Genomic DNA, 72,089 nt, shown 5'->3' on the forward strand with positions numbered 1-72,089 from the left:
TAATCAAATCTGACAAGTTTGATTAAAAACGGAAAATACGCCCGTAAACGATTTAACGTTACCGTACCCTCTTTACTTGTCGCATGTCGGCATCTTCAAATGGCAAATTTATTTTACACAAAATCGTTGACATGGTAGATGGACACTACAGCACAATATAAGCTGAGCTGGAAATTACAATTGGTGAGTAGAAATGAATAATATTTAAAAACATGCCTATCAGAATTGAGAATAATCATTGACCCGGCCAAGAGTTTGAAGGAAAAATGTTTACATTTGTTACATTTGTGCATACAGCCTACAGGTATGAATCGACGTTCTTATACACAACATTCTTACACAGTAACGTGTTCAAAGGCAAAGTAAGAATTTGGGCTTGTAAAATAATTGTTCCTGTGATTGGACCCCCCCCCTTTTTGGAAGATCAATGCATGATTTGAAAAAGGTACATATAAACTATGGATTAAATCCCCCCTTTTAAAAAGGGCTGGATACACACCTGTTTATTGCCTAAACCATTGTGTGTATTCACAATGGTTTGGTTGTGGGGGTGGCCTATCACCAGACCTAACCCCCTGATGGAGTAACCCTACATATTCATATGTATTGTATGTTTAATAATGTATTGATAACTGTCACGTCCTAAAATTTGCATGAAATATTTGTCACTGGATTTTTTATAACTCATAACCAACCAATCTTCACATGTATGTTACAATGATGATGTACCTATTTATATAGCCACTGGTCATTTGCTGGTGGGTGATGTACAATACTTATAATTTATCACATATTTGTTATGAATACCTTCAAGGCTTGGGTTTGCATATATGCAATAACCTTAAAATTGCCTGGGGCAAAAAAAAAGAGTATATTGATATTGTGCCCTGATTCCAAATGATGTGACAGCATTGCGTCCATAACCACAATTTTTTACACTTTTGTGATAAGAAATTAAAGATATTTTCCGGGCATGTTTCATTAAATTGCAGGCGCGGATCCAGAGGGGGGTTCCAGGGGTTGGAACCCTTTCTCTTTTTGAGGATCAATGCATTTGAATGGAGACATGTAATTGGAACCCCCCTTTGTCCTGGTTTTCAAAATGGCTGGACCCGCCCCTGAATTGTTATTAATGAATTAAATGTTTTGCTCTAAATTTTGTAGAACTTAAATATATTCATATATTATAACATGTTATAATCTATACATACCATTGCTTTGTCATGTATGTAGTATTATTCTAAAAATTCTAATTTGAAATAAAAAGTATTATTAAAAGAATTTGTTGAATTATTATTACTTCACATATGACAAATCAAATACATGTAGTTACTGTAAATTCAGAAATTATTGCTTGCATTTATTATTGCGAATTTGTTATTTTAGACTTAAGGGGGTTCGCGGGTCTAAATCATTTATATAGGATTTCTCTATATTTATCTATACATAAACTTTATCTTATAGTTAATAGAAAAAAAAGGTGGGGTCACCGTTCATTTGTGCTCACAATCTGCCTTCGAAAGAAGCATACATTTTTGTAAAGGTGTTTTTTTTTTCTGTTGGAGTAATAGGAGAAATAAAGGTAATATTGAAATTAAAAAAGAAATTTATTACAGAAGTCGCTCAAATTTTACAATAATTTAGTTAAAGTACAGCTTATATTGAAACTATATTAAAAAATATAGGTCACCATGAGTTAAAAAAGATATTTCAATTTTGAAGCCAAAAAATGGCATTTTTAATCCAAAGGGAGATGATTTTGAACTTTTTCAATGATGGAAACATTTTAAAAGTCATCTGGGGCCAACACGGATTGTTTGTTTTGAATGATTTGTGTACCATATGATAAGTTACAACTACAAAAGGTAACAAATAAAATTTCAAATGAAAAACTGTGAACTGTTTATTTTTTTCCTGAAATTTCTATACCCTGTAGCCTCCTTAAATGCGATTTTAATTTTTATGATTTTGTGGAAAATCCTGTTTTATTCATATAAAATATCACAAAATGTGCGTTTAAACTATTGCGTTTACAACTCAGTCGCATTTTTCGCAATAATAAAAACCTCTCATTGGCACTCACACCACATCTTCCTATATCTACTCACATTAATTTCTGAATTTAAAATAGTATTAATGCTATTGACTTATTTAATTTTATATATGTTATAGAAGTCACATGTTATACATGTTATCAATACTTTTAAATTCTTAATGTATATATTTTTGCAGATATAAAGATATCACATTGGTTTGAGCATGATTCCCAACAAGATTATGAAGGGGCATATATATCATATATACATAGGAAATATATAGTGTCACCAAATTACTCTCATACGGTACCTCATTTGTACCTGTAGCTGTAAATTGTGAAACTGTGGATTCATTCATAATTTTGAGTTACTTATTGCAATTGGAAATAACGTTGATAAAGCTAACAGCATTATGCCATGATGTCGATGGGATGTTCTGATTGGACAAAAAGGAAATTGTGAATTGAACAAAAAGCAAACTTACAATTCATAGGAAAAAAAGTAGAAAATTGGAATAATGAAAATTCATAGTTTCAGTGATTACCTTACAATCATCATGATCATTGTCAATATTACAAGTGCATCATCATGATCATATATATCTGAATTCACCTTAGATAATTATTCATTTAAAATAAGAATTTGGATATAATAAGAATTTCTATGCTGGCGTTGCTACTGTTAGCTTCATGTACCACCAGGGAGTGTTAAACCTGTTTGACCTTTCATGAGGGTCTGGCACGGTCCGTCACTATTGGTTAGTGTCATATATGCATGATGATGGAAGTTTCACCAACCTAGACAGCTTTACAGCCCTGGCACAGTTGTTGGTTGGACTTAGAGTCAAATGACAGCTTGCTGTATACATTTGTAGTTCAAATAGTCTGAATGAACCTACATGTATTTGGACAATCTTATAAATTACTGTTCATTCTGAAACTGGCATTTTATACTAGTACATGTAGTAGTCAAACATATTAAACAATACATGTAGCTTCAAAGTATCATTTTATTTTGTCTCGCCTTACATGAAAGTCATGAAAGTTGGTTGTATATACATGTATGCAAGAAATATGTATTATAGTCTTGGGGTGATGATGTAAGCTATTTTTAATAGAGCTTTACATTTATAAAAGCTAAAAGAGCTGGATGTGTGGTTCAGTGACTGATGGTAAAATATACTGTTACATTTTATTACATGAAATTGGATACATTGTATTGTATATGAGTACCTTGCAAGGTCTACTTGTCTATCAGGTTAGGTTCGTGATATTGTTTGCCTTAAATAAGGGGAGAATAAAGGCTTTTTCCCCTGGAGAAGAATCCCAATTTGAAAAAAAAATGGCTTAAATTATTCTCAAAAAGACAATTTTTTTCCCAAACAGTGCTGTCTCAGTAGAAATTGTGCATGAATATAAACTGAAAAACACTCATTTGAACATTCTTCACGCCTAAAATGGCTATATTTGCAGATTTGAGGGTCTATTTATGGATCATCACTGACAAAATGAGGTCTTATTTTAAAGCAGGGTTTGACTCTTGAAAATGGCTCTGTAAATTGAAGTTTCAGTAAAATTCATGGTTAATTTTAAATTTCCCAATTTGATGAAAATGACGCATATTTTCCCAATAAAAAAGGGTAGAGGTAGTTTTTCCATTTTAAACTTTCAGGTGCATAGGTAATCATTTGATAATATACATCTCTGTCCTGCGTGTCCGATAGTGATACACTAGTCATTACTGTTAATAAATAACATTTCTGGTGTAAAGAATATTATTCATAAAAATTTAAATAATTCCAAAAAAGAGATTTGATAAAATAAAAATGTGCTTACACATTTTTTCCAATGGTAAATTTGGGGAAATGTAAGTACTCGTTGTCAAAAGTGAAGGACAGTTTGAAACATACAAGAAAAATTGATTTAACAAAAATATACGCACTTAACGACCATTCTTTTATACGCCTTGATAGTTACGGAACTATAGATAGTTGCAATTTGAAATTAAATACATTTTTACATTGAACATAAGAAAGAATAAAATTGAGAATGGAAATGGGGAATGTATCGAAGAGACATCAACCCGACCATAGAAAAAACAACAGCGGAAGGTCACCAACAGGTCTTCAATGTAACGAGAAATTCCCGCTCCTGGAGGTGTCCTTTAGCTGGCCCCTAAACAAATATATACAAGTTCAGTGTTAATGAACACCATACTAATTTCCAAATTGTACACAAGAAACTAAAATTTAATAATACAAGACTAACAAAGACCAGGGGCTTCTGACTTGGGACAGGCGCAAAAAATGCGGCGGGGTTAAACATGTTTATGAGATCTCAAACCTCCCCCTATACCTCTAGCCAATGTAGAAAAGTAAACGCACAACAATACGTACATTTAAATTTCAATTCAAGAAAAGTCCGAGTCTGATGTCAGAAGATGTAACCAAAGAAAATAAGCAAAATGACAATTATACATAAATAAACATGCATTTTGCCCCCTCCCTTTGTGGGAAAAAAAATGGTTGCTTATATAGGGAATCACTGAACCGTGACTGGAGCGGGCCCCCTCTTAGGTCAGTCAGTGGGCCCCCACTTACGAAAGTTCCTGGATCCGCCACTCAGTATGTTATCATGGGATGACGATGGACTATTGTATACTAAAAGAAGAAGAGAACCAATTTGAATTAAAAACAGGTTGATATTTAGGCAGCACTCCTTTTGCGCCAATTACTGTTTTTCAGGGGTATCATTTGCGCCAATATTTTTCTCTCAAATGTATCAATTGCGTCAGTTTTCGGAACTCATTTGCGCCAATTTACCTGAACACATATTGATCGTACTTATATATATTTAGTATCATTTTTGTCTTATAAATTTTTATTCATTAAATATTTTTTTCTGTTGTTGTTGGAAGGTGACTTTCAGCAATTGTATACAATACATGGATTCAAGAATGGACATTAAATTCCACTTTAATATTGCCTTTTGTCTTCCAAATCAGGAGACTGTTATAGAAAAGTGTTTCTTTGCCTAAGGAATGTTGTGAAAGATTTAATCGTCAAATGAATTTTACATCTAAAGCATTAAAGTTCAAATAAGTGTTATAAAAGCATCATAATATAGCATATCGATTATTGAAAGCGATCCATTTTAACTGTAGATGCGATGAATTATCACTGTTAGTGCAGTCATTATTAATGTAGAATTTTCAAAGATGCGAGGAATTTTTATTGTAGAATTATGTGACAAATGCACTTGCAACAAATGAAAAAACTTAGTTGATGACTTTAGGATTTATGATACATGTATTTTCAAATTGAAATACAAACTCCTCATTCATTCTTCATCAAATATATAGCTTTTCAAACTTGTAACAAATGCGATTCTCAAAATGAAAAATTCTAGATCCGCGAATGGATACTACCGCAGAGGTAAAACCATACACATTTGGGTTATTGTACACGAAATGCATGCTACAATTCATTTTTGTTGATTTTAGACCCTTTGGAACTCTATGTGGGCTATTTCAGAAACTAGGCAAAAAATCCCCAAACTAGATACACGGTTAGATTCAGCATGTCAACGAATCCCAAATATCTATATTAAAGGACTTTTGTCTATAAATTTGGACCCCACAAAATTGAGAAAGGGACCAAAAATATAAAAACAAAATGCATGCATCGGATACATTTGTTATTGAAGGCATGACTGTAACAATAGGATGAATATACAAAAATATCTTATTCTGGGGTCTGATTGGGGGGTTCTGATCCCGGATCCCGCTTACTGTTTTGGCAGATTCCCGTATCCGGCTTATACTATGTTGTTCTCATTTTTTGTAATTATCCGTGTCCCGCTAGACTTCATTTCTCGTTTTTCACGACACAATCGTTTGACTTTCACCTGTCACACTTGCAAAAAATCGGAAATCCGGCGTCACGCTTATACCACAATGCGACCCACTCATGATTTTACTCTATTTTGACTCGTATTAAGCCCATTATAAATATATTAAAAAGTAGCTTGGATTATTTTATCCCGTCTTTATCCCGTCTCGTTTCGTTTTTGAGCCATATATATATGTCGTACATGTATGTGACAATGAGACAACTCTCCATCCGAGTCACAATTTATAAAAGTAGACCATTATACACCGTCAAAATACAGTTTTGGCTCACACCGAACAGCAAGTTATAAACAGCTCCAGTGTGAAACCTTTTAAACGGGAAAACAGAGGTTCAATCTATATCAAGATGTACGTAATAAGTGGTGAAGTGTCATGGAAATGGATAAAAAAAAATAAGGATTAAGATCCCTATACGCTTTATAAGAAACTAAATGGAATACATTTGAAATAAATGTTATTTCTATTGAATTTATTAGAATGTTTTAAAACCAAACTTTCCTCCGTAAGTTAAATTTTATCAAATCTTTCTTTTACTTTATCTATTGTTTGAGCAAGTCGGCTAAATTAAGGCTTTACAGTTAATTTCCTAATGCATGTAAAGCAAAACTTTGGTTGGCTTGCTTGCTTTGTTTGTTTAATTGTTTATACAAACTTTGTAAATAAGATTGACATTTTTAAACAATATGAATAGGCAAAGTTTAACCTGTATGTTTAATATTTGAATTAAATTAGGTGTTATCATAATGATTATCCAATAAAAGAAAAGCAAGCAAGTCAACTTAAGTCTTGCTCTACATGCTTAAAGAAATGAGCTGTAATAGATAAAAAAAAAAAAAAAAAAATTATACAGTGAAAATGCATCGCATATACAATACTAATGATTCGCTCAGCAGTGAAAATGAAAGAGTAGTATCATTATTCGACAGTAAACATGACTAGCATTACGAAATCATCATAGTGGAATTTAGTTAAATATGAAGAAACTGAATGACAAAACATATTCTACGTTATACAACTTTATTAATTGTATTAAAATGAATATTTTTTAATGCAACAACATCTTACCTCTTAGTTATAAAGCACCTGCACGAAGGTTCGTCGAAGTAATGGACAAAGTAAAATCACAGATTTCTATTTAAATAAAATTGTTCTCGAACAAAGGAAGGAATTCGTCATCACAATTGTTGGGTATAATGTATTATAATGTGAACATCGTTCTGGAGTACTGTATGCCAAATTTTCTGTTCCGGATATGCATGTTACCAAGAGATGTGAATATTTTCTTGGAAAAGTATTCAGTAACAAAGTTTCAAATTAATATCGGGATTTATTTTCTTTCTTGGTTTATTCAGTAACAGCAAAAAGAATAACTTGACTGTTTGTCCGCTAAATTGGGGTGTTCTTGCCAGATAAAAGACTTATAGTTATATAATTCGAAAAACTTTTAATTTGTAATTAACTTGTAATTTTTTTTTTTTTTTATTTTTTTTTTTTCATCACTAGATAGACGAAATTTATTGGGAAACTTGTATTTCGGGCATATTCTTTGCTTCTTAGCTCGAATTAAAGGAGTTTATAAACTTTTTGAAATGTTGAATACGCAACCAAATCTCCAAGTATTATTTATGTTTCTGGTAAAGGCGTTTGATTGGGTATTAGTTTGCGGTAGGCGTGTTTTCGGAAACATTCCTCCAACCAACTGACCTATTTGACATACATGTGTGCGCTGATGCGTGTACACTGGCTATTGTAACGGCACGTGTTACTGTCTCACATCGAAATCTGTCGAGCGTGACCAATGTTTATTGTAAAAAATTTTGTCATGTGGTCAAATTATTTGACATACAAGTTTTAAAGGCTAAAACTTAAATTTGCATTTTGAAAGATTATTTTCGGAAGTGGTCCCTATATACTATTCTAAGTGTTAGAGAAAAAACAAGACTTCAATGGAAAGATGCCTATCAACGGAGAATATAACCTGAGAAAACTATACTAGTCTACTAGCATAATAGTCAAAGATATAAAACATGTATTATATGGCTCTGATATTAACTTTAACGTGTTCTGGAAAAAAAATATATGGGTGCGATTATTTGAATTACCTGATAAAGGCATCTCGATCACTTTTGACAAAATATAATTGCACGAATTTTTAATCGATCGCTGACCTTTAATTCTAGAAGTGACTTGTGACTGTTATAAACATGCAGAGACAATTCTATGCATTATGGTTTAAGTTTACAATGAACACACTATAGTTATACATTTTCCTTTTAAATATCAAATAGACAATCACCTTTCGGACAGACTTGCTTTTTCTTTCTATTCGTAAAAATTATCATTCGTTCATTTAGAGACATAAATTACAAGTTATATATGTCTCTGGTTTATTATATTTGAACACTTCAAAAATGCTTTAAAATACTATGAGCCTGTATTGGGATCCCAACCGAGCACAACAAAAAGGGGCGAGTTCCAACTATATGTCCCCATTCAAATGCATTGATCGTCTTAAAAGTGTATGATTCGACGGTTTCCTCCAACAATATGGTTTGATAAATTTCTTTCGAAGTTCATTATACTTTTCACATACTAAAATAAAATGATATTCATCTTCAATTACTTGTTTATCACACATATTACAAAATCTCGGGTATGTCTCAATATTATAAAATCGACAAGTTTCTATATTCAAACAGTGAGCAGATATATGCGGTATTTACAAATGAATGGTTTTATAAATTTAATTAACAGCATGATCTAAATAAAATTGTTGGGGTCATATACATCTATGCAACATACATTTAGGCGAGTCTTCAAAAAATAGTACATTTCACTATTAAAGCTACCGTTTAATCTATCTTTGAAAATCAAATTAAAACAAATTCACATTTTTTACACCCTGATGTAACCGTATTTTTAAAGCGTTGTCATCCGTATCAATAAATTGTTTAATAAAATTGAAGTGCATGAGTATTATTAACGTCTAGGATAAGTGTGAGATTTCTGACGATGGGAATAAACAAAATTTAGCTGAATTTGTATTATTTAAATTAATGACAAGGCAAGCTAGAGTGTGTTTGAAATGATATTGTTGAAATGGATTTATAGCATGAAAAATGTGTGTAACCGATTTTACGTTGACTTGGATTGCGAATTTGAAAATAATATATTTGTGAAATCATATTCTACAAGATGACATATTTTGTAAGTACGTTATACTCTATAACCTTTTATTCTAATTATGGTATCTTTGAAATGCATTTTATAGCTGACTATGCGGTATGGGCTTTGCTCATTGTTGACGGCCGTACGGTGACATATAGTTGTTAATGTCTGTGTAATTTTGGTTTCTTGTGGACAGTTGTCTCATTCGAAATCATACCACATCTTCTCTTTTATATTTATATAGCTATTACTTGCAACTGCCATGTGTACATGTTCCAGACTCATGCCGCAGAAAGAGGTCTCCTTTCAAGTTTGAAAATAGGTGGAGAGGTCGGGAAAACTATCAGAAATATACTAGTATATGATAAAAAAAAATCAGTAAACTTCCCACTACTCTTTTGGAAAACTGTCTTGCTATTCCCGAGTGTGTTTTAATCAAAGAAATTTCTCTCTATTGACACAATGGTATATAAACTCATCATATATTTTCGCGCGGAAGACGTCTAAAAAAAAAGACTCATTAGTCACGGCCCCCGAATCAAAAATTCAAAGGAGGCCAAATAAAGTACGAAGTTGAAGAGCATTTAGTACCAACATACCTAGAAGTTTTCCCAATAGACTAGTTCAGGGAAAGCTTTTTCGCGACCTAGAACTCTGAGTGGGTCAAGCAATAACTAAATACTAGTAGATATAAAAATAACGAATAAAAGATACATAATTGTAGATAAAACAAAACTAGCTGTATGGCATTATAAGTAATAACACGGGCCATGCTTGTAAGAACTGTACGTGTGATAGTGGTTAGCTCGTATAATAAGTCAACGTTCGGTATAGTCCGGGCCAATTTTACACCAGGTACGGTGAAATCGAAGACATCCAAAACCTCATCTTCGTTAGCTAAGGGTCACGATCAACGCCCGCTCTCCAGAGTGGATCGTAACCATTTGGCTAGCGAAGATGCCAAAACCTTTGATTTTAAAAACATGGAACTACTTTGTTGCCAAACAGCCAATTATTGTACAACTAAATAATATTTTTGACTCATTGGCACGCATACCACATATGCAATGCACATCTTCTTATATCTATCTTTACGATTACGTCGCTTTTATATACCATAGTCCATATCAGAGACATATATACGTCTCTGTCCATATTTAGCAAACAACAGTGTGAATATTTTGTGTACGAGTTACAAATGATTCGATGCCATAATTATCAGCCTTTGGTAGTTGTTAGTGTATAATACAGGCTTTAATCTTTAAAGCATTTCTTAGTACACTAAGAAGAAAGTTTTAGAACTAATGGCTCTCACTGAAACGACGTTTTAAGGCCCCAGGGAACATGGATATAAGAGAATATTAGTATATAATTCAAATATATGGTATCAATAGCTATAGTAATTGTGAAATTAAATGACTTTTAAATCAGCGTGTGTCACTCGGCACGTGACCAACGGCTTAATGCAAATTCCCAATCATCACAATAAAAAGGGTGAAACAACTTGTATGATTGGAGCTCTCAAACTAAATGGTAGACCCAACATAGAAGGGTTCAAATTTTGAGTTGGAGCCGTTATACTGCTCTATAATTTGATATAATTTGTATCGAAAGCAGTATAGTACACTGCAATGTGAGTATTTGTTAGATCACGCGCGATTTTATTATTTTAAGGAAATGCTTTACGAAATAACTAAGAACAGTTTATTTGTACTCGTAATAAAAAGGAGAAAAGATTGGGCTGCCTCTCTTCAATTTTGTCCAGTTACCAACGTAAAATCAAATTTAACTTCTTCGACAATGCACATTGTGATATATTGTATATGTCATTCCAACACTCACACTTGTTCTTTTATTTGTGTGTCTATTTAATGACCATTTTAATTCAAAGCTTGGACTTGCATCCTTCATTCTCTACAAAATTTTATAGATAAAGATTGGTTAAAAACTGTAATAAAGCAAAGACTGTTAGAGCAGTTTCTTCAGAATTGAAATTCATGAATTTAAAATTCGTCAAAAGCTATTAACTACAAAATTTTTAAGAAAAACTGGGAATTTGAGAAATATTTTAACATTTTGAACTTTAAAGACGCCGTTGTTCTTTGCCGATTTCGAACGACCAATAACAAATTGCCTATTGAAACAAGAAGATGGCAAAATGTACTGAGAGAAAACCGTGTTTGTCATCTATGTAAAAATTGACAAATTGGTGACGAATATCAAAGGGCACACATTTATCTTTCGTCTGACAGCACGTATACACCGCAGTTATTGTAAATTATATAAACATATAAAAAAAATTAGCATTATTTTTTAAAGACAAAACAGAGAAAAGAACTGATAAGTGCGGGTAATCCATGCGCCTTGCCTCCTTTATGTTTCGATATTTAAGAAATTAATAATTCTTTTACCTATTTTAACACGTGAAAAATACACCGGTGAGTTCCATATATGTCTTTAACTTACAGGTGGTCCTGAAAATGCATGAAATATTTGCCACTGGACTTTAAACAACCAACAATCAATCACACTACAACTTATAGTATATATAGTAGTGAAATACAAAATGTATATTATAATGATACAATTAGCAAAATAAATAGAATACAAATACACACTACTTTATTTAACTGACACAATTTAAAGGAATACATTGTACTCTCTAAACTATATAAGTAGAGAAGCGAAAAGTTTCTTTTGAATACTTAACAAACGGCTTCCGAACAGTTCATGTTTTTTGTTCAATTTAAAAACTTGAAAACATAAGCATGTATATTAAAAACTGACGACCAGACATCACTAATACGTGTATACACAAATTCATTAATTCTTTATTAACGTTCAGCCCTACGGCACCTTTCTATTAAGAATGATGATGAGAGTAATTGTAATATATAATAGGCATGTACTTTCTTACGTTACGGATCATTGATTTTGTTACCTGTTGACCCGGTTGATTACTAGCACGTGCCATCGAACCCGACCATTTTAACTAAAACAGATTTTGTTTGAATTAACGCCATATGTATATATATACTATGTACAATATACCTATCATATGGATTAGAAAATAAATATTATAAGGATACATTGTTTGAATGAAAATTTCTATACGGTGATACTTTAACACCGACCCGACAGAGACTGAATGAATGCAGTATGATGATCAGGTTTCGGGATCCGAGAAATCTTTTTTCGAATTTCCGGATGTCGGGAATATTTTTTTCCAACTTAAATAGAGTAAATCGCACTAAAAAAAATTAAACATGCAAACAAAAAGCAACAGCTTCAACGGTTAACTAGGACATATATCAACAGAAAATGAATTAAAGCAAATGTCATACATAAAACAAAAATATGCATGTGTTAATTTGCATCCGCTGCATTTCTGTGGATCCTTAACTTTTTTAGGTTACGTTTAGGATTTTCCGTTACTAATCTTCAAATACGAAAAATATTTTCACCGATCTTCACAACATGTTAAGGTTTATGGCATACATTCTGGTGTGTATACAATTAACCTACAATTAACATACGTCCTTGCATTTAATAACCAATATATATTTATATAAACTAACATTTATTAAAAAAATAAACAACATATATAGACGAATAATTTATTAGTTCCTCGACAAAACAAGAAAAGAAATAAAGAATCAACAGAAGATTTTTTTTTTTTAATTAATCAAAATATACTTCAAACAAATCCTAATATTAAAAAAAACATATATACATATTAATCTAAAATGCATTATCGAGTAGAAGGAGTGCAACTCGTGTTATCAAACCGGTATACTGAACGGATCTAAACAGGGTCTGAACATTTTGAACGTAATTTTGTATCCATGGTCTGTTTTGGTCTGACACGATCTTAACGGGTCTAAACAACCCGCTAGACGATTCAGTCTTTTCCGTCTTGACATGTCTTAACGAACTGATTTACCTGATGAGGCTATCGATCTGAACGGCGACTAAACGATCTTAAATATCTAGACGAATTTTTCTAGCAGTAAATTCAGTCAATCAAGATGTGATCAGACCAAAATGACCGTTTCAGACTGAAATCGTGCTACTAGTGTCCGGTCCAGGAAAATTAATTGACATTAATCAAATGCTATTTTTTTCACAAGATCTACTTTGGAGCAGAATCTCGGACTTATACATTTCTCTAAAAGCATACAGTTCTAAAAGTTGTGTATTTTCTTGTCTAAATTACCATGTACATGTATGAGGATAAGAATAGGTCACCATTTATAAAGATAGAAAGAATATATAGATGATGAAATATAAAGAACAAATTGATTGATTGTTTGGTTGTTTTACACCCAGTGGCAAATACTTGATGCATTTAAGGCAGGCAAATATTCAGTATAAAGACAAATGGTATAAAAATAAAAGATATATAGAAATGATGATCTGAGCTCCCCACCCCGAAAAAAAATCACTCGTATTATATTAATCTAAAGTTAAATCTGGATCCGCACCTGTTATATTTGGCGTAAATTAAAAATTTCTGTTTTAGCTAAAATACTTGAGTTCAATGGCACGTGCTAGTAATCAACCGAGGCAACAGGAAACAAAATCAATGATCCATAACGCAAAAAGTAAATGACTGTTTTACAATATACAATAAAAAGGTGCCAAATACATTCATTGTCTCCGTGTCAGATATTTTTATTGACTGTACAATCGCTTGCAAGTTAGCTGTACAATTATTCGGAGCCTTCCTGTACAATCACTTTGAGCTTTCCTGTAGAACTGCTTGGCCAAATTTATTAAATACATTGCATATGCATTGCATTGGTTGTTCCTTGTCTGTCCTATTACATTCATCTATGGTATTTGAAATGAAAATAAGCACAAAACCAATCATTTTGACAATTAAGATTCTATTAAGGAACCCTTTTAAGGTGACTATACCAGAGACACAAACAAAATGTGTACAATATATATAAAAAAAAGAAGAATTGCCAAAGAGACAACTCTCCACAAGACCGAAATGACACAGAAATTACCCACAATAGGTCACCGTACGGCCGTCAACAATGAGCAATACCTCATAGTAAGCTATAAAAGGCCCGGAAATAACAATGAATGATATAAAGTTTTTTAACACTACAACCACAGAAGAAGGGTGGCTGCTTTTATATTTCCATACGTCGGGATTTAAATCCCATTCAATAGAAGAAGATGGGGGGGAAAGGTGTTTGGTTATATTTATATCATGTCTATCATGACGCGGGGAACTGCTACATAGTTGTTAATAATTCGTAAATCATAATTTAAATTTCACCAATAATAGGGAGCATTAAGTCGCAGAAATAATTAAGGGCAGTCTCTTTATGTAAAGAATATACCACATTGAGCTTTCTGAACTTTCTTCTGTCTTCTAGCAATTTCCGGACTATTTCGAAATATGTAGCTTAACGTCTGACATATAAGTATGCAAATTCAATAATTACATGTAGTTTAATCCAGGTTAGATTTAAACGATCAAGTTTATTTCTTTATAATGCATAATTGGGACAAATTCGTTGTTCAAAATTATTTTCCAAGTGTTATTTAGATTTCAAATATGCATATTGAAAGTAAATTTTAGTATTGTTTATTGAATCAATTAAAATTCAGATCAAATCCGCTTAAAGAAAATAAAACCGGCGAATGACACTCATTTTTTGTTGAATTTGGGTTTGACTGACCTTAATTGATATTTTGTTTAAAACAATTCTTCAAATTAAATATACAATTAATTTACGTTTTTAAGGGGGGCATTGAACCTGAAATAAATACTAGTAACAACAATACAGGCTTATAGTATTTTGAATCATTTTTGAAGTGATCCAATATAATAAACCAGAGACACATAACTTGTAATTTATGTCTCTGAATGAACGAATGATAATTTTTACGAATAGAAAGAAGAAAGCAAGTCTGTCCGAAAGGTGATTGTCAATTTGATATTTCAAAGGCAAATGTATTAATATAGTGTGTTCATTGTATACTTAAACTTAAACCAGAATGCGTCGAAATGTCTCTGCATGTTTATAACAGTCACAAGTCACTTCTAAAATTAAAGATCAGCGATCGATTAAAAATTCATGCAATAATATTTTGTCAAAAGTGATCGAGATGCCATTATTAGGTAATTCAAATAATCGGACCCTTATTTTTTTTCTTCCAAAACACGTTAAAGTTAATATCAGAGCCATATAATTCATGTTTTATATCTTTGACTATTATGCTAGTACCAGAGACATGTATTATATGTCTCTGCTAGTACTAGTATAATTTTCTCAGGTTATATTCTCTGTTGATATGCATCTTTCTTACAAGGTCTTTAAAAGTCTTGTTTTTCTCTAACACTTTAGAATAGTATATCGGGACCATTTCTGAAAATAATCTTTCAAAATGCAAATTTAAGTTTTAGACTTTAAAACTTGTATGCCAGATAATTTGACCACATGGCAAGAAATTCTACAATAAACATTGGTCACGCACGACAGATTCCGATGTGAGACAGTCACACGTGCCGTTACAATTACCAGTGTACACGCATCAGTGCACACATGTATGTCAAATAGGTCAGTTGATTGGAGGAATGTTACCGAAAACACGCCTACCTCAAACTAATACCCAATCAAACGCCTTTACCAGAAACATAAATAATACATATGAGATTTGGTTGCGTATTCAACATTTGAAAAAGTTTATAAACTCTTAATTCGAGATGCAAGTTTCCCAATAAATTTCAGCTATCTAGTGATGAAAAAATATAAATTTAAAAACAAATACAAATTAAAAGTTTTTCGATTTTTTCCGTAGTCTATTCGTCAAAAAAAAAAACCACCAGCAATCCAAAATATAAGAGATCATAAAATACAAATCTATCAAGACTCTCAAAGGTGTTTGCCAAAAATTATTTGAAATAAAAGATTTTTGCATACGAGAAACAACATTGTATTATATAATTAGCATGAGAAGTAAATCAGACCAAATGAATGAAAAAAACTTTTAATGGCGACAACCACCCATATCCAGGTTACGTCGCCGAAAAAGAAAAGTATATTAATAATAAAAATAACGATGTCAATTTCATGATGTTATAGGATTAAAGTTAGAAAGAATCTTAAGCACGATTCACGTTTCCCCATGTATAGAGATTAAAACAGATTTATAATTTTTATTTTTAAATAAAATTCTAAAATACAAAAGCATGGCATTTTGTTTTTGTTTTAAAAACAAAAACAAAAAATACTTCTTTCCCGACAAAGTTATTTGCCACATGTGCACGACTTTGATTTGCGCCAACTAAATGACTAATAAGTTAGAGTGTGGTCAGATTGCTACGCCATGACTTCATCAAAAACTACCTTGACCAAAAACTTTCACCTGAAGCGGAACGAATGGACAGACGAACGAACGAACAAACGGACGAACAAACGGACCCACAGGCCAGAAAACATAATTCCCCTCTACTATCGTACGTGGGGCATAAAAATAATTTCCCGATTTTTAATGTCTTCATATATGAAAATAAATTATGAAAAGTGCACCACAAGAAATAATAAACAGTATAGAGATACGGGTACAATACACATTATAGATAATTTGTCCGATCACCTGAAAAATAAAATTGGTTCCAAAGACAAAAAACGCTACGAAGTATTAGATTCAATTTTCGGTTCTACCGGACTTTTCACAGCCCAATTTCAAGATGAGTTTAATAAAAAAAAAAAAAAAGCAACAAATCCATCCTTCAACACGTACTTAAAAAAAATATATATATAAATGTGAAATAAATATTTAAAAAAATATATATATTTTAGTCACTTATTAATATGAACATTCGATATATTGCTCCAGTGACCGTGCGAAATTTATTATTTACCAAAAAATTACACTTGAGAAAATACTTCTTCATTGTGAAAAAAAATATTAATACAATTTCAACAATTCATTTATTAGAACCCAACTTTACCAAAACTATAAGCATGATAAGTCTTATATCTGGCAAGAACATCCCTATTTCATGTATTTAGCGGACAAGCAGTGAAGTTATTCTTTTTGCTGTAACTGCATATACGAAGAAAGAAAACTCCCGAAATTAATTTGAAACTTTGATACTCAATACTTTTCCAGCAAAATATCCACATCCCTTGGGACGTCCAGTGACATATATATAACATGCATGTCGGAACAGAAAATTTGGCATACAGTACTTTCAGAACGATGTTTACATTATAAAACATTATACCCAAAAATTGTGATGACGAATTCCTTCCTTTGTTCGAGAACAATTTTATTTAAATAGAAATCTGTGATTTTACTTTGTCCATTACTTCGACGAACCAGAGCAAGTTAAATATCGACCTGTATTTAATTCAAATTTGTTCTCTTCTTCTTCTTTTGGTATACAATAGTCCATCGACATCCCATGATAACATACTGTTGTCATACGAGGACTAGTCTATTTACAAAACTGTTAACCCAAATTAAACAAAATGCATGTTTCTTTCTTATGCATGGTTAATGTATATAATTTTAAATTGCAACTATCTATTATAGTTCCGTAACTTTCTATCAAAGCGTATAAAAGAATGGTCGATAAGTGCGTATATTTTTGTTAAATCAATATTTCTTGTAAATTTCAAACTGTCCTTCACTTTTGACAACGAGTAATTACATGTCCCCAGATTTACCATTGGAAAAAATGCATGTGTAAGCAGATTTTTATTTTATCAAATCTCTTTTTGGAATTATTTAGATTTTTATAAATAATATTCTTTACACCAGAAATGTTATTTATAAACAGTAATGACTAGTGTATCACTATCAGCCACGCAAGACAGAGATGTATATATTTATCAAATGATTATACACCTGAATGATAGTTTCAGTCGTGTACACTGATGGATACGCTCAGAAGTGAAACTATGCATGAACTTGCAAGTCCGACAGGAAATCGCTTGAATACCTGGCCGTGTCACCTCACAATACATTTGGGAGTAATACATTTAGCCATGCTGGTGATCAGACAAGGGAAGGTCTGAATTTATTTTAAAAAGTTTATTACATAAAAGAATTATGGACAAATTAGGTTTTTGAAAACAATTTTCACGGAACGTCAGGGGTAATACTTGTACAAGTTAATTTTATTTACTTTACATATCAGTAATATAAGTAAATAAATAATGTTTGAATAATCTCCCGTTAATTTTGTCTGTAGTGTTTTTGTTGATTGTGGTTTGTCATATATTTGTTTGTTTGTAGCTCCTGTATACTAGTATTATATAAACCAATTTGTCATCACTGTTGGGTTTCTCGTCTGAATTTTAACATTAACTCTGTTAGGTGCCTCTTTCCAAGCCGAGCCTTTTATAGGGTCTCATTATGAAGTTTTTGGTCATTAATGAAGGGTGTGCAGTGACCCATTATATAGTGGCTAACAAGAAAATCACTTGGTCTAGATGGTTTAGGGTTTATAGTTATGATAGTCGTCTCATCAAAATTCAAACCCAGTGGCGGATCCAGGGGGAGGGTTCAGGAATTGGGACATTAAGTTGGACCCCCTTTGTCCTGGGTTGGGAACCCCTTTTTTGAGAAGGCTGGATCAGCCCCTGATACCATATCTCCTTAGAGACGACATCAAAAGATCGATGTAGGATAAAAAACTTAAATCAAATAGTTTGGGGGTGGGGGTGGGGGGGGGGGTCAACATTGCTGCAAGTTTTAATTTTTTCCAAATTAAGTTAAGAGGGGGGGGGGTCAGTGAAAAAACTATGTGAATTAAGTTTTTTATCCTTCATTGAACTTTTGATGTCGTCCCTTAGGCAAAAATAAAAATTATGTTTGTTTCCCCTCCCCCACCCGGGTCAAAAAATTATGTTCCATAAACAATCGAAATTATTTTCGTTCCCAAAAATCATGAAAATAATCTTTTCTATTTTTGAAAAGTGTTGAAGGCAAAAGGATTGATCATCTCAAACAATACACTCAAATTCAGCACAAACAACTCAAAGGATGCACTGACTGGACAAGTCAATTCATTCATGTAACCATGCTATGACAGCCAGTTAAAAAAAAATAACCTCAAACTTCCTGGTCTGTTTACAAGGGTAGACCATTGGGATGGGAAACAGACATTCTTTAAAATGTGGCCTTATTCATATTTTTTTTTATTGAAATTCTGTAATAAGAAGATTTTACTAGTCTATAAGTATCACATATACTTTACATTATCAATAATCCATTAAAAAAAAGTCCAGTCAAAACAACCATGCCAGACAGAGATGACAAATAATGTACACTTTACAGTTCTTCCATACCCCAAATTTATGGTTAACCGTTTATAGAAACCATGGTAACAGAGAAACAGACTAAACATAAAAAACATGAAAATGGTGTCATGGTCAGATGAAATTAGCTAATAAAAAATGTCAAACATGTTCACCTTACATTCGTTCCATATGCCAAAAATAGTGATCCTATACATGTACAATGTAGTTAATAGCAATTCAAAACATTGATGACCTTCTGCTGTTGTCTGCTCTGTAGTCGGGTTGTTGTCTTGTTGGCACATTCTCCATTTCCAGTCTCTAATTTTATTACAAAGTATATGAGAAACAAACCTTTAATCCACTAACATGTTTAACCCCACCACATTATTTATGTATGTGCCTGTCCCAAGTCAGGAGCCTGTAATTCAGTGGTTGTTGTTTGTTATGTGTTACATATTTGTTTTTTCGTTCATTTTTTTTACATAAATAAGGCCGTTAGATTATTTTACATTGTCTTATCGGGGCCTTTTACAGCCGACTATGCGGTATGGGCTTTGCTAATTGCTGAAGGCCGTACGGTTATCTATAGTTGTAAATGTTTGTGTCAGTTTGGTCTATTGTGTATAGTTGTCTCATTGGCAATAGTACCACATCTTTTTTTATATACTAACCATGTTAACATTGTAATAATCTTAATCACCTAAATTATCCATGAAATAAAGTCAAGGTCAGGTCAACCTAACCTCATAGACAAGTAGACCTTGCAAGATACTCATATACAATAAAATGTATCCAATTACATATAATTAAATGTACAGTATAAGAGATCACTTCACTGATTAAATAACAGTATATTTTACATGCAGTCACTGAATCATGAAAATGAGGTCAAGTGCAATGGACATGATGATATAATGACAGACTGAAACATCATAAGTATTAGCTACTAGTACATGTATCTGAATACAAGACAAGAAACATCCAGCTCTTTTAGCTTTTAAAATGTAAAGCTAGCTTTTAAAATGCAAAGCTCTATAAAAATAGCTTACATCATCCCCCTTAGACTGTAATACATATTTCTTGCATACAACCAACTTTCATGACTTTCGTGTAAGGCGAGACAAAATAAAATGATACTTTGAAGTACATGTATTTTTTAATATGTTCGACTACTACATGTACATGTACTAGTATAAAATGCCAGTTTTAGAAAGAACAGTAATTTAGAAGATTATCAAAATACATGAAGATACATCATTGTACATTCAGACTATTATAACTACAAATGTATACAGCAAGCTGTCATTTGACTCTAACCAACAACTGTACCAGGGCTGTAAAGCTTGTCTAGGTTGGTGAAACTTCCATCATCATGCATATGACACTAAATAATAGTGACGGACCGTGACAGACCCTCATGGAAGGTCAAGAAGGTTTAACACACCATGGTGGTACATGTAGCCAACAGTAGCAATGGCAGCATAGAAATTCTTATTATATCCAAATTCTTTATTATTTTAAATGAATAATTATCCAAGGTGAATTCAGATATATACATGTATGATCATGATGATGCACTTTTAGTATTGACAATGATTGCAAGATAATCACAGAAACCATGAATTTCCATTATTCCAATTTCCTACATTTTTTCCTATGAATTGTAAATTTGCTTTTTGTTCAATTCACAATTTCCTTTTTGTACAATCAGAACATCACATCAACATCATGGCATAATGCTGTTAGCTTTATCAACCTTATTTCCAAACGCAATAAGTAACTCAAAATTATGAATGAATCCACCATTTCACAATTTACAGCTACAGGTACAAATGAGGTACATGTACCGTATTTGAGTAATTTAGTGACACTATATTTCCTATGTATACATGATATATGCCCCTTCATAATCTGGCTGGGAATCATGCTCAAACCAATGTGATATCTTATCTACAAAAAAAGTATACATTAAGAATTAAGTATTTATTACATGTATCTAAAATTAAATAAGTCAATAGCATTAATACTATTTCATATATAACTACATGTATTTGATTTGTCACAATTGTAGTAATAATAATTCAACAAATTCTTTTAATAATACTTTTTTATTTTAAAATAGAATTTGTTGAATATTACTACAAACATGACAAAGCAATTAGTATGTATAGATTATATAGATTATAACATGCCCTTTTCCATATTGGCCCTGGTATTATCCCAAGACTCTCATATTGGCCTCGAGGCTTTAGCAGAGGGCCGATATGGGTCGAGGGATGATACCCGGGCCAATATGGAAAAGACATGTTATAATCTGTTTATCACATATTTCAGTTCTGCAGAAAAGAGAAAAAAAAGGTCAATTATAACAATTTAATGAAACATAAAATGTAAAATCTTGAATATTTTATCACAAATGTGGCATTAAGGAGGCAATGACGTCACATCGTTTGGAATCAGGGCACAATATTAATATATACTCTTTTTTTGCCCCATGCAATTTTGAGGTTATTGCATATGCAAAACTTAAGGTATTCATTACAAATACATGAAATATGTGATAAATTATAATTATTGTACATCACCCACCAGTGGCTATATAAATAAGTACATCATCATCATAACATGTGAAGATTGGTTGGTTATGGGTTATAAAAAAATCCAGTGACAAATATTTCATGCAAATTTTAGGACGTGACAGTTATCAATACATTATTAGACATACAATACAAAGAATTCCAAATTTTTCTATACTTGATAATCAGCATAAATTTATTTATTTATTAAACTGTGAAGACAATCAGGTCCTTAATGCTGTTGGTAAATTTATAAAAGTGAATCGGAGTTAGTAATTGTATTGTATCTGTATGTCAAAAAAATGTTTGTATCTATGCAAATCAATATTCTTTTTTCCCCTTATTCATGTATGCTCTGTGTGCCCCTTGTGGGCCCTTAATTGGAAATAAAATATGTTCTGTTCTATAAATATGTAGGGTTACTCGATCAGGGGGTTAGGTCTTGTAATAGGCCATCCCGCACAACCAAACCATTGTGAATACCCCACATGTTAGGCAATAAACAGGTGTGGATCCAGCCCTTTATAAAAGGGGGATTTAAACCAGAGTTTATATGTACCTAAGTCCTTTTCAAATCATGCATTGATCTTCCAAAAAAAGAGGGGGTCCAATCACAGGAACAATTTTTTAACAACCCAAATTCTTACTTTGCCTTTGAACAAGTTACTGTGCAAGAATCAATGTTGTGTATAAGAAAGTCGATTCATACCTGTATGCACAAATGTAACAAATGTAAACATTTTCCCTTCAACTGTTCAATTTCTTGGCCGGATCAATGATTATTCTCATGTCTGATAGGCATGTTCTACTCACCAATTGTTATTTCCAGTTCAGCTATAAATATTGTACTGCAGTGTCCATCTACCATGTCAACGATTTTATGCAAAATAAGTTTGCCATTTGCAGCGCTGACAGACACTGCCGACATGCAGAGGTATTTTAATAAAGAGGATACGGTAACGTTAAATCGTTTACGGGCGTAGAATTATTTTCCGTTTTTAATAAAACTTGTCAGATTTGATTGATTATCGTCGAAAAATTTCCCTAATGGATAGTAATTCAAATTAAACCAGCTTTATTATGCTGTATTCATGTAATATATATAACCTGGTCTTTAAATGTACTTCAGGTACACTGACGTATAAACATTTTTTTTTGATAATTTATCAAACCTATTTCAAATATGTAAATTGAATGATTTCATAAGCCTTTTTCCGCTATATAAATATTCAAACTTTATTTTTTAACGCAGTCTTCTGAAATGTAATGATTTTTTTTATTGAGGCTCTCGAATTATAGACACATTAAAAATAAAGATGAAAAGTCAAACTCATGAGTCTGGCAAAAATTAAAAACAGACAATAAACGGAAAACGATAAAAGATATAGTTTTTCCCTGCCTCAAATTTTATACTCAAATGCAATTTATATAGCTAACATTAAAAGTTAAATGAGAATGCATTCATTTACAATTATATTAAAAAATGTTACATCTTAAATTCAATTAAACATATTAAGATTACGTTTTCAAGTGTTCACGGCCGACATCCGTAATTATTTAATAAGGGTGTAAAAATGATCTGTTGCGTCAAGATGACACATTTTTCACCACTTCAGTCTGTAATTGCATAAACATGTATTGCAATCACTTGTTAACCATAAAATATAAAGGCTCAGGTGCTTGTATTCAATAAATAAATGTTATTTAGGCAATCTGTTGATTTTTTTTAGTCAATTCGCGGCGGTTTGTGCAGCAGTATGTCTTTGAGATACTTTTTAAAATATATAACAAAAAATGTTAAATTATTAAATAGGAAGAAGTAAGAATTCAAATTGAGTATTTTTTTATTTAATTAACATGATTAAAGGGACGTGATAGACTCTCAGTTAACATAAACCGTCTTCTTTCTATTTTTTTATTTTATTCTTAAAAGGGGAGCAACCCCTGATAACCAACGGGAAAGTTTAACTCGTTTTGTGTCCGAATTATTAAAATCTGAACACGACTGGACACGGTCTGACAACATCTTGACGTAACTTTGGATCCATGGTCTGTTTTGGTCTGACACAGTCGTAACGGATCTAAACAGCTCGCTAGAAGATTCAGTCTGATTTATCTTGACATGCCTTAACGGACTGATTTACCTAATGAGACCATCGATCGGAACGGGTAACTTAACGATCTGACAAGTCGTGACGTTTTCCTCTAGCGGTAAATCCAGTCAATTAAGATATGATCAGACCAAAATGACCGTTTCAGACTGAAATCGTGCTACTAGTGATAGAATCTTATATATTTAAATTCAACATACCAACCAATAGTTCTATTTTAACAACATTGATTAAATCTCCTGTCTTGAACTATTTGAGATTTATCTTCATTGTAAGTCATATTTTGAACGAACGATTAGGCTAACAACATAGAATTGTTTCCATGCAATGCAACTGTTATTTCAACAACAAATAATATTGAATACGACTGAATAAAATGAAAACAAGTACGTGTACTGCTTGTATCAGGAAATTTATTAAAATGACCACATTATTGATATTCATGTCAACACCGAAGTGTTGACTACTGGGCTGGTGATACCCTCGAGGACGAAAGGTCCACCAGCATTGGCATCGACCCAGTGGTGTAAATAGTTATCAAAGGTACCAGGATTATAATTTAGTACGCCAGACGCGCGTTTCGTCTACATAAGACTCATCAGTGACGCTCATATCAAAATATTCATAAAACCAAACAAGTACAAAGTTGAAGAGCATTGAGGATCCGGAATTTCAAAAAGTTGTGCCAAATACGGCTAAGGTAATTTATGCCTTGGATAAGAAAATCTTTAGTTTTTCGAAAATTCAAATGTTTGTATCAGGAAATTTATTAAAATGACCACATTATTGATATTCATGTCAACACCGAATTGTTGACTACTGGGCTGGTGATACCCTCGAGGACGAAACGTCCATCAGCAGTGGCATCGACCAAGTGGTGGTGTAAATAGTTATCAAAGGTACCAGGATTATAATTGAGTACGCCAGACGCGCGTTTCGTCTACATAAGTCTCATCAGTGACGCTCATATCAAAATAGTCATAATCCCAAACAAGTACAAAATTGAAGAGCATTGAGGATCCAAAATTCCAAAAAGTTGTGGAAAATACGGCTAAGGTATTGTATGCCTGGGATGAGAAAATCCTAAGTTTTTCGAAAATTTATTTTTTTGTAACTGGAAATTTATTAAAATGACCACATTATTGATATACATGTCAACACCGAAGTGTTGACTACTGGGCTGGTGGTACCCTCGGGGACGAAACGTCCACCAGCAGTGATATCAAGTTGAGATATTCCACATGATATAGTCAGTATCAAAAACTACCTATTATTATGTTGATGACGTCACTCAATGTATTGCTTAATATTTTAAGTGATACAGCCAGTACGTTGATACTCGAAAATATTAGGCAGTAAGATCACATATACAAATTACGGATAAAATGACATAACTAAATTATTTACAACGAGTGTGAATACATAAGTTACCGTAAAATTGTTCTAGGAATAATTCTCCATACAACTGCCAATATGGCATATATACGAGATTCTGAAAAAGTGGAAATCCAGGTTCTGTATTTGGGTACATAGTTGCTTGGTAAATGACTCCGAAGCCAAATAAAAATACAGCAAATATCAAGATGAAGAAAATGACGTCGAACATCTACAAAGAAATTAAGACTTATACATGTATGTTTTAAAAACATAACAAGGATCCAATTTACTTTCGGATCCAATAGCTTTTACAGTATTCAATGGATTTTTTTCTTTAAATTTATTTGAAAACCTGTATGATTATATACAAATATAGGAATCTCTTTAAAAAAATCAGAACATTGAACAAGTGAAGCAAAGAGTTATCAGGAACTTGTAAGAGAAGCTTTTGCCATAAAATTTATATTTGATAATATTAAAACATCTCGCAGAGGCAAACAAATTATCTGTAAACGATGGACAAATAGTGAACTGTTATTAACTTGTAACATATAACCCAGTTAAATATGACTTGTTACATGTAGATTATAAAACCAACTCAGTATTAAAACGTTTCAATCGACGTTTATCATATTAATGGTATTGTTCTGTGAATATTTATTACACTTTTATGTCCTATTGACCAATAGAATACATAGTGTGATTGACCGATAGAGATAAAAAAAAAAGTGTTCGACGGAGCAGTTATTGTAGAGCCTATGTGTCCTATGCTTACATTAAAAGTTATATTGTTTAATTAGTAGTAAATTTCATTTCTACATAAGAGATTGAATGCTGCATTTCTAGCAGATTAATGGCAAACAATTCTCATGAAATCAATTACATCATTAATGTAAAAATAGAATTTCGTTGAATACTGTTTCAGCATTTATATTGTGAGTACCAATTTTTGTGAATTAAAGAAAAAAATATTTTACGTGCAAATTCCGTGGGATTTCGAAAGTTCAAATCCAAACCTTTAGCAAATTCAAACCTTGCTAAAAGAATTTGAACTCGTGGTTTCAATCTTACAAGGACATTCTCGATAACTGGTATCCAACTAATACTAATAAATCAACAGTATATTTTTTATAACGGGTTAATCTATTATTCAAAGCATTTGTCAACAAAGAAAATCCTTACCATTCTTCCAATCATAATAACTTTCGGTCCAATCTGTTTGGAAACAAGAAAAAACTGCATGCTGTTGATGATAAATGTTCCTAATGTTACTGCATACATCATTCGTGCATTATGAAAGTCCACAGCTGACAATTTAAATCGAAGAATTACAGACATGATAAACATACAGTACATCATCAATTCAAACAGTGTCCAAAAAGAGAACCAGGTCATTGCATTCAGGGTCAGTTGCCTCCACTCGAAACTTTGAAAGTGCTTCATTGCAATAGCCTGAAAGAAAATGTACCGTATTTCAAAGTAAAAGTTGTTATTTGGAATATGTCAATAATAGAGCAACAGAACAAAAGGTGAATAACAGGTTGAAGGGTCTTCAATAAAAGGTATCATACCATATATCTAGTCATTGCCTTTGCTGCGTATTGAAAAATATCAGTTAATAGTATGATATATATCCTCATGTGATTAAATGATAAAATAAGTCATCAACAATATAAAGTCAAAACACTATTATGATTACAAAATACCAACCAGTGATTATGTAACGGGAATGAAGACATGTAGATTAATATACGAAAAGATTGAAAAACATGAGATACGTTTTTCCTCACGCATATTTGGCTATTTCTATCATACTGATGGTATTTTATAATTATACACTTGGTATCGTATCCATATATAAAGGATTACGCATTATAGAAATTTAATATAGGTTTAAACTCTTATTAATTCAGGACATACACGTTTTCGGATTTTACTAGACTAGATAATTTTGAGTGCCCAAATTTTTGCATTCTACGGTCGACCAAATGATGTTGACATTTTTTTAATCAATGGCTTCAATTGTCAATCATTTTGGTCAACATATTGCTTACACGAGATACCTTTCTTGGTATCGTCTTCATTTAAAAAGGATTGCGTATAACAGAAATTGTTCTAAAAATATGTACTAGAAATCTTGCTACATGTAGGTAAAGTAAGCTAAAGACTATTCAAACAAAAGATGCAGCTGTGGTGTTAGTGTTAATTTGGAGACAGGAAGGCACATTGTTCAGATAAGCATAAAATTGTCTTTACCTGTTCATTAAACCTGTATCTTCATTTAAAGCATAATAAAAGATAAGAAACGTTTAAACTCTACTAGTGATACCTCAACGTATGTTTAACGGAATAAATGCCATCAACAACGTCATTAAAATATGAAAACAAAACGTTATAAATTTTATCCTGCTTCCCACCAATTTATGTTTTAGAAATGTCATGATTATGTATTACAACTTCCGTAATACTATAAAAACATGATTGAGCAATGCTATAACTAATGAGACACTTTTTACTAGTGATCCTCCAGAGGTAATCAATAATGATATGATAGAGAAAAAAAAATTGCAGCTGGAAGTTTAGCAAAACATTGAAAAAAAAGACATCAGTTAATCAACATGCCAATGAAGAAATAATTCAATGAAAGAAGAAACTCATTTAGCTGTTATAAGAATGCCAATTATCAGTTGAGCACTTCGTCCACGAAATGTTGTGTATGGTCTAGTGTTAGAAAAGTAAGACATGTCATCTAGCATGGATGTTTTTTTACTTTTGAAATAAAAACTGTACTTTAAGGTGGTACCTAACACTTTACCTAAAATTAATTTGGCTCGGTTAGTTTTCTTAAAATTTTGACAAAGTCTTTAAATGGACCCTTAAACAAAAATAAAAGAATTTCAACAATTTGAACCATCCTTTTAATAAGAAAAATTACACTGGTTATATAGCAGTTTGACAAACACTTATTTGAATCATTGAGAAGATTGATATTCCCTTGTGGACACAACGTCATTAAAACGTTCTGCTGATTTTACAGAGTTATCTCCCTGTAGTGTTAGGTACCACCTTAAATTTGAATTGTCCTTTCTGGCTTTCGGTATTTATGTTTACCCGCATCTCTTTTCAAATCATTTCTTTTCGTAAAAGAGGCAACATTTTCACTTGTTTAACAATCTATTATTGAATCAATTCAGTGAAATGATTGTTGATTGTAATAATTTCGGAACGTGTTGCAATATGATGTGTGAGGGTTTGGATGGGGTTAAATGATTCAAGAATAATGCCCTTAAAAATGAAGATTAGAGAATAACGGGCAAAAAAAATGAAGATAAGAGAAAAAAAGGGGTTATTTTTTTAAAGATTAGAGAAAAAAGGGGTGAAAATTAAATGTTTACAGAATAACAGACCCCATCCCCAATCCAGACCCTCATGTGTGATAGCTTGCTCATAATTGATATCTTACCGAGCCAATAACTGAATATTTATTCATTAGCTGTCATACAAGTTATCCTTCTATGACCTGACCGTCATATAACTGCGCTCAAGACATACTGAATTCAAACATATATTGTATTCGTATAATTACCTGCCGTATTTCTTCTGTTAAAGATGATGCAGCCCATGCATAAACAATGTATTCATAAATTGATGGAAATTTTTCTTCCGTGGGATGTAAATCTGTCAGTACAAACATGCTAAATGCCACCAACATTGCCAGGTACGTTAACTATTTTAAATAAACAAAACCATTTGAAAATGGCAAAACAAGTATGATTTAATTTAACGTAACCAAATGATTTTGAATATTCGACTTGCAGAACGCAACACGCAACATGGTTCACAGAGTTGCTGTATGATCTGCATTCTCTTCTGGGGGCGCTGAATAACACCTTCGAATTCGCGTTGTGGTCCTGTTGCCAGACTTTAAATAATGAAGTGTTTTGTGTACTGTTGTTTTTTGTTTTCGTCTTTTTTCCATGGTATTGCCTATGTTTCTGGACTTATGTTTATTCTTATCCTCTTGGTACATTCCCCCCTATATTTTTTTTAGATCAAATAAATTTGGGATTTTTTTTTTTAAAGTGGTTTTAAAGTATAACATTTGGCTCGTAAAACAAATTCAACTTAAGTGACACTTAGATCAGGGCATACACAGGCAAATTTCACTGACATCAATTTCTCGTGAGTTTAAATTCATGTGAATCTTACGCTCAAACGAGCTTATACGTGAAAAACACGTGAAATCAGTTTTTGCGGATATTATATGAATCTCATGTGAATTTTACATAAACATCACGTTTTTGTTTTTTAATGTGAAATTAACCTGAATTTTTAAAATAGAGTATTTCAAATAACAACTAAATTTTCAAATTTATTTAAAATCATGAAAAATTTCACATCAATTCACGTGACATTCACATGAAAATTTTCACGTGAGTTTCATGTATTAGCTCAATTGAGGTGGAACTCACGTGAAATATTTCATGTGACTTTCATGTGAGATGCAAGTGAAAATCATGTGAGAAAACTTTGTCTCTGTATCGAATGTCACTAATATTGAAAATATATAAATTTGAGGTAAAAAGTAAAGTATATGTAGGTATCAATATCAACAACATACACAGGTGATTCAAGATCTATTACTCAACATGTGTAATAAGATAATATATAAAACCATTGAATGATCATTATGGCTTCAATACCAAACAAACAAGATGAATATTGTTCTTATAAAACAAGTATAAATCATGAACGTCATTCAACTTATTTACGAGAAGGCCTTTGAAAACATCAACATAATGTGGTTCTTAAAAGGTCATCAATGAAATATCAGAGGGCAGATGGTGTTAGGAAAAAAGATAAGTTATTCAAACATTAAAACAAACTACTTTGATATATCTAGATATAACATTTCGTTGAAGCTCTTTTCTTGTACTCTCTTGTACATTTTAATTGCCATATTTCCCTCTTTTGTAGTTATGAAATCCAACCCTTCATTACATTTTTTTTGTAGCTTTTTGGTTATTTTTAATTGATGTATACCTAAAATCCTATTTCCATTGAAATGACAATAAATAATATAAACGAAAAAAATGGTTGAAAACTTACAACGGAAAAAAGGAATTTGATCAAAGGTGCGTTGTAAAAGTAATATATTTTCCTCATCCAGTTAGGTACAAATTGTGAACATGAAGTATTGTTCTCCTGGCCTTTTGTACCTAAACTCTCCGATTGAGTGACTTTTGCTCTCTTGGCAGTTTTGTCTAACTTCATTATGTCCCATTTCAATATAGGGAGCAAAGTAACAGCAAAAGCTATTGCCTATAAATATAAATATATAAACACCAATGGTTCAGTTCTAATTAATACTTTAACAACAAACTTTATAAGAAGAAACTAACTTCAATTTTTCTCTTGAAAAATCTGAACGACTAAAGCTAACTTCATTATTCGTACAAAAAAATGAAAATAACTCCACGCCATCGGTTAAATTGTCATTGTCCAGGGATTTCAATATTATAATGTTATTAAAGGGTTGTTTCTGTATTGTATTTGGTATATATTCTAGGTAAGTTGTATTGGCTCCTATAGTCATATTAGCAACACATTCAGAATGGTCCTCTAAGTGCATGAAGTGTAGAAACTTTAATGCTATGCTCCATGATACTCGTACATAGTTCTTAAGAATCAACAGTTTGGAAGCAACACGTAAAACATTTAATGGATTCTTTAATGATCAATTTATCTGTTTTACCACAGCTTGTAAAAATGTACCTTTAAATTTGATGTATCCCCTTTCATTTGACCTTTCCAAATTTTATTCAGCTTTGTTTGACATGCAGCATGTCCCATAAAGTTCATCAGTGTGAACTTTTCAGTTATTTCAAAAATCGTAGTTGAATTATATCTTTTCACTTCTGTCACCAACAGTTGGCGAGCGTGCTTTCTATCATTTAAATATAACTCTGTCATCACACTGTATGCAAGGTCTTCGTATTGTCTAAAATATATCATTCCGAAATAAAGCATGAATACCATAATAACTGGCATGCTGCAATTGCAGTATTTCTCTGCATACATAGCACAAGTCTTAGTTATAATGCCCCAATTATAAACTTATCATAAATACCATGATTAAAATTGCTGAACGCCAGACGTGTTTTTTGTCGACAAAATATTCGTCAGTGATACCTCAAACTAATTGCCAGTGTTTTAACATGATCATATCATCTATTTAAAAAGCTAAATAAGAACACAATCACAAAAATTGTCTTGTTCTGATAGTTATCAAAGGTATAAGGATTATATTTAAGTACGCCAGACACGAGTTTCGTCTACACAAGACTTATCAGCGACGCTCATATAAAAAAAAATTATATAGCCGAATAAGTACGAAGTTGGAGAGCATTTGGGGATCCAAAATTCCAAAAAGTAATGAAACGTTCTTTTTTAAGATGTTTGCGTTCCGATTCCATTTCAAATAAAACAAAAAGCTTTTGTTACATTATTTTTCAGGGTCTAATCCCCCTTGTTATGTTTTTGGTTGTTAGCACTAGGTCGATACTATTGATGTATGTCATATAAGAATAAGGTAGATTATTATTAAGATGTGGAATGATTTCCGATAAGACATAAATCCACTAAAGTTCAAATAAAGTAGATGTGAGCAATTATAGGCAACAGTACGGCCTTCAGCAAGGTTTGAAATGATTTGTTTCATATTTTTCATGCCGGGGCCTTTTAAAGCTGACTAAAAAAGATGGGGTTATCTCATTATTGAAGGCCGTATGGTTGCATATAACATGGTTCTTATTGTACATCCTCTTTTATGTATAACGTTTATCGTTTTGCAACGGATATAATGCAAATCTGTGAAACGTCACGAATTGTTGGTTACATGAGACATATGTAAAATGTATGATGTTAATTATATTAATAATGAAACAAATGTACAGTAATGTATGGCTTACCTAGAACTTTCCCATAAAGCAGTCTGTTCATTCATGAATGCTTCAGCGCTGGCGTTTTCAGCTAACCTTTTAGCAAGTGAACTTGCAAATAATGCAGAACCTAGATGAGTGGTTTTAAAATTTGACAATTACGAGCAGACAAAACAAAGTATAATATAAATACAAATTAACGCCACGTCGAGTGTACATATTTCGAATGTTTTCTTCAATGTTGTTTAGTTAATGCGCCATTACACATTTTATGATAACGCGTGCACATCAGATAGAAAGCCGCTTTTTATGTGTGCCGTTTCGTTAGTAGGGGGTTTACTGTAATTTTCGAAGTTTTAGCTAAACGTTCATTTAAACGTTTTCCATTCGTGTTCACCAATTGGGAAATTAAAAATAAACTACATAATGTACATTCTTTTGTTAAAGTTACTGTTGTTTGATTATTGCATATATTATAATTTACAACAACAGTTAATTGTCTATAACATTGAACACTTTGATTCACTTTTTTTTTTAGCTATTTCATATATTTTAGTTCACACATAGATCAAAATAAGCTTTTAACAGGGTTTTACAGTGGGCCCAAGTCCCCAAGCTTTCATTTGATACCCAAACTACCCACATATTTCACCTATTGACAAAAATACAGCTATGCGTAGAAACTTTTTTGGTTTTAAAAAAGTACTACTTTCTTGTTTGTTCTTTCTGACCGGGCCAAAATTAAAAGTTTTAAACCTACGCGTTGCACATAATAGCTTGATCATTTTACAGAAAACAGATTGCAACCATTTGAAATTCAATGACCACATGATGTGATGAATCATAGTACCAAGGATACTATGACGACATGTGTTAAAGTGTACCTCCTAGAAGGTTTGGAGAGACAATATTTTAAACAAAAATATAAAATACGCAGTTCTCACGTTAACGCAGAAGTAAAAAAGTAAATTAGCGCATTAAGTATTTGTGTCTACTTTAAAAAAAAAACATAGCCATACAATGTATAATTTCATAGTCAGAATGACATGTACTGTTTTAATTACGTTTGAGTCAAAGTCTTTTGAGGTAATATCAGAAATTCTAACATGACGTCCTTCAAACGCTTTCAGTACACACCCGTGGTAAAATATGAAGATATTGCATTGGCTGTTCCGATCGTACTCCCACGTCATATGTTTTTATATGAATGAAGTACCCGACGTCATAGAATGATGACGTTATAATTTAAGCATTTTACGGGAAAATACACGCTTCTGATACCGAAAATCATCACAACAAGGAAACGTAAACAAACGATGCTCAAACGGTATAAGCCCATTGTTTATATACATAGAAGACATATAAGTAAGTTATCATTAAAATTCATCCAAATCTATCTAAATAAGTTATGTGAATAGTTTGACCATGTCACTCACTTATTCTGTTTGCTCCGTTCTTTTACGCCAATCTAAAAGTGCGTTAATTTATGGGAACGGCAAATAATGGCCTCCATCTTGAGCGCTTCGATCCAAAAAAAATGCCGTATTTGTCCTATTAGAATCGAAATAATTCATGGGGGCTTGAATATATCTAGATTTTACCACGGGTTGTCCCTTTATGCCGATATTTTACCCCTCGCTATCGCTCAGGGTAAAATATTTGTCATAAAGGGCCAACCCGTGGTAAAATTACGATATATTCAAGCCCCCATGAATTATTTCTTAATTATATTGTGAAAACCAATAATTCATTTTATTCTGAAAAAAAAGTATTAATCATATTTCAACTTTTATCGAAGAATTTACGTTTTGAAATCATTATTTTTACCGGAATTTAATTAAAATCTCGATGACACCTCAAAATAATTCCCGTGATTGTCATATAGTACAAACACTTAATTTCACTTCGAAATATCATACAGCTGCCCTTTAATGGTTTGTATAGTTCATTGTTGAGTTAAGACTGCATAGAACATAAAGAAGGATGTGTCTGAGGACACGACAAAACTAACTACTCAGCCATTCTCGATATGCAGTACAATTATGTCTTCGTGAAACCAGAAATGCCGAGTAGTTCCGATTGGGGACACGAATGCCAGTGCTATTTCTTTGCAATTTTTAAGGTTAAAAAGGGACATATTTTTCTCACGGTAAAAGACTCACTGACTAAATTTGAACTATGTGGGCTGTGATTTATAGTATTTTGTACGAGTTTCATAAAATTTGCATCTGGCAAATTTAATTCAGAATGCGGGAACGAAAAACAAAAAGCCATTTTCCAAGTTATAAAGGGGATTAACGTTTAAACGTTTACTACCTAATGCCAAACTTGACACTATGTTTGCGAGTTTTGGTTATCAACATCGTATATGAGTTTCAAAAGATTTGAATAAGTGAAACTTAAATTGTAGTGTGGGAATGAAAAATGGAACGGACGAAACGACGGTGGTGATGGCATTAAAACACATTTTCGACCATTACAAACACAAAGAACAGTGCTTATTTGTTCCCAAAAAAAAGATAATTATACAATTATCGTTTATTATAACATCTGTATGCTAGTTTTTAAATTAGTCTTAAGTCCATAAAATATTATCTTGAACACCCATTGGGATCCGCATTTATTATTCAATATGACTGTTAAAGAGTGCGTCATATCCTTTTAATCACAGTTTAAAACTTACATATATAATCACCGTCTCTCTTCCAAAACAACATGGCCAAATTTCTGCGGTTCATAAGCACTGCCCAGATAAACAGGTGCTTGAAAATATCATTTATACATATCTCATCACCTGAAAAAGATGATCATGATCATCATGATGATGCAAATTTACAAACAAAACAAAAATAATATATCTGCCATGACATTTGACATGTTGACAAGTTGCTAGTGTATGATAGTTAATAAGGTGCATCCCTTTCATGAAGAGAACATTTCCATAGAAATCAGATTGAAAAACTACGGACTTTCTTAATTATGTTAATGTTCGCAAATAACTCAATTTCCAGGATTAAACATTTTTTGAATACACGAACAAATATTGTTAACGTAGCCAGCCAAATAGTTTGATATGAATTGAAATAATCATTGATTGACTGTTGAAAAACCTTGTTAAAAATTCTAAAGATTTTCTACCCCTTGAATGAAAATTTTGGGCCCTTAAATGCACGTCAACTTTGTACTTCATCTGAACTGTTTTCCTTTTTTATTTGACCGTCACTAACGAGTGATTAATTTAAAGACACCCGTCAGTTCAAATTGTACGCTTGATATCTACGATAAGTTCATAAAAATACGGTTGTAATTTTTTAAACAATATATTTTACAAAATCTGGAATGTTTTGGAAGAAGGGCTAAACTCAATTTTGAAGAGTAACTCATTGTTAATAATCAATTACAAATGACCAATTGAATAATTGATATTGAAATGAGCTGTTAGAAATTACATAATAACAGTAAAGTTTCGAGCTTGTTTTATTTCATTTACTATGGATGCAAATTTAAATAGTAAACTTAGTATAAATGTTGCAGATGGGAATGGTACCATGGGATAAGAGCCATTCAAACACTTCAATCAAAAATAACTGACAACACCATGGCTAAAAAGTAAATGACCAACGAAAAACAATAGTAAATAAATTATAACATAGAAAACTAAAGACTGAGCAGCACGAACCCCACCAAAAACTGGGGGTGATCTAAGGTGCTCCGGAAGGGAAGGCAGTTAAATGATATATTATAAAACTTGAGAGATGATTTAAAGAAAACATATCGATAGCAAGTTAGAAGCAATTGCACAATAATTAAATTAAGGAAACACATAGTAATGACATTTTACTCTTTATATTTCAACAATACCTTTCTCAAAGGGCTTCATATCTTCACTTCCGAGTATTTTAATAACAGCATCATTAATCATGTCCACAATTTTCTTTTGTTTAAGTGTTTTATCCTTAAATATAATTAGTAATAATTTAGATTCAAGAGTATAGAACGATAGCAGTTACCTGTTTAAGGTAGTGCATTCTTTAATTGCTACAATATCTTCGATCGTTTAGTTTTTGTACGAAAATAATTTGACGACAAATCTATGTTTTTTATGGGGTTTTTTTTTTGGGGGGGGGGGGGTGGGGGGGTTAGTGTATTATCGATAAACTCTTAACAGGTTTGTTCCTTTAAACTGACTTGGTTTCTTTCTCATTTTGTTGACGGAACAAAATACTTTTCTATTTTATCTACATGAATTTTACAAGCGTATTTTCATCAAGAGTATATATATAATAATATATAATAATATATATATATATAATTATAATAATAGTACACTGAATATTATCACTATTCCTTGGCTTTCGTTGTTCTCCACTATGATCTCGTCCAAATTGGTTGTAGGATAGATAATTCACTATGGGATCCTGAGCAGTAAAGTAATCTGATCTGTTTTGGAATTAAATGATCAACAAACGTCAAGTTTATTTGGTTGGACGATTATTCAAAAGAATATCCACAAAAATGTTTCATTTTCTCATAAACAAAATACCTGTACACTTCGTCATATCTTAACAACAACGAATTGCATTCGTCTCGCATAGTGCCACCGGTCAAACGAGCAGGATTGTAATGTATGGTCCGTTAAATGCCACTGTACCTTTTGTAACGTCTTATTTTTTTCATCATTCAACTAAGACAGTCATTTTGTAACGCGTATGTGTGTACCTTACATTATGTTGAGTTACTTTCAACCAGTTTTGCGTACTTTGATGTTTTATTTTAATGTTATATTCATTTATACAGGGAATGTAAGATGTTAAAGACCTGGTTTCATTGAAGAACCTAATTACTTTTGTATGATAATGATGACCTTATAATCGTCTACATTGGAAAATGGAGTTGAAAATATTCATCACATATATCGATATATCTATAGATGAGAGTCTTAAATTTGCCAGTATTTTCAATGTAGTGATAAAGATAATGCTAAAACCTTCCAAATTAAAACAAGATAGGTTTTGATTTGAGTTTTACGGCAGATTTATATCCTGAAAAGTTCAACGATCTGAAGACAGTCTGATTTTAATATAGTATCCACACTTAGCTTAAAAGGATCTGACAACACACGGGTCTACAATATGTTCTGATAGTACATTCGTCAGCATAATGAGTTTTTATCTGCCTCTAATCATTTCGGAGCTTTTGTAAGATGGTTGAAAATGAAGCGTGATTATGTGATCTGTTTTGTATTTTGTCTAGTATGACACTTACGTAATAACCACAACATCAAATATATCATGGTGTTGTTATTTGTAGAACAGTAATGTTATCATACTACTGTACCTTTAATTCTGGGAAAATATATTTTCCAAGGCAGCCGTCGGTCTAAAGGAAAAAAATGGCAATTGATATGAACATGGTGAAAATGCATGACAAATACCGTATTCACTTAACAATCGTTGACTTTGGGACCGGTGGAAAGTACTAACTGATATTCCTTTTTTATCATATGCAAAATAAAGGCAACATTAGTGTTCCGCTGATGGAAACTCATAAATCGATTGAGACAAAAAGGTAAAAGAGAAAAGATATCAGAAGGACATTCAAACTCATAAGTCGAAAATAAACTGACAACGCCATGGCTAAAAAAGAAAAAGACCAACTGACAAACAATAGTACACAAAACACAACATGCAGAACATGGATATGAACCCCGAATAAAACTGAGGGTGATCCAGGTGCTGCGGAAGGGTAAGCAGATCCTGCTCCAGATGTAGCATCCGTCCGTAAGAAGTCCCATTTCGCTTCATCAAAAAGAATTTAAGTCGTGAGAACATTATATAACCTTTTGAAAACAAATTAAGACAATAAGGTTTTAAACATGTAGCAACATATGGAAAATATGTTACCAGATAACTCCCAAAAAAGATTGTTTGGTTACATACAAAGCAGTGATAACGAAGACGTATCATCTTTTCGATATAGTGGGTTACGTATGTGTCACCCTGGCAGCAAGAACTTCGTATCTTTTAGGAGCACTAGTGGTTTCACACGGGTTTATGAAAACCCAATCAATATTTGTAGTTGTAGTTATTTATGGACTGTTGGTTTTCATTTTGGCGGTCTTCTTTAAGCCATGGCATTGTCTGTACAAAGTCAGGAAAATTTCCATTGTTATATTATAGTTCGTTTTTGTGTGTGTTGCATTTTAGTGTTTTGATTCTGTTGTGTCGTTGTTCTCCTCTTATATTTGATGTGTCTCCCTCTTTTTTAGTTTATAAACCAGATTTGATTTTTTTTTCTCAATCGATTTATAAATTTCGAATAGCGGTATATTGCCTTTATTTATGTGTGTATTGCACTTTTAGGTTTTTTTCTTTTTTGCAGGAAAGATAAGAAATAATCAAATTACTTAAAAATAAAAATGCAGGAAAAACTCAAACAAACTTGGCTTTACATTAATCATAATATTGAATAACATAATTAAAATAACACGATGAAAATGATAGCAATATCAAAAGGTCTTTGAATTGAATACTTAGACTGTAAACATCATTGAATACTGTTCAACCTTTATTTAATCCGTAATCTGATAATAACATTTAATCGACAAATATTTAAATCTGTTCACATGTAAATGTTCTCCGCATGTAAAATAGTTTAGAGAAGATAGTATTCATTCAAACCTGAAAAATAATACGGTAATGTATTCAGATGACAATAATCATCTTATCTACAGAGAGTTTATAATGAAATGGGAATTTATCAAGTTAATAAAAAATATTCGATTTTATTTACCGATTTTGTAACAACTACCATTAATTTATAAATATTTGACACATGGCCGTGCCAAGCGGCACATCTTTTTAAGGTATACGCTCTTTTCTGATTAGAAATACAAGCATGTATAACACATACGCCAATTTGAACTTACCTCATATAAGCCTTCAAGTGAGTGATCTAAGAAAGTTTTATACAGATCCCTGTCCAAAATATATTCGAGAACTTGTCTAACCATGTCAATCCTATCGTCCTTTAATGCATTGGTGAACAGCTTTGATAATTTGCTCTCTTTTATGCAAAGTTTTTTCTATAAAAATATTATCATATTTATTTAATGATGAACTATTCAATGAAGATAAACAGAACATAATATGGTACAGATCGGTTTGGGGATGAATATTGCATTGAAATAGTTTAAAATAAAGAGAAATGGTTTTCCGTTTAAATAACGTAGTTCCAGCAAATATAGGTAACTGTATATTCTTCAACAATGAGCAAACTCCAAACCATATAGTAAATAAAACAAGGCCTGGCATGACTAGATGTGAAACAATAAAAACAAAAACATCAAAGGCCAAACCAACGAAAGAACAATAAAATAAATACATAATAAAAATTATATAAAAGACAGCAACCAACAGTAATCACTGAGATACAGACTCTTGACTGACGTATAAATACAATATGGTGGAGTTAAACATTTTTTTAACGCTCAACCTTTTGCCTTACCTTGGACATTGGTGTAGAAGTATAGAATAAGAAAAAAATGCAAAACTCATTTGGAAAAAAAGACCCCTCAGATCACGCAAGCATAAACAGACATAGCATGAATCCAAAAGACACAAAACACCAATACCTGCGCTCTCATAACTCGGTTTGTATATTTGTGACCATTATGCAAATTTTCAAAACACCGTGACTCAGATTATATCTCATTAAAAGCTATATTACTTTTGTAAAAATTGTTTTAGATCAAGTATTGTTGTTACAGCACGATAAAGCAAAATCACAGTTGAGACTTTGCTAAATCAATATTACTCTATTTTTCAAAGCACAGACTCAGTCTAGCTGCAATTAGTTGACAAAGAAGAATATAATAGCTTAAACTTAATTGACGAGGAATGGATAAACAAGTAAATTGTTACAATTACATTTACCTGTAATTTTTCCAAAACGTTACTGTTTTCTAACTTGAATATTTCCTTCTCTGCAATATCAGGTCTATTCCATAAATCAACAAAATGTAATATGTTATCTGTAAGTTTGTCTTCATTCTTTTCGTCTAAAAGTGGTCAGTTTAGTATGTTACCATAATACGTTTTGTATATATTCATTGGCATTAAACATATGAAAGAGTCTAAATTCGCAGGTTAAAAATTTGTGGTTGATTGACAAATTTTAGACTTTTCTTCTTTTTCTATTATTAGTAACAATAACATAATTCTAAAAACTGAATAGCAAAAATACAAACTATTTGTTGTGTTTTGTTTGAAAAGCTTTAATGTAAGAATCCTTTTGAAAGATAGATAAGTAAATTGTACTACATAGTTTTTTTTAAAATTACATACTTTTTAAACCCCTAATTTGGCATTTTAGGACAAAAAAAGGGGGGGGGCACTGTAACCCAGATTTGTTGTTAACCAAAAATATTTTGCGGATTTGTTTTATAGTAAGAGCTCTTAGACCCCCCTACTTACATTCCTTGATAAAATGTAAAATATTTTGCATGTTGTTTATTGGCTAATTATGGGTCGGATACCTAAAACAGTTTCTCTTGGAAATGAACATGTCTTGGTGTTCATGTCCTTATTTTGTGTTCGTGTCTAAACAGAAAAACAAATCAATACGTATCCTGTCCCGAAGTAAATTGGACGCTGTCCAAAGTAGGCATAACAATAAAACTCGTTATTGTATAGTTGTAGATAAAGCTATAATAAGAATAATATGCTTCTTTCTATAATTTTAAGGTTTTAAAAGCGTTTAATATGCACACAGTTTGATTATGAAGTATACGTTAATCAACTCAATACTCTCAAATTAGATTACAAAATATAATCATCTAAATAAAAATATATCACTGGACTGGCCAATCCGATTCTTATCAAAACTCAGCGAATACGATGTATGGAAGCTCGATGGTCAATATACTGTCAAATTGATGTGTTATGTTTTTCTATTGTGTTGTCTAGCCTTTATTCCAACCTGTTAATTCATGCTATTGATAGATTATACAAAATGGGTGTGTACTGTTTTTTTTTTCAATTTGATATAAGTTGATATGGGTGGTGATAAAACGAAAAATGTATGTTAATAAACTGAATTTCATATCAGTAAAACGTATGTGTTTATCCTAATTACAATGCGATATGAACATGTATTGCAATTTTGATAAATGATGTAAACAGTTATTTAAGAACGTATGTTAATAAGATAAGCAAACCTAAGTAAAAGACGTCAAATAATATATCCTGAATTGTTCTGTCTAATGTGTATGTTGTGTCATGTACAGAGTATACATGGATCTGAAAATAATAAATAAAATTTCTAAGGAGAAATTTCACTTTCATTGCATTTTTGCTATGCTATAAAGCAACATTTCCTCCTTTTAATTACTGTTCGCATCGACGTCATTAGTATCATAACCTTTTTTTTATTCTGCAATTTCAATACAATTTATAGCATCTTCTTTTTTCAATTAACATAAAAGCAAATAATTGAACCTATAGATAATTTCATCATATCAACCAGGCTTATAACTGTGTACGCCAGACAAGCGTTTCTTCTACAAAAGACTCATCAGTAAAACTCGAATCAAGATACATTTGTAGTTAAAGGGGTCAAATAAAGTACATGGCTGAAGAACATAGTGGATTCGAAATTATGAAACGTCTTGCCCAATGCAGCTAAGGTTATCTATTCCGGGGGTAACAACATCTCAACATGTTGAAGTATTTTCAAACATTCTATATTAATACTTACTACCACATACACGAACATAACACATGCTTAATTGGATATAGGAAGATGTGGTGTGAGTGCCAATGAGACAACTCTCCATCCAAATAACAATTTAAAAATTAAACCATTATAGGTTAAAGTACGGCCTCCAACACGGAGCCTTGGCTCACACCGAACAACAAGCTATAAAGGGCCCCAAAATTACTAGTGTAAAACCATTCAAACGGGAAAACCAACGGTCTAATCTATATAAACAAAACGAGAAACGAGAAACACGAATATATTACATAAACAAACGACAACTACTGTACATCAGATTCCTGACTTAGGACAGGTGCAAACATTTGCAGCGGGATTAAACGTTTTAATGGGCCCAAACCTTCTCCCTTTTTCTGAAACAATAGCATAACATCACAAATCTTGAAATGATGATTTTTTAAATGTAATAAATATGAAGAAGCCTGCAGAACTTGAATAAGCCAATATTTAAAAGCATGTGTTTTGATTTCTTTAAAATGTGAATATAATGTATGCAAACACAGTCGATATTGGCTTTTAGTCGGGACAAATTGAACTGTGATTAAACATTATTTAAAAATCTGTTCTTTTGTAATAACCAAAATACAGTTTTGTAAAGAAATCAAAGAGCAGTTCAAACTTAGGTTCCATTTAAAAAGTAACCAAATTGTTATTCATGCACATGCTAATAGAAAAGGACATTTTTAAAGATATTATCTTGTATGTGTTTTTAGCGGAAATACTTGATCAATATATAATCCATACCGATTTTAAATTTCCCGCCATTTCATCATGTAGTTGCCTTATTAACACCTCACATTTAGTTTGCATTGTATTCGACTCTTCATCATTTGAACCATAAAGCATTTTTGCCGCTTCTATCAATTCAGATTTAGATTCCTCACTATAAATATACAAAAGACATAGTGAGGATGGATATATTCTTATGCATAAACATGTACATTATAAAAAACTTTTTTTTTTTAGTTTAAGATTCATCAAATTTTATAGCTTCTACAGTTAAACATGTTTCGAACGCGTAACCCGTCTTGTATCCAGGACAGTGTTTTAATAGCACAAAATACGAGCAAGCTGTACGAATCGGTAGCAGCTAGTTTTACTCGCCAGATTGATATAAAGCACGAAAAATGACCTACATCGTTACGAAAAATAAAGAATACCAATACAAGATTACTCACTTTAATCACAGTTACGAAACATAAGTTCAAAGCTAATTTATACTTATAAATAAATCACTAACCTGCTGTTATTCGTACGCATTCTGAATCCCTTACATATAAAGTCTGCCGCTTTCCCAGACCCATCTATGACCAAAACAGGAAAACTTCTATTTAAATTCACCATAGCGGCTTCAAACGAGTCTTTCTCACCACCAACAAGCATAACTATCAACGGGATCTCTAAGTGTTCTATCGTAAAAGATATATGACATGTACTTTAACATTAATTTAACTTCTTTTAATTCAATGATACACTGTTAAAAGCATATATATTATTTGAATGTGCAAGATGTACATTTGCCAGCAGTAGTTTATTCAAAAAGAAATTGCCTGATTGAGTTTTGTGTTTAATGTCACTTTCTGCATTATTGGCTACTTCCGGTGGAGAAAGACGTGGTGTGGTGCCCGGACGTATTCCCTACTTTTGGCAGTAAAACTATCTGTTTTGTTCATTTATGTTAAAATTTATTAATCAATGTATGTCAAGTTAAAAACAATGTTGAATCTTCGTATAAGTTATGTAACAGTGTTAATAGTTATCAAAGGTACCAGGTCAAACTGATAGCCTTTAAGAATAGAAGTATTTATCGGATCGAAAAGTTTACGCAGATTGCATATCTAACTGACTGTTTAGCTTTAGTTGGCAGTACTTCGCTTGTGTATACAGAATATGTGTGAACAGTTCTAATTGTATATAAATACTACTTGATTGTAAATGTACAATATCGTCATAAACGCATTGACGTTACAAAGGTAACGTTAGTTACAGTGCGTTAAATAATAGCGGCAAATCCATGACACTGACGACCTCTATAAACAACATCACCGTCAAAGTAAGGATATGATTCCTTTTTGAAGTAAGTTGTCCAAAGTCAAAGATTTGATATACATTCTTGTAAATTCTTTACGTAATAAAGAATTTACTAGAGGTTTTAAGCAATTTATGAATAAAAAATCCCAGATTTTTTAAATTTACCATTGCTTTATATATTACGATCGTAGAAATCAATAACGTCACTGCAGACACGTGCTAACAAACTGATTGGTATATGTAACATTAATAAACACCATAAACTATGCGAATCGTGTAAATCTTCATTTTATGTATATAAATAACGCATACAGCAACGCAAATGTGTTATGGGCGACGCTAGATTGAATGATGGGTGTTTAGCTATGTTTTTATATAATCACTCCTGTTGACTTACCTTCATTATGGGCGCTCAAAGCCGAATAGTTGAAAGACAAGAATGCAAAAACATGAAAACAGTTGACGAGTTGTACATTGTATTACCAAAAATTGCAGTTTCACTTTTGAAATGCTTTCATTACTAAAATGCATGGCATTCTTAAAGTCTCTACTTATAAAAATATAGTCATGTTCATGAGTTCATTTTTTCAGTAATTTCTATATTTACACATCTACTTTGTTTGCATTCATTTATTGATATCTTTCATCGATTACATGTGTCCTTCTGATGAGTGAAGCCTTTTTCAAATAATCTTTAAAGTTTGGTTTTATATCGTACTGTTACACCAACTATCCCAGGTTAGAATGGTTGGCACCTTCAAACATGTTTAACCTCGCTTTATACTGTATGTGCCTTTCTCAAGTCAAGAGTCTGTTATTTAGAGGTTGTCGTTTGTTGCTAAATTATGCTGTTAGTTTGAATTGTTTTTCATTTGTCATTTTGAGGCCTTTTATTGTTAACTATGCGGTATATATTTTGGTCATTGTTGAAGGCCATACGGTGAGCTTTAGTTGTTAATTTCTGTATTATTTGGTCTTTTGTGGAGAGTTGTCTCGCTGGCAGTCATACCACATCTCCTTTTTTTATATTAAAAAATGGTGCCTAACCTTTAATGCAAACTTCTAGGTTACCTTTGTGTGGTTGAATAATTGTGATTCTATCTTTATTACTGATTCGTGCCTACAAATTTTGTACTAATGCGTTCATTAATGAATATACTAAAGATTTCTGATATGACTCCAATGTTTGTAGCCAATCTAGAACTAGGTATACTAACAATAAGTTTCATTATGGTGCATACGTTCATGACAAAGCAAATCAAGAACACACACAAATAACTAATACAAACTAAAGTTCTCTCAAAAAGACAATGACCTATACAATATGACGTACAACGACTTAATTAAATCTTTATCTGAAGTTCGATGGGATAAATAATTTCTAAATAGTCACAAAATTTTAGTTATTTATTGAGAGAACATCATCCCATCGAACTTCAGATAAAAAATACAACAGATACAGTTAATCTGCCTCATATATTGACTTACATCTAGACACATTGACACATTCACCATTTCCTTTCTCAATTTTATTAACAATGAGGGTATGTGACCTTTACCACAAAAGATTTCAGTTTCCAAATCATGAATTTCATTTTTATGTCGCAACATCCCATCAGCGCCTACATACGGAGTTTATATCTCCCAATTGATACGATACTGCAGAGCTTGTATTTCCTATCATGGAAGCAATCAATAAAAGATTTCCGATTAGAAAAGTTGAAATCCTTCCTTTGTACATTTTAGGGATGCCATCACCAATTTGTTGAACGTTATGGAATATCTGTTTCACAGATGACGAGGAATATATATATTTTTAACATTATTTGTACACTATTGAATGAATGCATTTCATTTCACGAATAATTTGGCTTTTGAATAGCATCAAATTCAAAACATAGTTCTAACTATCGTCTTATGATGATATCATCAACATGATCAAGATGCAATCTTTTCCTTACATTTTCAGTTGCAATATAGAAATTGCTAATCGTTTGATAAACTATAGAAGATTTAATGTAAGTAATGGGAAGTGAATTGACTATTCTTAGAAATATTTCACAAAATATTTGATTTTAACGAACTATCAATTTTAAAATGGTAAAGGCAAGAATAATTACATGTAATAAATGTTTTCACAATGTTAATTCTGTTTTGAATGTAATTCAAGTGTGTTTTAAAAGCTACTCTAGTGTGTATTGAAAAATATGACTAAATCTGTAGTGTCTTTCAAATGTCACTTACAAAACCATCCTTATGGATACAATAGGATTGACTTTTGTCTGTGTTTTCTCGAATCACTTCTTCAACAATCTGCCCAATGCATGTATCTTGTCCTTCAGTTATTATCCATATATCTGAAAGTAACCAAATCATTATGATTAGTACTGAAATAATTATATGGTTATTTTTACACCAGTTGAGACTATAAGTGTTGAAGAAAACACATTTAGTCCTGGTATCTATGATGAGTTATCTATAATGAGTTTATTCATACATGTACGAGTAATCCCATATATGTAAATTCGTTCAATATGGCCTTGCGTTTGATTTGTAAAATTAACAAAATATAAGCACTGATTTTTATACTTCAATTAAGTACAGCACGCCATATTTATTTTTCTCAAATGTATTAACAAAGTTTCGTTTTGCTTCTCAATCGAATGAGTGAACCGAATTGGGATTTGAAGTGAAATTGTATTTACAAAGATATAGAAAGGAAAATGATTAATACAAAATGTAAGCTTACATGTTGTATTCATTAATTCAAGCAAACCACTTTTAAGTTGAGTTTTAATCGTCTCATTAGGCAAATACTTTTTGGCCTCTCCTATGATAGACAGAACTGCAACTGGTTTTTCTTTTTCACAATTTGCCAATGACTGTTTGGTTTTCGTAACCTTAAGCAATCGATCACACTGAATAAAAGAAAAATATCTTTTATCTTATATAACTGACTATAATTACTAACAATATCCATTTAAAAAAAAAGGATTTAAATTCACACTCTATTTGAGGCTAAAAATAACTGTTAGGGTAATAACATGGGTGAATATTTGTTTTACGCTAGAATTATTTTTTTTAACAATGATTTGAGTTGACAAGAATAGAAAGTATTATCGATGCCTTCTCTAATATGATCAAATATTCTACATTATAAATAAGCTCTTCCATTTTCCACCCGATGACGGCTTGTTTTTCGGTACACTTGTTTTGTGAAGATTTGTGTTTCCCAAAAGCCACAATTCTACTTATGAGATTGGTGTTTTGATATGATGCATCACATATTGATGAGTCATAAGCATTTTTTTTTATATCTAGATACATACGAGTGGACAATTCGATGTGTTCTGTAAACTGTAACCAGATTTGTCCTGACGTTTCTCCCTAAAACAACAAAACTATTATCGCAATACCTACAAAAATATATTCTTAAAATGAATGAACCAACTTAAACGTAAAAAAGATTTACAGTAAACAAATAAATACAATATGGGGTTGTCAACAATACCACAAAGAACATACCGTATTTCAAGGTCTTAATCTAAGGGATTCTAGAAAAGTTTGAGAATGCATGTAAACAAATGTATAAACAAAAATACCGAACTCCAAGGTAAGTTAATAAGGCGGAGGTCCATAAAACTTGACGAAATCAAAAATAAGAATATACTAACAAACAGAAAAAATTGAAAACAATTGGCATGTTCCTGACTTGATACTTGATTTCAAGGGAAAATTTTAAAGTGACCTAGTTTTATAGGTAGCCAAACTTCCGACTAATGATGTTTGTTCTTTGTTCCACTATATTGACAACATTGGGTGTGCAATCAAAATGGATATGCTAGGATAATCTAAAAATAATTTTGATCCATCAGCGCATAATAAAAATGCCCTGTAAACAAACATCACTGACATCATGGACAGACAACACAACTGATGAAAATATTCAAACAAACACATAAACAACTCTGACTGAGACGCCAGCAAAAAACGTATTGTAGTTGTTAGTTAATCTAACAATGTGACCAGCAAAAACAGTTTTTGTTACTGGTGGTGAAATTAGTTTATACAAAACAGTATGTAGTACTTTAAAATACTTTCTCGAGAAAGTTCAATTAAGGATATACTAAGGTGAAATTAAAAAAATATATATATTTAAAATTGATACTTTTATTCGGAAGAGCATAGGTCAACAACTTAAGCTAAACATATTATGGAGCTCCTCTTCGAGATATTTGATTTAAAAAAGTGGCGGAAAACGGCTGACTGGACTTTTACCTTATATTTACATTGATACTATTTAATTCTCAAATCGAAAAAAAAAAAAGAAATCTAAAAGCTACCTTAATTTTGGTAAATGACCTTTTATGAGTTATTGAAGTTTTTAATGAAATGAAAAATTGGTGGTGTGGGGCGAAATAGTCTACCATGTATTGAAGGTAAAAAAAACAAGTAGTCCGAAAATCTGACACAACTCATGCAGTATACCTCACCTAAGTACATCCTTCTTAAGTAAAACAAAATGTAACCAGCAGTGCAAAAAATTCGTACGTCATATTCTCATTTCTAAACTGGCATGCAATAAGATCGTTTAACGCCTACAATTCGATTGATAGATGCACAAATACCGAATGACGTCAAAAGTCTTACTACCAATTACGTAACAAATACCATCAACAACAATTCCGTTGAAGAAAAAAGCATTCCCATTTGATGGAAGATAAACGCTGGCGGTGTTCTTGACCCAGAATAGTAAATATCACGATGCAGTGTTCGTAGAGATCTTGTTATGTCTACCTTTAATACCATAAAGTGGGTAAAACAATGTAAAGTAAAAATTACAATAAAATGTATCCAATATTCTCACCATCACTTCTATTGACTGAACACTATGTTATGTACATATAGTATTTAATATTAGGGGAAAATATCATTAAATAATGTTTTCGTAAAAACATATGTCTTATGATCTTATATCATGTATATAGACGTTCGCACCATCAGTTCTCTTGACTTAGCACTACGATGTGTATATGGAGCCAGAGATCACTGCTTCTCATCCCTGTCGTTCTATTATAATTGATAACAATATTATAATTTAACTCACGTATGAGGATTGTTTTAATACTCACTGAAAAAAAAAAAACTGTTTCATTGAAATGGTAGTTGTTACCTTTAATTTATAAATAATTTGGTGATGGATACACAAAAATAAAATTGAGAAAAGAAATAAGGAATGTGTCAAAGCGACAACAACCCGACCAAAGGGCAGACAACAGCCGAAGACCACCAATGGGTCTTCCATATAGCGAGAAACTCCCGCACCCGTAGGCGTCCTTCAGCTGGCCCCTTAAAAAGATGTATACTAGTACATGAATATCGGAATTTTTTTTTAGAAGATAATTGACATTCTGGTTGCATATCTAGACCGTGTCAAACATTGTTTTCATAAATTCAAGGATACGGTAAATTTGTTTTATGCGACATGAGGACGTAAATGTTGTTTAATTCTATGTATTCGCAGGTTTACTGATTCTAGATACAGATTGTAACTTCACTGGTAAACTATCACACCATTTCCACGGAATAATGCTACACTGATAAAAAAAGAGATGTGGTATGTTTGACAATGAGACAACTATCCACCAAAGTAATTTGAAGAGGATGTCATATATATTAAGTTACTCTTTCTTTGTTCATAAAGTTTCAAATAGGATGAAAATTTTCATTCTTAAATCTTACCTCTTTTTTCTTTTTGACATCCTCTTGACATTCCTTCATACGTCCGTTTTCCCAAATTTGTCCTGGAAGAGGCGTTTCTGTTCCATAGGAGGTAGAACGGGCGGCCACTGATGTCATACTTCAATTTCAATTACAGATATTCTGGAAAAAAAACGTTCAATTCATCAACATTTAGGTTACATTTGTAAATACAGTTGCTTCACAAACCACGACTCTTTTGGGGCGTATATATAATATTCATATTTATTTTGTTTTGTTTACGTACTGATTTGCAGATATATTATTTATCTGTTTCATCTCAGAGAAATAACTTGGGAATGTTACCAGTGTAAATACACATGGTAATGTAATTCTAAAGAAAACCCAAAGTGAGGGGAGCGTAGAACAGAATTTTAGTATAAGTTTTGAAATTCTGAGTATGCAAGTCAAACTTAATACAAGAGGCTGTCACAACGACAGCAAACCGGATTTGTTAACATTAATTTGTGTCCTGGTAATTGTAAAATGCACGGACACGACTGGAACCTCCATTTTTTAATCTTTCAAGAACCATAACTCCTGAACGGTATAAGTCAAAATCGCCATTATTGAACTTGACCTTCATTTAGTTATCAACATATTAGAATTCTAAAAGCTTAGAATGAACGGTTCATGAGTTAATGCACGGACAACATTTGATTGATGTCCGCCCACCCTGCCGCCAGACGTACATCCCCAAATCAATAACCGACATTTTTGTCACAAAAATCCGGTTAAAAACTCCTGAACGGTATAAGTCAAAATCGCCATTATTGAACTTGACCTTCATTTAGTTGTCAACATATTAGAATTTTATAAGCTTAGAATGAACGGTTCATGAGTTAATGCACGGACAACATTTGAATGCCGCCCGCCCGGCCGCCCGTCGTACATCCCCAAATCAATAACCGACATTTTTGTCAAAACAATCCGGTTAAAAAGTAAACTATTATTTGAAAATATGCCGCACAGCCCTATTTTTTTACCTTTGAATAAAATATAGTGCTTACTCTTTTCATTTTAGGATATTTACGAAACTTCATAGTGAAAGTGGCACAGTTTTAGCCGTAAATAGAGTTTCTTTGGGAAATTGCGTCGTCTATATTAACAGTAGTACAACCTTTAAAAGCATCATGCATTATATCTTTATATAGATATAAGACGATGTAGTATGAGGGCCAATGAGACAACTCTCCATCCAAGTCAAACTTTATAAAAGTACACCATTAGTTGAAAATATGCCGTACAGCCCTATGTTTTGACCTTTGAATAAAATATAGTGCTTACTCTTTTCATCCAGGATATTTACGAAACTTCATAGTAAAAATGACACAGTTTTAGCCATAAATGGAGTTCCTATGGGAAATTACATCGTCTACAGCAACAGTAGTGCAACTTTTAAAAGCACAATGTATTATATCTTTATAAAAATATAAAGATATGTGATATGAGTGCCAATGATACAGCTCTCCATCCAAGTCAAACTTTATAAAAGTAAACCATTATAAGTCAAAGTATGGTCTTCAAAACAGAGCCTTGGCTCACACCGAATAGCAAGCTATAAAAGCCCATCAGAAATTACTAGTGTAAACCATTCAAACGGGAAAACCAACGGTCTAATCTATATAAAAAACGAGAAACACTAATGGAAAACATCAACAAACGTTAACTACTGAACATCAGATTCCTGACTTAGGACAGGTGCAAACAATTGCAGCGGGTTTAAACGATTTAATGGTACATTATCACACCTTCATACAATAAAGTAACATCACAACATAGAACGACACACTATAAAATATCAATTGAAATGCTTAATTCAATTAAACGTAAGGCGAAATGATCACTTGAAGTTCTATTTTATTTTGTCATTAGTATATGCGTACAATTAATGTATTCCTTGTATTTATCTTTTCTTTTTTTCTGTTTGCCTGTATTGTTAGATATTGACATGATCATAAAAGGAACAGAAATTATTCAATGTTAATACATAATTCAAATCGATGCATCTTGAAATTTCGGTAACAACAATATTTACAATTATACAGACATTTAAAATAGTCTGTTATTAAAACATTTGTTTTGTTAAATAATAAAATTGATATAGATAATTTTGACATTTGTTGAATTCATTTAGTTAACAGTTTGGTCTTGCTAAATTGTAATTAAAGTATCTTTTTAAACTGTGTAAATTGTATTCCCGGTCAATGGTGCAAAACGTGCGTTAATTTTGGAAAAGCAGTAAATATTAAACAAAAATTGAAGCGTAGTTACGATTGTGTTAAGGGGTTGTCGTGCTGTCCGTGCGTAAAAGAATTCTTGCAATAAATGAAAATAGATTCTGTGAAAATATGAGATAAATTTCAGTTATCGATAATGATGGATGGGTTTAACGACCTTCACAAGCTGTTAAGCGTCTGTGCCAATTGTTATTCCTCTTCCCAAGATTAAAAGCGGGAATTGATATTGCCTAAAGTGGTTAAACAGTAAAACATAAATTCCATAATATCAAACCTGATTAATTTTTAAGTCGGTTGGATTGAGATCCTCAAATATACCAAAACTTATTAAATATGATTTAGATAACGGATTTATGGCTACCAATTTATTTCAAATATTCCGTAAGAAATTTGGAAAATTAGATATAAAACAGATTTTTTGATGTACGAATTTTATTTGTTGTTTATTTAAATCTATTTTTAGAAATGACGTGCTCCCTTAAATCCTCTTACTTTCGTTTTGAAGTATTTGATCATCCTTGTGCATTCCTCATTTGTATTCCTTTGTACAGGTAATTGCACCTTTTTGTTACCTATTATCTACAAATCAATGAACCGAATTTAGGACAATGACTGGAATCATTTTATGTAAAAATATTAAAAAAAAATAATAAAACGACTGCACATTGCTTTTCAGTTTTTTTTCAAATCTTATGTACATTTAACTCATTAAATTGTTCAACAAGGCATAATTATATAGTAAAGATTTGAATTGAATAAATGAATATATCATTTCTTTAAAGAGAAATACACAATTCAGTAAATAAATCCGATATAATCGATATTAAAGTTTAATTTTGTACTGTTCCTTAGAAAAGTTTGAAAGTTTTAAAATGTGTTCATGATATATCAAACATTAAGGTTTAAACAAAACAAGAAAATGTGTTCAGTAATTTAGGGGAGGGGGCTTTTGGTCTTATCCAAAACCAATGAAATTTCCTTTTAAAATACGAGGAATCGTTGATGAAATATGAAGTTACGTGTATGTTGTCCACACATATATTTTCATTCTGAGATACGAAATGTACTCACCTTTTAACATGTTTAACAAATCAACCGAAATTAAATTTCCAAAGTCATGAGCACAAATTTTAAATAAAAAAAAGATTTAAATTGAAATATATTTACTTAGACATACTAACAGACTCTTCATAATTTAACAAAGTAAAATTATAAAGTAAAAAGCATTTATATCAAATGAAATTCAACACGGATTTAAACTCAATTATCTATCGTTGAAAAAAAGATTAAATTTTAACCAGTGTGAATGCGTTAACAAAAACCCAATGAACAAACTATTGTGAAGTCAGGTATGTCGATTGAATACAATCTTTAATACTTATATATTGATATCACATCTTGATATTGTGATGTTGTTATTTAAATGAAAATAGACCATTGAAGAAAATGTGTGTCCTTGTTGTCGTTGACAAAATCTTATTTTTAAATCTTTATCTGCGGTGGAAATTGTTTAAATGCCTTATACAGTTCCAGATAATTAGTTAATATGTATATGCCTTTTGTTAATATATAGTGTACAATCACTTTAGATCTACCCTTTACATTTTAAAATTTTACTAAAACACTTTGAAATTGTAAATAGATCGGCAATTTACATGGATATATATTTAACTGTTTTGCTGTTTTGAAATGTTAAAAATACATCATCGTCACTTTACTTTGCAACGTCGAACCGTGGTAACCATTTTCATAATGATATGTTCCTGCATAAAAAAACCTATACAAACTTGGAGAACATATTCAAAGTCCCCCATCCGTCCTCGACGACGTTACTGAAAATTAAATAATGTTTGTTTTTGCATGTTTTCTAAGTAGAATTAGATTAAAGTTTTCAATTGCACCAGCATGATTTCGTCGAAAGTTTAACGATACATTAGATTCGATAAGTTCAAAATTGAAATGATTTTTTCAGAAGCAAATAAACGTGATACATTGCGAATTTATCGGATAATATGATTCCATGCATTGCATTATAAATTGCAGACTTGTTGAGTCGACCTTATTGTAATTTCGTCATCAGAAGTGTATACGAAAGAAATTAATCCAAACAAATTTGAAAATTGAAATGTCTGCATGCCATAGTAATGGTACATACAAACCAACAGCAGGAACATATGAGGTCGTATTTGATTAATAGTATATGTCATAAAATGTGTAGGAATTACTTAAACTATGGTGTATAAATTGTAAAAAATGCGAGCAGTAGAACGATGAAAGTAAAAGCCATTAATTTGCATCTGAAATTGCAAACAATATTAAATGCATATTTAGATACCGCAAAAAAGCGTTTGTGATTTAACCTGCTGATAAAACAGCAAACCATGTTTACGTTTTTGAGTGTAAGTTGTAAATTGAAATACTGAAGGTTTGAGGTGAGTTGTAAATTGAAATACTGAGGTTGTGTACTGTTATTTCATATCTTTAACTGTTACTGCAAATAAAATTGATGATAAAGACAATTTAAAAAAGAAATGAAAATGTAGCCTTAAAAATACCATCTGCCCAGTATGTATTGGCTTCTTGAATTACTCACAAAAGCTTACCAATTGCATTAAAGATGCACACATTTTAGTTATTCTTGATTGTGCAATAATGGATTTTATTGCCCATTAATGGTTTTGCTTTTGATCACTGTTGGAGGCTTAACGGTGACCTGTAATTGTTCATACCTTTTATGTGTCGATGTTTAATAGATTGGTGACTCATTTGTAATCATGTTACTTGTGTCTTTGTGTCTTTCTTATTGACTTAAGAATACATCAAACGGAATAACGGAAATCACCAAACATACCAAAAATATAGATAGATAAACCACTTACACTATGAACAACACAATTAAAACATACACCGTTCACTTTCCAACAGAATGACCACTTATAACAAAAAAGAAAAAAAAAAAAAAAAAAAAAAGTAGCTAATAATTTGAAAAGCAGAGTCACAATTTGCTAATATAATGTGCCTGATATCTTTGGCTATACACGTTTAGTCAAACATCTTGTTGAAACATTCATTTTGGCTTTATACAATGTCATGCTTTTCTCAGACTGGTTTCTGTACTCTTAATCCTTTCAATGTGTACTGCATGTCAGTAGCTGCTAGTAGTACTTTGTTTATTTATGTTTTCGTTGTCGGTTGGATTTGGTTCTTCTGTTGCCTATTCTTACATTGGACACGGACTTTTCAACCCTGATTTTTACTGTGCGTTTTGCTGTGTGTTTGTCCATATTACATATTCCTGATGTATAGGAGGAGGGTAGAGATCTCACAAAATATGTTGAAACCCGTCACACTTTTACGTCTGTCCAAACTCAGGAACCTCTAGCCATTTTTTTGTCTTGTGTGTTTAATTGATTTTGGTTTTTTTCGATGTTTTGGAGTTAAGTGTGACGTCCATTTCGCTTATGTTTAGGAACTAACTAAAGACTGCTCCCAGGTGTTAAATTTTCTCGCTGAATTGAAGACCATTGGTGGGTTGTTTTCTGCACTAGTGTCTGGTTGTTGTCTCTTTGACACATTTCCCGTTTCAATTCTCTATTCTGATCAAAATATTAGTGCCGGAAACATGGTTTATTTATTAGGTAGAACTGGCATTGAACTAACGTTTGGTTATTGCGTGAAACGCGGCCAAATTTCTGTATTTATCTATCCAGGGTTAGGTGTTAATTGTTTTTTGTTGGATGTCGCCAGTCTTATTTACTCTTTGTTTGCTGCTTATAACATAAATTTTGCTAAAGTGTTGTTTTCCTTTTTATGATGTTTTTATCTACTTTTGTCGTGTCGTGGACTTGTGTTCATTTTTTAACTTGTAAGGACTATATTTTGCGCCATGTGTAGGCCCAATAGTGTTATATACTTGTTTATATCATTGGTCATATGGTTTCTGGTTGATGTTGTTAATCTTTTTATTTTTTTATTTTTGTGCTACTATACAAGGCTATATAAGATGGTTACAGCATTTGGTTGGATAGTGACTATCAGGAAAACATGGAAAACGGAAAACAGAAACTGCCCCTAAGAGATTTGATTAAGTCATCTCAAACATTCAATTACAATCGACAGTATTGTGATATGTCAGTAAGTATTTAAAATCGTAATATTAAACAACGTTTGTTTATTGTATTACTGCCGCCCATGTGCATATTTCGGCATTTAATATGTTCAATGACTTAACAATCGCATATAAAGTGACAACTACTGTTTAATATTAATTTATGGATATATACCTGACCCATAAAATCACACAAATTATTTCAAAACATGTATCAGTGTGTTTCCCCTAATAAAATGATACCCCTTCCTAACAAAAAAAGGGTATTAGAAGATGCATATATCTACAAATAAAAAGTACGGTGACCTGTTGATCCAACTTGTTGAATGGTGTATTAGATACATTATATACAGTAAACACATGCAACCGTTATCCACACTAACCATATCATTTAAAATGAAAGAAAATAGTACTCACTTTTCAGAGATCAGCCTACGTTAAGCGTCTTAAGTCCAAAATCAGATATTTGATGAAAGAACAATCAAATTAGAACATACAAATATTAAACATACATAATCATGGTAAAAAATTCAGCAATCTATTATTCCTCAGTGTCTAAGGTTAATTTCAAATCAATTACAATACTACATTTTTTTTTAAATAAAATGATAAAAATGTACATGTCTATATTGAATAGTTCTTAAATAATATAAGACTATTTAAATCAAAGTTAATTTGCCCTATTTACAATTTTACGTCATTTAGAAATATTTAAAGACCTTGTACTTGTTAAAACAGATTTAAATATCTGTTTGCACACATAAGTGATTTTTTTTAAATATCGAATTCAATAGTTCGGGTTCAATGGATTCCATCTACAAGAATGCGTATTCATTTCACTATTGTGTATCTTTTTTTTTTTAACAAAACCGCCGTAGTGATAAATGTATACTGCTTAAGACCTAAGGGATAGAAAGAAGAGTATTAAATTCTGAAAAATATATGAATTGTATGTTTTTACTAAATTATCAATAGGACAAAATTAAGATTACGTGATCCTTGTTCCTTAATGGGCTTTATCACAAATTTTAATAAACGTTTAGATACAACTTTGGCAACAAAATTAAACAAAATTTGGTGACTATGAGGAACGCATCTATACCATCGAACTAGAGATAAAGGATAGATACTACAGATACAGTTATCGGCCTCATATCTTTACTCACATTTAGAAATTAACAATGAGGGTCGGTTGAAAACAAAACTTTACGACAAAAGAGATGATTTCAGCTTTCCAATTGTGAACTTTCCATTTCTAAGTAGCAACATTCCAGCAGCACCTGCATACAGGGTATATATCTCCCAATTGATACGATATTCCCGTGCTTGCATTTCCTATTACGATTTTCTTGATAGAGGGTTGCGGCTCACAAGGAAGCTTTTAAACCAAGAGTTCCAATTGGTGAAGTTGAAATCATCCCTTCGTATATTTTACGGACGCCATCACGAGTTGGTTGACCGTTAAGGAATAACAGTTTCACACATGATATCGGATATGTTTCTTACGCCGTAACTACAATCCTCTTCCCTTTCATGACTGTGACCTACCGAATGAGACTATTTACCGGATTTTTTATCACATGAGCATCACGACGGGTGCCACATGAGGAGCAGGATCTGCTTACCCTTCCGGAGCACCTGAGATCACCCCTAGTTTTGGGTTTTTTTTTTTGTTTATTCTTTAGTTTTATATGTTGTGTCATGTGTTGTCATGTGAACTATTGTTTGTCTGGGGTTTTTTTAGTCCATGGCGTTGTTTATTTTAGATTTATAAGTTTGACTGTCCCTTTGGTATCTTTCGTCCCTCTTTTGTATAGAAGTAACACATGTTTTTCATTTTTTTCTTAAAAAAAGCTTTTATGTTTTGAAGAATTACCTACTCGAAGACATTTAAAAAGGAGACAAGTCACAATCAATTATTACATTTTGTATAATTGAAGAAGATAGACCAACACCTAATTTTATTTTGCATCAATTTTAGGGACGTTATTTGAAGAAGACAAACACCGTGAATGTGCAATCTAGGTATGTTTTCCTTGTGCAATGACAAATGCAAATTATTATCATCTGTTTCTTAGAATTTGTATTATGAAAATATCTTTTAAATAATGATATATGTACTTTTTTTAATACCACAGTCAAATGTCTTTGTCCATACATACCGTTGAGTAACAGTGTTATAGTTATCCCAGTTTCATATGTTTCTAAATTATTTGTCATTATCTTCACATTTCTCGGGTTATATTGCATTAAAGTCTGAGAAAAAAACAACAACACCAAAAACACTAGTACGTGTACAGTATCGTCTGTTTTTTGTACACGTGTTCGACATTTATATGCATGACTTTTTACTGCACAAAAGAAACATCATATTCAGTAAATGTTAGGACCAATGATCATAATTTTAGACATTCAGATTAGGAATCAATTTTCAAAACGAATTTACTCAGTTTGTTAATAATTTGACAGTCTCGTTATGCGATTTTAGCGTAGCAAGTGTTTTCATGATAAGTTTTGGAGTTAAGGTTAAACGATAATAAGTTATATCCTTCTATAAACGATTTATTAATTGGTACCCTATGAGGATGGCTTCCTTCCACTAGACTATAATGAATCCCAAAACAAAGCAAAACAAAACAGATTCAATACAATATAGTATATTCTAATCACAATGTCACTCTTTAGGTACTTACATAATTCTCATATGTTAACACTAATTTGTATTTGATTGGATATCGCGATCGCCAAGTGTTTTTCACCATTTGGATCAAATTGCAACGTTTGCTCTTGTACTCTCGTTGTTATACCTGACACCTACAAGACATGTTCGGTTAAATTTAACCATTTTATTTATCTGAAATGTTTCCTTTATATACTCGTCCTTTTTAAATAAGTGCTGTTATATTTTCTGGTAGTATGACTTTTGACATTACTCGATATTTATATATGACATCATCTGGTTTTTGACTGTTTAACTTTGAATTTTTCTTATGCAGGTGGAATCTGCGATGCGATGCGATGCGGACACAACACGATTTTCAAACTTTTGTTGACTCTTGTTTTTTTTATTTACCTAATTTTCGAGAATATATACTATTTACTGCATGTACCATAACCAACAAAAACCTTTTTTTACGTTATTGTCAAATTAGAAATTTACCATCTACTACACCTTTTTATTGGTGTCTTTGTCAAACTAATTTGTATGATTGTTGTTATTTATGTATCCACAGTTTTGGCTGCTGGATCCCAATTATTGTCACATAAACCTATCATAATAGAAAAACAAAGGCTATTGGATATTCACCCATGACACACAAAAAGAACAAAGACAGCAAAAAAAAACACAGAAAGAAAAGTAACGACGCTTTTGTTGCTGTTTTTCATCTCAAAGTCACAGTGAGGACTTCTACATGGTGCAAAACTACTTTCACTTTTGTAGTGTCTGTTTAGGTTGCTCGACTGATTTTGTCAATATAACGGTACTATCATCAACAGTTATATTGAAGGTGGTTATACTAGCTATAAAACCAGGTTTAATCCACTATTTTGTTTGTAAAATGCCTGTACCAAGTCAGGAATATGGCAGTTATTTTTCACTTGTTTTGTTGAATGATAGCGTGTGATTTTGTCTAAGGTATTTTTGTTAAACTTTTAAAAGGCAATATTGAGGGCGAACAAAATATAGTTAACTTTCAGGGGAAAATATCCCCTGAAAACTTCATTGGAAGACTGTTTATAGCATCATATTATTAGACAGGGACACATATATCTAAAATGTAAATAAAACAATATATGTATTACTTGTAAATTATAAAGTAAGAATTAAGATATCACAAATTACATAAACACTTTACTAAATTATTTCATAGATACACACAATTTATAATAATTTCTAACATTTTGTAACAAGAACTTTTAATAAAACAAAACATCTGTATTTTCATACATGCCAAAGTACTGGCTACTGGGCTGGTGATAACCATCGGGTACTAACAGTCCAACAGCAGATACATCGACCCAGTGGTAGTAATTACATTAACGGTACCAACTTTCCTGCACCAAATGCGCATTTCGACAATATAAGTCTCATCAGTGATGCTCGTTGCCAAAATATTTGAAATCCAAGGTTTATGTTAAACATGAAGAGCTATATATAATCCAAAAGGTCTAAAAAGTAAAAGCAACATATGTGAAAGGAATCAGAGCTTTGCATGAGGGAGATACATTCCATAATTATTAATTATTTCAAACATTTTGTAACAGTAAATTTTAATAACACAAAAAATCCGTTTTGTCATGCATAACTCCTATTATGCCACTGTTTGAAAACACGCACATTCAGTTGCAATGATCAGGTATTTGATGGATCAGGCAAACAATGTTGGTAATCCCGGAGAAATATCCATTGTAACTGCAGATCAGCCACTTTTGGTAATGGCTAAGCAAATTCAGTGGGAATGGCCTGATTTTTTACGGAAAAGATAAGTTTATCGTCATGTCTGGTGGATTGCACATTGAAATGACTTGTTATAAAACTCTGGTTGATATATTGCGTAATAGTGGATTGACAAGTGTATTCACTGAAGGCGATATTGCAACACATAGAACGGCAGACTCTTTTTATGTATGTTCAAATGTACCTAGGGCTGTCACGCACAACAGATAACTACATGTGTTTCGCTTGAATTGTTTTGCTTATAAAAGTTAAAGGCAGAAAATATAATTATTTTATGACTCTTTAACGTTAAATGGTTTGATAGACTGGTGTAAGGAAATAGAGTAATATCGACCACAAGTTGATTCCTGACGTTCAATTATAAATTAAGAACGTCTTGTGATTTTTTGGTAGTATGCTCAGTTCATGGGTCAGGTTGCGAACTTAACAAACAGTCCATGTAAAGCATAATGCCGTATCTGTTTAGGTCTTGATAGTGTAGATTGTGCTCCATTGTTACCGATCCATCAGCGAGATATGGCTTCCCTTCCCGAACATCACAAACAGGTGGCGATAGAATGTTCATTTCACTGTACGTAAGACCAGCAAATTGTCGGGCACAAAACAGATAAATGCAATTATGAATGGCAATGTTGGTGCCATAGGTTTAACCGAAGATCCCTTTTTGTTTGTGTCGCCATTTTTGAACAGGACGTTACTCTAAATAGTTAGCCGTTATGATGGTTTTAAAGGTACATGTAGGTACATCAGGTTCTAAATATCTAACGTCTGAAATTTTTTTTAAAGTTTATGCAGTTTTCTTTACCTTTAGAAATGGCGCTTATTCTGTTAAATTCTCCCGAAAGTGATTATATTATATTTATTCTTGGTAATGAGATGACTTTTTATGACGTGTATCCCTCATATCTGTAATGAGTAATTAATCATCTTATTCCTTTATCAAAGTCATTATTTATGTTTTTGCATCCCACTAATTTTTATTCTTTATTCTTATATTTCACTTTGCTCATTTTGCTTTATCCATTACATTTCTCTATTCTATAACTCCCGTCAAGCTCCTTATAATTTAATTTTGAATGTAACGCGTCTTCTGATTGGCTGACGTTATTTTGTTATCAGCCCATAGACATAATTTAGACATGTCACCGTGACGTCATCAACGTTTTTTCATGTTTTTCTACGGTTTAAAATTGAATTTGGGCTTAATTATAAGAAATGACTAATATATTATTCTGTCTTTTCGAGATAACATAAAACATGTGGTGCACTCTGTTAAATAACCATCTACGCGCGTTATTTAGTGTGCACCAAATTTTTTATGTTATTTCTTCATAGACAGAAAATATATTACAGTCATTCCTTAAGTAAATTGCCAATTGATAGCATTAAAGCGTGTATTTTATATAACAAAAAAGACGTGGTATCAAGGTAAATGAGTTACATTCTAATTATCACTAGAGTTCCATGAACAAAGATGGTCATTAAAATTTTAAAATGCACCCGGACAATTTCAGAACAGGAAATTATGATCATGTCTTGAGTGTAATCAAAGATATCACTAACAAGTGTATAATTAAAAAGACTAGAGTTATATATTCCTCTTAGATAATATAAAAAAGAAGATATGGTATGATTATCAATGAAACAACCCTTCACAAGAGACCTAATGACACAAAAATTTACACCATCATGACAGAGTACGGCCTTCAACAATGAGCAAAGCGTATAGTCAGCTAAACAAATAGCGACAGATTTAAAAGAGTTCAAACTTGCAAACTTACGACCTAATTTATGAACAAAATAAAAAACGAAAAACAAATATGTAGAAACGTTGCATCGCAATAAATTATAACCACTGTGTATAGTGTATACCCTCTAAAGTCTTGATTTGTGTCCCTGTACAAAGCCAGGGAATTACAGACTGCCGTTTAATAGTTATCGTTATAGCATGTTCCTTGATGACATCAATTTCTAAATTGTCATTAAGTTGCAATTACACAAAGTAAAAAGCAATAACTCCTTAAAGGGTCAATTGGCTATTTTGGTCATGTTGACTTATTTGTAGATTTGCTCTAAATGCTTTGGTTTTAGAGATCTAAGCCAAAATCTACGTGTACATGTCAACCCCTTTGTTCTATCTTTAGCCATGGCGGGCGTCTGGTTTGGCAAGCCAATTAGGTCATCGGATACATTTTTTAAACAACCTACCCCGGTGATTTTTGCGGACAAATTGGGTTAAATTTGGACCAGTAGTTTTAGAGGAAAAGATTTGTGTAACAGTTAACGACGGATGACAGACGACGGACGACGGCGGCCTACGGACGCCAAGTGATGAGAAAAGCTCATGTGGCCCTTTGGGCCAGGTTAGTTTCAAATCAAGACTGCCTTTATATATAAAAAAAGAAGATGTGGTATTATTGCCAATGAGACTACTGTCCACAAGAGACCACAATGGCACATACATGAATAGCTATAGGTCACTGTACGGCCTTCAACAATGCGCAAAGCCCATGTCGTATAGTCAGCTATAAAAGGCCCGATATGACAATGTAAAACAATTCAGAAAACTTATGGCCTTATTTATATAAAAAAAAATGCCTTTACCTTTTCACCTGTTTCTGAAAAGGGGACAGTCAGCTTCAAAATGTGAAATTTGATTTAAAACCAAAAACAAACAATGGACTTGTGGGAGGTCGGACGACAGAATCGACGTCCCACTGACTGGGGAACAGACGAGCATACATGAGTTAGTAGTATGTCTCTTACAATAGGACCAGGGGTATAACTGAATAACTGTATTAGTTAAATGTTAAGATTTTGTTTTTAATTAGTCATTACATTATGTTAACATTAATGTCTATTCTGTAAAGTTAATCAACATCCTAGTAAATTTCTAAATGATAGCAGGGTCATCTTTACATGTACTTGTTTATTAAGTGCCAGTCTGCCTAAGAATCAGGCAGTGATGAAAACATGACCAAAAAACCCCACCCAATTTGACATTGATTTCAGTTCATAATATGTAGTTATGCACAAAAATAACATTCATTTCTGTTTTCTGTTCTGGTAATAGGAGATACAATTTGGTTGAAATGCACTAGAAATAAACAAATAAGGGGAGATAACTCTGTGATTTGCTATCATTCTAACCAATATTCTTACCGAGTTATTTGATATTACCAGACACACACAAACGAAAGACTTATAATTTTGAACTCAGAATGATGGTTAGTATTAAATAGAATGATTAGCTCGGTGGGTTTTTTCTGACCATGTTTTGATTTTTACCTAAATTGCCTGATTCTTACAAAGACGGGCACTTAAGATAAGCCGATATGGGAGTCAACAACTCAATAGCGTTTCATTGAAAAGAAACAGAAAGGGAGGGGAAAAAAAAAAGGAAAACGAACAAAATGCGACGGGAAAACTTCGACACATGTAAACGTAATTGTTTAAAGTTCTAAGATTCCACTGTAAGTATATTTGTCAAATAAAAAAAATATATTTATAAAGATCGGAGTTGTGCCTTTTTGACAGTAACGAATTTATAACAAAAATGATATTAAACCTGTACATATGCCCTCACCATGTTTCTGGAATAAAGTTTATAAGGTACACCACTGACAAAAATTCAAAAATTCTAAAGAATTCATTAATCAAATCCTTCAGTAAAGCACTTTCGGTAAAGAGGCGTCCATATATGTTTTTAGATAGTTTTTTTTATTATTTCATCCTGAATATGCCTGATATATTTGCCACTGAACGTTACTGAAACTATATATAAATTAATCATAAGTAAGGCTTATTATCTAAAAAAAATCAATGAAGTGGTTGTTACTTACTCTACTACACATGATAAAGCATTAAAAACAAATAAAAACCAGGTCCCATCGAGATTCAGCGGCGTGTAACCTCGACCGGTTTAACGAACCTTTTAGAAAATAGACATTCTACTTATGTACCATTTTCAATGTCATCCATATTCAGTATTTCACTTTCCAGATAATATATCAACAGGGAATTAGACATATCTGCAAGACAAGTACACTAGTATAGCAATATAATATTTCCCACAGAATGTTACAAAAAAATAGCGTGCAATAAATTCCAGTATTGCACTAGTGTAATAAATCTTCAAAATTCATGACGTCATCAATGATAAAACCTCAGTTTAAACCTGCTTAGAATTGCATTGTATATTGATTTTTTTAGCTCATGTACTACTGGTACACAACGATCAATGAAATATGGTAAAGGCTTGTAAATGTACTCAGATATGTGCGTGAACATTTATGTTTGCGATTTAAGAAACGCTGCATACACATAATTCATATTCATATTGAGAGTTACTCCTTTTTGTGAAACCTATCTTGTTGTAGATTCAGCAATAACAAAAGCATCACAAAAACTTCGGAATTTACAGTATTTTCAATTTCAATTTCATATCACCTTTTGTTTTACTTCGTATGCATCATAATGCATATGTTACAAACATCCGGTTACGAGACGAACATGTACATAGAAAGAGGACAATGGAATGGTACATGTTGCACGATGGACCCATCCTGTCTCCGGCATTGATGTTTTACATTGTTCATTCCACTGAATTTGCAAACGTTATTTGTCCATTTTTTGTTGAAGCAGAAGCACTTATTAAAATTGAGTTCAGCGTCAAGTACATGTAGCTTTGTTTACTAAATGTTGATTTTTTATCGCGTTTTTGTTTGATTACGTTGAATCACACAAAATATTGCAAAGCTACCACGCACTTTCGCGATTTTTTTTTAATTTTATTTAATGTGTTGTTATTTGTATTTTTTTATGTTGTCTGTGTTTTTTATCAATTTTATTTCAAACGAAGTCGATATTGTTAGTGTTTTTAAATTTTGATCATTTTCCGACACTTAACATGCTTAACCAACAAAATGTTACTACATTTTATGTAACTTTAAATGTGGTTGCTACTAAAGCATAACATAGATATAGGAAGATGTGGTGTGAGTGCCAATGAGACAACTCTCCATCCAAATAACAATTTAAAAATTAAACCATTATAGGTTAAAGTACGGCCTTCAACACGGAGCCTTGGCTCACACCGAACAACAAGCTATAAAGGGCCCCAAAATTACTAGTGTAAAACCATTCAAACGGGAAAACCAACGGTCTAAATGCATGAAATCAAATTTAGATATTAATAATTTATTTCACAATATTTAGAGCATAGTTACATATACAAGTACATGTAATCGATTTGTCAAATAAATAGTTCAAATATAATACTGAATATCTTATTATATAAATACAATATTAGAGTCTTGGATTTCATTGATCTTAGCTCAACATTCTTTCTCATAAATACGGAAATTTACACGTCTTCAATGAAACTTGTCTTAAGCACTTTCATCCTTCACCGAAAATATATTTATGTGCAGATATCTAAAATTCGAAAGTTCGGAAATTCCAGTTCATCAGTTTCCTCAGGAACAAATTCCAAACTACACGGTTGTTTCTTCTTATTGAAAATTTTCAAGAAACGACCAAGGATATTCCTTCCGCGTTCAGTAAGACCTTTCAGTAAGTCTTTAGGTAACCACTCGGAATCATTATCAAGTCTATATCCAGCGCTGATCAGTTTTTTACACACACTTGGTGAACATTTTACGGTTGTGTGGGTAGCAAGGTATAATGCTGTTTGTCCCAGTTTATCCACGATGTTCACTTCACAACCATGCTTTATGAGATAGACACAGGATTTTTCTCTACCTTCTTTCAGTCCAATAAGTAAAGCTGTTTTTCCAGTACAATCTGTTTCGTCAACATTTGCACCTGAAAAAAAACAACAATTATTTTACGTTTTTTTCCATTGGTAACATTTTGTTTTCTAATGACAACGGTTTTATTTTCTATTGGTAACTTTTTTTTTCTATTGGCAACGTTTTTATTTTCTATTGGTAACATTGTACCTATAATCCTTCCGTCGAAATTTTTGTATAAAAAAATGTATGTTTGTTTTTCCCTTTGTTACGCGAAGTGGATGTTAACGTGAAATTAAAGGCATACCCTCGAACCCGTATGACTTTCCTAATATGAAAGTCTGAATGGAATTTACAGAATAGAGAATAATGGAAAATAAATGCAGAAAATTAAATGGCTACAAATAAAAATAAAAGTGGGCGATAATAAGCAAAAAGAAAGATAAGGTAGAGAACAGTATAGTGCTGAAATATAAAGAATTTAAAAAATTGGACATATTAAATTTATGATATAGAAAAATGGTCCAAAAATTAAGAATAAAAAAAAAACAGAACCCCTGTCGAGACACTCTAATATGATTATGATGAGATTAGGTCAGTGTGACAACCACAATAACACACACACACCTACAACACACACACCTACACCATAATATCGTTCAACATTTACACGATCTGTTAATATTAGACAATAAAATTAATTATTACATGTAAATCCCTCAAGCTCTAATGGACATAATTATTATTTATGTCATATGTGTGGTGACGAATAGGGCGACCTTGTTGCACATCATTTTTCGGTGTCTTCTGGCTATTCCTACATTTTGTATTTTTCTATTCTGGCTATTCCTACATGGGGGATTAGTGGAATAACAATAGATGTTGTTATTGCAAGATATGTTGTTTTAATCATTAGTCTCTAATTAGGTCCCAGGTAACTTTAGCTGTGGATTTTAAATAAAATAACTATTTATATGAAATTTATGTAAAAAATGTTGCTTATTTTTTGGTAGTCGGAAAACCCGTATCAAGTTTTATGATAAAGTGTTTCTAATATGGAATTTCTTGAAAATAAAATCATTTAAAAGAAAAGGTAGTTAAAGCATTTAATAGTACCCACCAATTTCAACTTAAGCTTCAAAGATTTGAATGGTTTCATTATTTGAATAAAAAATGATTTTTTAACAACAAAACATTTAGAAGGTTGACATAATAAACTAAAGAAGTTAGCCAATGCACCACACCTAAACATCTTCAGCATGATCAAGTTATTGAGTCAAGAAGAAGCCTTCCTTGCTCTTGCTTCACACTAAGCATTAAAGAGTTGGTGGTAAACATGGTACAAGAAGGAGAAAATATACAGGGAAATAGATGACAGACTGTGTGATGGTTTTTTTTTCTAAATCCATAGGATGTCAGATGTGAACAGCTTGATATTTTAGTCTGAGATGGATGATTTTTTTTATTAGTTGTTATCGGATTTAAACTAGCTGTCACTAACTGCGAGTACTCTCAGATCTGTACAAATTGTTGTCTTGTTGTGGGGATGTATTAGTACTCGTCCACGTCCACTTGGTGTTTTTGTGAGATGTATTTCTAATTGTCACTTCGGGGTCTTTAAGCTGACTATGCGGTATTGGCTTTGCTCATTGTTGAAGGCCATTCGATGACCTATAGTTGTCAATTTCTGTGTCATTTTGGTCTCTTGTGGAGAGTTGTCGCATATGGAAATATACCACATTTTCCAATTTTAGTATTCAAACATTGAAAACAAGGTTACAGAATGATGAAAGTGTGCCAATCTAGTATGTAGATGCTGCTTCTCATCTGCTGAACATTCATTCAGACTTTGTTTATTCTTATGTGTTTAATTAAATGAAATTTTTTACTGTATAAATGCTCTGCTTTAATGTCAATTTAGTGTACTTTTGGTGCTTTATTTCAATGAGTATATAGTGTAACTCAAAATTTATTTCTTATTTATTAGTGCTTTATTTCAAAGAAAATTACTACAATTTAGATAACTTTATATATCAATTGGTATCATTTACAAATGTACTTTTATATAATTTCAAATACTTGTAAATTACATTGAGCCTATAAATTCATTTTGTGTTTTTGAATATTATTTACCACAAATTTGCTTTTAACAAATTTATATATAAAATATTGAAATATTGAATGAATTTAAAATATTGTAATAAAATTTATGTTCTTTTTCTTTATTTTCCACAAGAATTACCTGGATTTACCTTAAATAATTAGTTAAGTGTTGTTACAATATAATCCTACATAATCTGATTGTTTACATACAAATTCTGGGAACTCCTACATAAGATTTTACTATTTTACCTATAAAATTCAAAATGTAGGAATAGCATGACAGCATTTTGTCCAATCACAGAAAGGATTTTTGAGCATGCGTATTCAGTTGCCATAGTTAAGCGTCCTAGAGTTTAAAGGGAACAAACCGAAACTATACCGACTTCGTCGGAAAAATACTTGCATTTAATAATTAGCTATTTACGTACAATTACTAGTCGTACTCCTTTTTTCTGATTAGATTTTTACTTGTTTTTTCACTTGATTTGAGTAACAACAAAAAATATTTTAAGTATGATATAGTAATGCATTGTTTTGAGTGCTTCAATGTGACGATATTCCAAAGACCATAGCTTCCCGTGATATTGTCTGAAGTATGCAGCAGTCCTTAGTATGATAAAGTTATGATTCACCCAAACGGTATAGAAATACTATTTCGTCCTTATATAAATAATAATATGATCGGGCTGGCTTACATATATACAGACCAGATCGTTATTTAACATTTTTTTAAGTCTAGCAGGCAAAACGAATAGACCGCTTGTAGAATATATATGTTTATATCATATACCCATATGGACATACTTATTTATATGATAGTATATGGCTTATTCTCTCACTATTTTCATATTTTATCTTTGGTATAAACTATATCAAATTATGATCTTTATCTATCAACAGCAGACTTGATTATTTTTTAGGTTTTAAATCTTAACACTCCAACAAATAGCTGAAAAGACACCAAATGGGTTATTCGAACTAGTAAGTCGAAAACTAATTTCTTTTTTAAATATCTTTATTATACAAATCAGGTATGTTTGAAGGAAATCACTATATAAAACTTACCTCTTTAAATATTGTTTCAACCGACAAATCAAAGCTGCATTGACTTTTTTAGTCAGGAGATAGTAAAATTTTATTGACATATTATCTGTGCGACATCTGATTTCAACTCACCAGTTTTTCAAAATGGCCAATATACAAAGAACACTATCGGTCCATTGCTATACTCGTGGCTTTAAGGGGATAACACACGATGAAATAATAAAAGAACTTGAAAAACATATAGAATTAGAAAGTGTTAAATCCATCCAATTGACCGAAAAAAGCTGTGTTGTAACTTTAAGTGACATAGATGCCAAAGAAAGGTTAGTACAGTGTGATATAACAATAAAAAACAGAACCGTCAAATTTATTGAGGTGGACAACACAATAACAAACATAACAATCAAAAACCTTCCCTATGAACTTAATGACTGCTATCTAGCAACACAAATGCTTCAGTATGGCAAAGTCGTCCCGGGTTCAGTAAAACGGGGATATATTCGAGGAAAAAATATAGAAAATGGTTCACGATACATTCAAAACATTAATTGTGCTCCGACAATTCCAAACAAAACAACATTTGTTAGATATGATGTCCGGATGTTTGCCGACAATGGTCGAACAGAATGTATTCATTGTAAACAAAGAAACCACCCTTCCTATGCTTGCAAAGACAAACCAGATCATAGTAAGCGCTGCTATAACTGTTCAGAAATTGGGCATTTTGCACGAGACTGTCTTAACGAATCCAAATGTTCCTTCTGCAAAAAAAGCGGTCATGTCCGTAATGATTGCACTGATTTTAAACACCCTACTATGATTAAGTCTTATGGTAATTATGCTAGCGAAATTCTCGAAGGTAGAGAAGCTCAAGAAAACGACAAAAATGAAAGTCAGTCCATCAACCCATTAGTGGCAACAAACCATCTACAAACACCTAACACATACTACACCAAATCAAAGGGAACAAATGTAATGTTGGGAGCTTCAAATAGTTTGAGAGTTGTTAAATTTGAGGACAATTTAATATTAGCCTCTATAAATGGTGCCACTCTAGAAAAAATAGATGAGTCTTTGGGTGCGGCTTTTGAAATTCATCGTGTGAAAAGCAATGGCTCAAATGTAGGCAAGGTCATCATCAGCTTAGGTTGTAATGATTTGAGTAGAAACAAGCACGACAGTGATCAGGTGAATGTGTACGCAACACAGGCTATTGTCAAAGTTAAACAAGCATTTCCGAATGCAGATATTGGTGTGTGTGGTATTATTCCAAGAAAAGGTAACAGTAACCACATTCACACAGTCAATGAAACAGCTACACATATTATTAAATTCTTGGAAAAATTGTGTCTCAAAGATGAAATGCTGACCTATATTGATGTAGAAAATATCTTCATAAAAAATGGAAACGTGGTTAAGGCGTATTACGATAAAACAGATGCTAGTGGAGTTCACATCACAATTGAAGGGGCCCAAACAATTCGTGTCAAACGACGTGAATTTCTTCACCCTAAGATGTCACCAAACCAGAACACTCCTCGTCCTTGTGACACCAAGCGCAAACTTAGTGACATATCGCTGACGCCAATGTCTGCAGAGAAAGACAGTAAGCAAAGTAAACCAGGTTCCCCAGATGATTATGAGTAACAATACACAAACCGAAATTTGCTATTTGCTACTTTTTATGTAAACAAATTAAAAACAAATCAACCCGAAAATGTTATATGTTCATATGTTCTATTCTACTGATTTGCAGCTTTTGAATTATTATTTTAGATTATTTTTCTATCTATTGTACTTCAAACTGTATCGATGTATCTGTATTGTTATTATTGTAGGTGGACACTTTGAAATGTGTTCACCAAATGTGTATTGTTATAATTGGTCAATGACTCGTAAAATTGAAAGTAAACTTAAAACGGTGGCCTTGACCGTGAATTCCAATAAATCAATGAGGCATAGCGGTGTTAAAATGTAGATCAAATCGTGAACTTTAAAAAAAACAAACACTAAAGAATGTCGATCCAAATCATAACTTTGAATGTAAACGGCTTACGAGATAAAAAGAAACGTAATTTAGTTTTCAATTGGTTAGCCAACAAAAAATATGATTTAATTTGTCTACAAGAAACACATTGCACAGTAAATGATGTAACGAAATGGCAAAATGAATGGAAGTTAAATGGGGGCAGTAAAAGTGTTTGGAATTGCGGAACTAGTGATTCTCGTGGTGTCTCTATTTTGCAAACAAAACATTGTCCGGGCGAAGTCGTGTTTGATAATATTAACCCGCAAAACAGTCGAATAATAAAATGTAGTATCATAACGGAAAGTGCGATTTATCATATTAAAAATATATATGCCAACAATAGTAGCGTCAAGAGGAAACGGCTTTTTGAATCGTTTCATAATTTTTTTGGTA

At 32.0% G+C, this 72,089-nt stretch overlaps 1 protein-coding gene across 1 annotated transcript; it reads right to left on the minus strand.

Annotated features, from left to right (window-relative positions):
• Positions 1-25,476: 25,476 nt before the first annotated feature.
• LOC134699838 (transient receptor potential cation channel subfamily M member-like 2) lies at positions 25,477-48,115 on the minus strand. The gene is made up of 19 exons (XM_063561247.1): positions 48,105-48,115; positions 47,530-47,587; positions 46,950-47,118; positions 46,445-46,557; positions 45,248-45,320; positions 43,410-43,578; positions 42,914-43,052; positions 41,613-41,694; positions 40,330-40,454; positions 39,324-39,479; positions 37,733-37,774; positions 36,257-36,350; positions 35,079-35,189; positions 32,426-32,525; positions 31,230-31,455; positions 30,564-30,776; positions 29,041-29,181; positions 26,637-26,906; positions 25,477-25,683 (listed from the first exon to the last, which is right to left on the minus strand). The coding sequence occupies exons 1-19, from the start codon at positions 48,113-48,115 to the stop codon at positions 25,477-25,479; spliced, it is 2,499 nt and encodes an 832-aa protein (XP_063417317.1).
• Positions 48,116-72,089: the final 23,974 nt, after the last annotated feature.

The sequence above is a fragment of the Mytilus trossulus genome, unplaced genomic scaffold (assembly GCF_036588685.1).
Source record: "Mytilus trossulus isolate FHL-02 unplaced genomic scaffold, PNRI_Mtr1.1.1.hap1 h1tg000085l___fragment_1__unscaffolded, whole genome shotgun sequence".
Classification (NCBI taxonomy): Eukaryota; Metazoa; Mollusca; class Bivalvia; order Mytilida; family Mytilidae; genus Mytilus; species Mytilus trossulus.

What these genes read in the sequence shown, in the direction of transcription:
- LOC134699838 (XM_063561247.1), bottom strand. An exon ending in ATATTTTCCCAGAATTAAAG is followed by an intron (nt 36,351 to 37,732) that starts GTACAGTAGTAT and finishes ATTATATTTAAG; the next exon opens with GATAAAACACTTAAACAAAA. An exon ending in GGGATACATCAAATTTAAAG is followed by an intron (nt 30,777 to 31,229) that starts GTACATTTTTAC and finishes TTATATTTATAG; the next exon opens with GCAATAGCTTTTGCTGTTAC.